A 72,089-nucleotide genomic window follows, 5' to 3' on the forward strand; every position below is an offset into this window, starting at 1 on the left:
AGACTTTTATCCATAAAAAATGAATCACTTGTTTTCCACCTATTCCTCTGCTACCTCCTCTTTAGTTCCTTCAAGATCATCCACCAGTAGAAATTCCTCAACCTCTTCTTCTTCTAATCTTGAGTACTTATATGAATTTGAATATCTTCTGATGATAGTAAGGTTCCTCTTACTGATCTTCCTTTCCTAAACCCATATAATGCCTTTGTTAGACTACAAACCTCTGTAAAAAAGACTGTCACCCTACTCTTCTCCACAAAATGGCCTACCTCCGTAAAAGAGTATGTCCAAGCCTCTAAGTTTGATCAATGCTTCATAGCAGCTACAGAAGCTGAACAACTTTTACCTTTGGAAATCCCGGTTGATTACCCTCGCCCTTGGCAACAACAAGGATTTACCCATCTTCACTTTGGAGCAATCAGACTTGCTGTCACTTTCCATGGCAGAAAAGGTTTACCTGTTACTTCCAGACTTGCTCTGGTATATACCAGGTTCATACAATATCAGCATGCATGCATTGTTACAGTCCAAACCACGTTAAATGGAACTATGATATTTACCTTTTATCCCAATTTCAACATGCCACTAGCAGATACTCATTGGCTCTCAGCCTTGAAGGTCCAAGTTCAAATTGATGGTGTCTCCCAAATTTCCACCACATATGCAGTAACTCTTCACTACCAAATGGCCTATCGCCTTCCAAACCATGCTTTTGACATGTCATTACCTTCCTCCACAGATGAAGCCCTTTTTCTAACTGCCAACGCACCTCACCAAGCTTCCTGTGTCCATATTCCACGACAGATTTAACTTCTTGAGCTTCTCAAGCTTCTCCCAGAGTCTTGGGTTATAACTTATGAGAAAAACCAACAAAAGTCCATCCCAATTCAATCCTCAAATCCAACTTTCATCCCAAAACCTGATGGTACAGTAGAGATTTCATTTCCAAAAGAAGTTTTTGCCTCATCCTCCACCCATCCTGTTATTTTTCCTTCGAGAATTGATATGTTTGTAGATGGTTCTAAACCTGGCCCTCCAATAAAATATTTCCAACCCAGTGGCATTCAAGTCTTCTATTTCAAAAATCCAAAAATAGGTCATTGTTATTTTGATGCATGTGACTGTGATGAGTGTCTAGAAGACAGTCTTCTCGAGGCTGAAGAAGACTTTGAAGAACCATGTCCCTTATGTCCTCCGTCACCTCCCACTCCTTGTAAATCTCCACCTCCTCCTCAACCTCCATCTGATGATGGCTCTTCGAGTCAACCAAGTGGATGTTTTATGTTCACCTCATCTCCTTCCTGGACTGAAGCAGATTTCCCTCATTTGCAATTTCATAGTTCTCAAGAAAGAACAACCCACCGTCATAAAATTTCAGATCCTACTACCATTCTTCCTGATGGTAGCACCAAAGCAGTGTCAGCAACAGAAGCAGCAATAAATTGGCAATCAGCAAATTCTCTAGCTCAAAACAAAATTCTTCATAAAATTACTGACTCTCAGCAAAATTTGGAGAATGTTGTCCATAAGAAGTTATCATCTTTAGAACTTCTTATCCGTGATTTGCAGCAGAAAATTCAAAATGTTCACTAGGAACTTCTCCAGATGGCATATGCAAACCAAGCATTTTCAGCAGCTTTTTACCACAAGGATGCTGAAATGAAGCATTTAAAAAATCAGCTTCATTCACTTCAAGCTCAGCAGTATTCTCAGCAAAAAAACCCATTTTACATGTTCACATCTTCCTCTCAACAAAGTTTGTTTGGGTATCCTCAAATGCCTTAACCCTTACCTATAAACCCTACCTCAGAATTTGGTGAGTCAAGCTCCATCTTTGGAAGCTCATCAACTTTCCTTCCTCCACCAAAAAGACCATCTCCACCAAAACTTCCTTTTGCAAGGCCCCAGATAAGCCTATCCAACCTCCAACAGTTCCGTCTCCACCATCTACCTCTACTTCTACCTCTACTCCAACTACCTCCACTCCTTCTAAACCAGCTGATCCAAATTCAAACTCTTCTCAGTTAATGGTTCCGTCAACTTCTAGCCCTTCCAAAAATCCAATTTCTACTCTACTACATATCTTAGCCACTATACCAGAAATCCCCTCAGCTAAACCAACCATTGAGTTTGATTCGGATTCTGAATCTACTCACTTTATCCCAATTCCTCATGTTTTCATGATGAACCCAGATCTTCTTTATGAACATGTTGAAGATCCTATTATTGAAGAAGGTCTTGAGTTTGATACACCTCTAGAAATCCCAACCTTTGATTCCTTCTCACACTCCAACATCCATACCCAAGGTTTCTCCTTTGGTAACATTCCCCCATCAAAATGGCTGAATAAGCTTTATGAGATTCATACTTGGTGCACTGCTGCTATGCTTTCCCCAAATGCTACACTGACTATTGTTATTACTAAGTGTACAACAAAATTCCTTGGTCATCTTCGTCAATGGTACTTGGCTCTTGGTGAATACCGACAGTTGCAACTTAAACAATTGCCAACCCTTGATCAATTCATCTCAGTCCTGCATAATGAGTTTCTTGGAGACCATAACAACACGAAAGAGTTTGTTTGAGAAGAATATCTCAGAATGAAGTGTTGTTCATTCAAAAGGAAAGATCGCGAGATTCATTATGACCGTATGTCTAAGAGATTTTATCTTCTCAACGGCATAGATGATGTCAACCTCAAGCAAGCCTTTCTCAATTCCCTTCCTGAACTATTGTGAAATGAGATAACAAGGTTACTTCAAACAAAAGGATTGATGCTGAATGCAACGTCTCTTGGTGGTATTTACCAGCACTTTTTGATTGCCTTAGAAAAGCTGTGCAATCACCAAAAATTCCTCAGAACTCTTGAAGAACAGGGAAAACTTCTTGGCAAAGCATGTGACCGACCAGATCTCTCTATAAAATGCAAAGACAAGAAGTGCATTTGCCGTCCTTCATATCGAAAGTCCAAACACTTTCAGAAATGGAAGTTCCAGTCTCCTGGCAAGTTTACAAAGTTTTCACAATCTGGCAAATTCTCACGACGGAAAAAATGTAAATTTTTCAAGAAGAAAAAGTTCAGAGGGCAGCGAAAGTCTGATCGCTGCTACATATGCAGAAAGAAAGGGCATTATGCAAAACATTGTCCAAATAAAGCAGCAAAAGACAAGATGGTGAATTCTTTGGCTCTCATCGATGATAATCTTAGAGATGCTGATGTTGAATCACTATTTTTCATTGATGATGAAGCAACAGCTAAAGCAGTCCTAGCATTCACCTTTTCTGATTCAGAAGATTCATTAGAATCAGATGACTCTTCTGATGATTCTGACTCATTCCCCTATGAAATCCAAACATTTGAGTTCTCCAACATCATGCTGGCTCAACCTTAAGCCAAGGTCAAAATCTTGCTTGGAAAATATGAGAAACCCATACCAATTATCACTTTCTTTGATACTAGTGCAGCAGCCTCCCTTCTCAACCCAGCAATCCTCCCTAGGTCCTATTGGCAATCGTGTTTCAGACCTTTTACAGCAGCCAATGGAGAAACTTTTGTCATCACTCTGATCAGTAAGCCTATTACCATCCAACTTTTTCCAGGATACACTATAAAATACCAAGTCTATGGTTCTGATCTCCGAGGAAAAGATTTATTGTTAGGCTTCGATATTCTCCAAAATCTCAGCAAAGTCTCCTGCCTCAAAAAAGGCTTGATATACAAAAAGTACCTGTTACCCTAGAGCACCCAATCAAATCTCTTTTCCATAAAAAATTTCCTTTCCATCAAAGAAGCCATAATCCAAACTTCCTGTGCTGAATCCCATTCTCAGTTCCTCACCAAATGCTCCAATCCACTCTGAAAAAATCCAGATTTCTTCATTTCTCTTCCCTTTAAGAAAAATGAAGACATCAACCCCACCAAAGCTACCCATCATGGAATGAACCCAGAACATTACCAGCTTGCTCTTCAGGAGCTCCAACAACTCCAGTCAGAAGGTTTGATTGAGCCCACAACCTCTCAGTGGGCATGTGAAGCCTTTTATGTGAACAAAAGGACCGAGCAGATAAGAGGAAAGCTTCGCCTAGTTATCAACAACTAGCCTCTTAATCATTTTTTGCAGGATAACAAATTCCCTCTTCCTCGGAGAAGTGTTCTTTTTGTAAACTTGCCTAAAACACAAATTTTCTCCAAATTTGACTTGAAAGCAGGTTTTTGGCAGCTGGGCATCCATCCAGATGATTGCCCCAAAACTGATTTTTGCATTCCAGATCACCACTTCCAGTGGTTAGTCATGCCTTTTGGATTAAAAACAGCCCCATCTTTGTTTCAAAAGGCCATGATTCGGGTATTTGCTCCCATTCTATCCTCAGACGTCGTCTATATTAATGATATCCTACTCTTTTCCCCAGATATAGAGTCTCATGCTGTTCTACTACAAATTTTTCATTCCCTAGTCCAAACCCATGGTATCATGCTCTCAGAGAAAAAAATGATCCTTGCTCAACCCGAAATTTATTTTTTAAGGATGCATATCTCTGAAGGTCAATATGCCCTCCAACCTCATATAGCTTCTCAACTTGACCATTTTTCAGATGAAAATCTTACAGTCAAACAAGTTCAACAGTTCCTTAGAATTGTTAACTATATGGCTGATTTCATTCCCAACCTTGCCCAATACCGTACTCCTCTCTCAGCTCTACTAAAGAAAACCCCTCCTCCTTGGTCAGCCCTTTGTACAAAAGTTTTCAAAGACCTCAAAGCCATAGCCAAAACTCTTCATCCATTAACCATACCTTCAGATGGGAAGAGAATCCTTCAGACAGATGCCTCTGATCTATATTGGGGAGCAGTTCTTTTGGAAGAAAATTCAGAACAAAAGCGCAGAATTTGTGGATGCAAGAGTGGTGCATTCTCTCCAGCAGAACTTCGTTACCACTCTACTTACAAAGAAATTCTTGCAATTAAAAAGAGCATTGAAAAGTTTGAATTTCATCTAATCGGTTATCATTTCTTGATTGAGACTGATATGATGAGTTTCCCCAGCATGCTCAAGTTCAAACAAAAGCACCTTCCAAAGGCACAGTTACTTAGATGGGAAAATTGGTTTTCCAATTGGAGTTTTGATGCTGTTCACATAAAAGGAAAAACAAATGTCCTCCCTGATTTTCTGTCAAGGCTCAAAAAAGAAATCAGCCAATTTTCAAAAACAAAACCACATCCCTTTGTTCTTGGTTGTTTTTCCAATGATTTCCTGTTTCCACCCAGTTAATCTTCCTGTCCACCTTCAGTGTCAAATTTTGGAGTTAACCCTTTTTTCCAAGTGTGTCCAAATGTGTCAAAACCTTCAACATCTCTGTATTTTCAAGTATGGTCTTGATGAAGGTCCCATAAAATGTTTACCTTTCTATTCTGTCTATCCCTTTCTTACCCAGTTTGAAATGTCTTACCACAATGTCTTTTATTTCAAAAAAGAAGCCTATCTCCTCTTATGGTATTTAGTCAATGTGTATACTATAAGTGTCTGTTTTAATAAATCAGCAGTCTTGATTTATCTGGCTCATGCGGCATTCAAACAAGTCCATCCTCCAGAAGATTTCTTTTTGAAATTTCTTTTGCTCTTCGGAAGCATATCCTACTAGCAACATTAGATCAGACCAGAGGTATTAATACCGTTCCGTACCGGGCGGTACATACCGTTTTGAGAAGTTTCCGGTACAGTCAACCCCCAATACCGTTCCGCCTCCAATATCGGTCCTTACCGCTCGGTACCGGGCATTCCGAAAAATACCGACCGAGACACGGTTACTGGGAATCTCGGCTGGAATTTTGCATTTTTCGTTTTCTGTACAGTTTTTTTCAATTTTATTTCTGGAACCATATTTTTCAAACAAAAAATAGTTTTTTTTTGCTGTTTCGGCATAATTTTTTTTTTAGCAAAACGTCGGCTTAACCATACTACGTGCGTGAGGCTCAAATCCGGGATTTGCACCCCCCCTGCGCGCGAATGACCCGCGATGCGCACCTGGTTAACTGGTTTCCGAATCAGTTTTTCCAAATGGCTTTCGGCCACGGCCAATTTTTCCGAGCGCGCGAGACCTCTCCTTGGGTCCTCATCACAAGCCCACTAGTGTGCAAAGTCATTTATGATGGAAAAGAGTTTGTAACTAGATAATGTGGGACAAGAGGTAAAGACATAGGTATTTTATGATAAATTGCATGGTATGGGCGATTTTTTTGAATTATAATTATATATAATTATTATATATATTGTAATTGCGGTAAATCCGAAACGGTACCCGGTATTTGACCGGTACCGGTACGTACCGTACCAATAGGAAAACCGATACCGTGACCGGTACGGTATTCAGAACATTGGATCAGACAAATCCCCAATAATGCAGGCGGAAATCTCCAATTTACTTTTTGGACAAGTAACAACAACATGAGTCATCCCAATCCAGATGGTTCTATCACTTGGCAGAAGGAGTATCACACTATATTTCTCTCTGCATATCAAGAATCCCAGAACATCCAGAGCGACAGTGGAAATTATCTTGTCATGATTCAAACACTGTGTTCCCTCAATGCATTGACACCTGCAGAAGTCCCATCATCTGTCCTCCATTATGAATCTGCAAATTGGAAATTCAATGATACTTATCTGGAAGAATGGCACCAAAATATCCGCTATCTTTCAGAAGAGTATTACTTGAATGACAGATCTGAAGACTATTCTGAAAGCAGTGGTTCAGATAATCCCGAATAACATCCTTGTGTTCAAGCCAGCTGTCTCTTTTGTATGGTGCCTTCTTTCCCTTTCCAATAGAGGGTAATATTATTGGAGTTTACTGTTGTACTATTGTAAAAAGTATTAATAGGTGTGATGTGTAATGTAGTAAATGTAACGGTCTTTTCAGAAGGGATGAAAGTCTTGTGAATAGTAAAAACCAATAATATGTGTGTAGCATAGTAAAAACCAATGATATGGTTTGTTTAGACTTTAGTATGGACGTAGGTGTAATAAAGATAGGATGACCTTTGTACTTGATGTATTAATTACTTGACAGAAGTTAGAATGTAAGCAATGATGTAAGTATCAGTGTCTGTATTCCCCTCCTTACGCCTATAAAAGGAGGGTTCTGCCTATTGTAAAAACCAAGCTAATGAAGTCAGTATTTTTTTAATATATCCTGTGTCTTGTATTTACTCTATTTCTTTTGATCCTAACTTACTTTGTGTTTGTACCCACTTCGTGTCTGCAAATTTGGTATCAGAGACAATGTTATTCATTCTAGTGTAAACCATTCTTCTGGGAACTTCTTTACCAAAACTACTTCAAATCTTTTCAAAAAGAAAAAATTGAAGCGTATTCTCTGTGGTTGCCTTTTAAAGGATCCTCCACATCAGAAACTTCATTAACTATTTTGTTTAAAGAATTTTGTATCAGTGGGTTAAAAGTACCATGAGATTTTTGGCTTTTGAGCGGTGTGTCTCGGTTTATCTACCCTGGTATATAGAATTTTATTAATCAAAATTAGTTAAAAGATTTTACAATGAAAAAGAAAAGATTTGTTGTACAATGAAACGAAGAACCCAGACTTTTGTCCATAAAAAATGAATCACTTGTTTTCCACCTATTCCTGTGCTACCTCCTCTTTAGTCCCTTCAAGATCATCCACCAGTTGAAATTCCTCAACCTCTTCTTCTTCTAATCTTGAGTACTTGTATGAGTTTGAATACCTTCCTGATGATACTAAGGTTCCCCTTACTGATCTTCCTTTCCTAAACCCATATAATGCCTTTGTTAGACCACAAACCTCTGTAAAAAAGTCTGTCACCCAACTCTTCTCCACAAAATGGCCAATCTTCGTAAAAGAGTATGTCCAAGCCTCTAAGTTTGATCCATGCTTCATAGCAACTACAGAAGCTGAACAACTTTTACATTTGGAAATCCCAGTTGATTTGCCTCGCCTTTGGCATTAACAAGGATTTACCCATTTTCACTTTGGAGCAATCAGACTTGCTGTCACTTTCCATGGCAGAAAAGGTTTACCAATTACTTCCAGACTAGCTCTGGTAGATACCAGGTTCATACAGTACCAGCACGCATGTATTGCTACAGTCCAAACCACGTTAGATGCTGGAACTGTGATATTTACCTTTTACCCCAATTTCAACATGCCACTAGTAGATACTCATTTGCTCTCAGCCATGAAGGTCCAAGTTCAAATTGGCGGTGCCTCCCAAATTTCCACCACATATGCAGCAACCCATCACCACCAAATGGCCTATCGCCTTCAAAACCATGCTTTTGACATGTCATTACCTTCCTCCTCAAATGAAGCCCTTTTCCTTACTGCCAATGCACCTCACCAAGCTTCCTGTGTCCATGTTCCACGACAGATTTCTCGTCTTGAGCTTCTCAAGCTTCTCCCAGAGTCTTGGGTTACAGCTTATGAGAAAAACCAACAAAAGCCCATCCCAGTTCAATCCTAAAATTCAACTTTCATCCCAAAACCTGATGGTACAGTAGAGATTTCATTTCCAAAAGAAGTCTCTGCTTCATCCTCCACCCATCTTGTTATTTTTCCCTCGAGAATTGATATGTTTGTAGATGGTTCTAGACCTGGCCCTCCAATAAAATATTTCCAACCCAGTGGCCTTCCAGTCTTTTATTTCAAAAATCCAGAAACAGGTCATTGTTATTTTGATGCCTGTGACTGTGATGAGTGTCTAGAAGACAGTCTTCTAGAAGATGACGAGGACTTTGAAAAACCATGTCCCATATGTCCACCGTCACCTTCCACTCCTTGTAAATCTCCACCTCCTTCTCAACCTCCATCTAATGATGGCTCTTCGAGTCAACCAAGTAGATGTTTTATGTTCACCTCATCTCCTTTCCGGACTGAAGCAGATTTCGTTCCTCTAAAATTTAATAATTCTCAAGAAAGAACGACCCACCGTCATAAAATTCCATATCCTATTACCATTCTTCCTAATGGTAGCACCAAAGCAGTGTCAGGAGCAGAAGCATCAATAAATTGGCAGTCAGCAAATTCTCTAGCTCAAAACAAAATTCTTCAGAGAATTGCTAACTCTCAGCAAAATTTGGAGAATGTTGTTGATAAGAAGTTATCCTCTTTAGAACTTCTTATCAGAGATTTACAGTCGAAAATTCAAAATGTTCACCAGGAACTTCTCCAGATGGCATATGCAAACCAAGCATTTTCAGCAGCTTTTTACCACAAGGATGCTGAAATGAAGCATTTAAAAAATCAGCTTCATTCACTACAAGCTCAGCAGTATTCTCAGCAAAAAAGCCCATTTGACATGTTCACATCTTGCTCTCAACAAAATTTGTTTGGGTATCCTCAAATGTCTCAACCCTTACCTATAAACCCTACCTCAGAATTTGGTGAGTCAAGCTCCATCTTTGGAAGCTCATCAACTTTTCTTCCTCCACCAAAAAAACCATCTCCACCAGAACTTCCTTTTCCAAAGCCCCAGATAAAGCCTATCCAACCTCCAACAGTTCTGCCTCCACCATCTACCTCTACTTCTACCTCTACTCCAACTACCTCCACTCCTTCTAAACCAGCTGATCCAAATTTAAAGTCACCTCAGTTAATGGTTCAGTCAACTTCTAGCCCTTCCAAAAATCCAATTTCCACTCTCCTACATACCTTAGCCACTATACTTGAAATCCCCTCACCTAAACAAACCATTGAGTTTGATTCGGATTCTGAATCTACTCACTCTATTCCGATTCCTCATGTTTTCGTGATGAACCCAGATCTTCCTGACGAACATGTTGAAGATCCTATTATTGAAGAAGGTCCCGAGTTTGATACAACACCACCTCCAGAAATCAAACCTTTGATTCCTTCTCACATTCCAATATCCATACCCAAGGTTTCTCCTTTGATATCATTCCCCCATCAAAATGGCTGGATAAGTTTTATGAGATTCATGCTTCTGCACTGCTGCTATGCTCTCTCCCAATGCTACACTGAGTATTGTTATTACTAAGTGTACAACAAAATTCCTTGGCCGTCTTCGTCAATGGTACTCATCTCTTGGTGAATACCGACAGTTGTAGCTTAAAGAATTGCCAACCCTTGATCAATTCATCTCAGTCTTGCATACGGAGTTTCTTGGCGACCACAACAACACAAAAGAGTTTGTTTGAGATGAATATCTCCGCATGAAGTGTTGTTCATTCAAAAGGAAGATCTTGAGATTCATTATGACCGTATGTCTCAGAGATTTTATCTTCTCAACGGCATGGATAATGTCAACCCCAAGCAAGCTTTTCTCAATTCCCTTCCTGAACCATTGTGAAATGAGACAACAAGGTTACATCAAACAAAAGGATTGACGCTGAATGCAACGTCTCTTGGTGGTATTTACCAGCACTCTTTCATTGCCTTAGAATAGCTGCGCAATCACCAGAAATTCCTCAGAACTCTTGAAGAGTAGGGAAAACTTCTTGGCAAAGCATGTGACCGACCAGATCTCTCTATAAAGGGCAAAGACAATTAGTGCACTTGCCGTCCTTCATATCGAAAGTCCATACACTTTCAGAAATGGAAGTTCCAGTCTCCTGGCAAGTTTTCAAAGTTTTCAAAATATGGTAAATTCTCACGCCAGAAAAAATGGAAATTTTTAAAGAAGAAAAAGTTCAGAGGGCAGCGAAAGTCTGATCGCTGCTACATATGAAGAAAGAAAGGGCAGTATGAAAAACAGTGTCCAAATAAAGCAGCAAAAGACAAGATGGTGAATTCTTTGGCTCTCATCGATGATAATCTTGAAGATGCCGATGTTGAATCACTATTTTACATTGATGATGAAGTAACAGCTGAAGCAGTCCTACCATTCACCTTTTCTAATTCGGATGACTCATCAGAATCAGATGACTCTTTTGATGATTCTGACTCATTCCCCTTTGAAATCCAAACATTTGAGTTCTCCAACATCATGCTGGCTCAACCTTTAGCCAAGGACAAAATCTTGCTTGGAAAATATGAGAAACCCATACCAGTTATCGCTTTCTTTGATACTGGTGCAGCAGCCTCCATTCTCAACCCAGCAATCCTCCCCAGGTCCTATTGGCAATCGTGTTTCAGACCTTTTATAGCAGCCAGTGGAGAAACTTTTGTCATCACTCTGATCAGTAAGCCTATTACCATCCAACTTTTCCCCGGGTACACCATAAAATACCAAGTCTTTGGTTCTGATCTCCCAGGAAAAGATTTATTGGTTGGCTTTGATATTCTCCAAAATCTCAGAAAAAAACTACCTGTTACCCTGGACTACCCAACCAAATCTTTTTTCCTCAGAAAATTTCTCCTCCATCAAAGAAGCCATAATCCAAACTTCTTGTGCTGAATCCCATTCTTAGTTCCTCACCAAATGCTCCAACCCACTCTGGAAAAATGCAGATTTCTTCATTTCTCTTCCCTTTAAGAAAAATGAAGACATCAACCCCACCAAAGCTACCCATCATGGAATGAACCCAGAACATTACCAGCTAGCTATTCAAGAGCTCCAGCAACTCCAGTCAGAAGGTTTGATTGAGCCCACAACCTCTCAGTGGGCATGTGAAGCCTTTTATGTGAACAAAAGGACCGAGCAGATAAGAGGAAAGCTTTGCCTGGTTATCAACTACTACCAGCCACCTCTCAGTGGGCATGTGAAGCATTTTATGTGAACAAAAGGACCGAGCAGATAAGAGGAAAGCTTTGCCTGGTTATCAACTACTACCAGCCTCTTAATCATTTTTTGCAGGATAACAAATTCCATTTTCCTCGGAGAAGTGTTCTTTTTGCAAACTTGCCTAAAGCTCAAATTTTCTCCAAATTTGACTTGAAAGCAGGTTTCTAGCAGCTGGGAATCCATCCAGATGATTGTCCCAAAACTGGTTTTTGCATGCCAGATCACCATTTTCAGTGGTCAGTCATGCCTTTTGGGTTGAAAACAACTCCATCTTTATTTCAAAAGGCCATGATTCGGATATTTGCTTCCATCTTATCCTCAGCACTTATCTACATTGATGATATCCTACATTTTTCCCCAAATATAGAGTCTCATGCTGTTCTATTACAAATTTTTCATTCCCTAGTCCAAACCCATGGTATCATGCTCTCAGAAAAAAAATGATTCTTGCTCAACCCGAAATTGATTTTTTAGGGATGCATATCTCTAAAGGTTAATATGCCCTTCAACCTCATATAGCCTCCCAACTTGACCATTTTCCAGATGAAAATCTTACAGTCAAACAAGTTCAACAGTTCCTTGGAATTGTTAACTATATGGCTGATTTCATTTCCAACCTTGCCCAATACCGTACTCCTCTCTCAGCTCTAATAAAGAAAACCCCTCCTCCTTGGTCAGCCCTTTGTACCAAAGCTATCAAAGACCTCAAAGCCATAGCCAAAACTCTTCCTCCATTAACCATACCTTCGGATGGAAAAAGAGTCCTTCAGACAGATGCCTCTGATCTATATTGGGGAGCAGTTCTTTTGGAAGAAAATTCAGATCAAAAGCGCAGAATTTGTCGATACAAGAGTGGTGCTTTCTCTCCAACAGAACTTCATTACCACTCTACTCACAAAAAAATTCTGGCAATTAAAAGGGGCATTGAGAAGTTTGAATTTCATCTAATTGGTCATCATTTTCTAATTGAAACTGATATGATGAGTTTTCCCAGCATGCTCAACTTCAAATAGAAGCACCTTCCAAAGGCACAGTTACTCAGATGAGCAAATTGGTTTTCCAATTGGAGTTTTGATGCTGTTCACGTAAAAGGAAAAACAAATGTCCTCCCTGATTTTCTGTCAAGGCTCAAAAAAGAAATCAACCAATTTTAAAAAACAAAACCACATTCCTTTGTTCTTGGATGTTATCCAATGATTTCCTGTTTTCACCTAGTTAATCTTCCTGTCCATCTTCAGTGTCAAATTTTGGAGTTAACTCTTCTTTCCAAGTATGTCCAAATGTGTAAAAACCTTAAACATCTCTGTATTTTCAAGTATGGTCTTGATGAAGGTCCCATAAAAGGTTTACCTTTCCATCCTGTCTATCCCTTTCTCACCCAGTTTGAAGTGTCTTACCATAATGTCTTTTATTTCAAAAAAGAAGCCTATCTCCTCTTATGCTATTTAGTCGATGTGTATACTATAAGTGTCTGTTTTAATAAATCAACAGTCTTGCTTTATCTGGCTCATGCGGCGTTCAATCAAGTCCATCCTCCAGAAGATTTCTTTTTGAAATTTCTTTTGCTCTTTGGAAGCATATCCTACTGGCAACAGAAGATCAGAGAAATTCCCAACAGTGCAGGCGGAGATCTCCAATTTGTTTTTTGGACAAGTCGCAACAATAGGAGTCATCCCAATTCAGACGGTTCTATCACTTGGCAGAAGGAGTATCACACTATATTTCTCTCTGCATATCAAGAATCACAGAACATCCAGAGCGACAGTGGTAATTATCTTGTCATGACCCAAACACTGTGTTTTCTCAATGGATTGACACCTGTAGAAGTCCCCTCATCTATCCTCCATTATGAATCTGCAAATTGGAAATTCAATGATACTTATCCGGAAGAATGGCGCCAAAATATCCGCTATCTTTTGGAACAACATTACTTGACTGACAAAACTGAAGACTATTCTAAACGCAGTGGTTCAGATAATCCCGAATAATCCCTGTGTTCAAGCCAGCCGTCTCTTTTGTATGGTGCCCTCTTTCCCTTTCCAAGAGAGGGTAATATTATTGGAGTTTACTGTTGTACTATTGTAAAAAGTATTAATAGGTGTGATGTGTAACGTAGTAAATGTAACGGTCTTTTCAGAAGGGGTGAAAGTCTTATGAATAGTAAAAACCAATAATATGTGTGTAGCATAGTACAAACCAATGATATGGTTTGTTTAGACTTTTAGTATGGAAGTAGGAGTAATAAAGATAGGATGACCTTTGTACTTGATGTATTAATTACCTAATAGAAGTTAGAATGTAAGCAATGATGTAAGTATCAGTGTCTGTATTCCCCTCCTTACGCCTATAAAAGGAGGGTTCTGCTTATTGTAAAAACCAAGCTAATGAAGTTAATGTTTTTCTAATATATCCTGTGTGTTGTATTTTCTCTCTTTCTTTTGATCCTAACCTACTTTGTGTTTGTACCACTTTGTTTCTGCAAATTAAAGTTTTGTGAATAGTATAAACCAATAATATGTGTGTAGCATAGTAAAAACCAATGATATGGTTTGTTTAGACTTTTAGTATGGAAGTAGGAGTAATAAAGATAGGATGACCTTTGTACTTGATGTATTAATTACCTGATAGAAGTTAGAATGTAAGCAATGATGTAAGTATCAGTGTCTGTATTCCCCTCCTTACGCCTATAAAAGGAGGGTTCTGCCTATTGTAAAAACCAAGCTAATGAAGTCAATGTTTTTCTAATATATCCTGTGTGTTGTATTTTCTCTCTTTCTTTTGATCCTAACCTACTTTGTGTTTGTACCACTTTGTTTCTGCAAATTAAAGTTTTGTGAATAGTATAAACCAATAATATGTGTGTAGCATAGTAAAAACCAATGATATGGTTTGTTTAGACTTTTAGTATGGATGTAGGAGTAATAAAGATAGGATGGCCTTTGTACTTGATGTATTAATTACTTGATAGAAGTTAGAACGTAAGCAATGATGTAAGTATCAGTGTCTGTATTCCCCTCCTTCCGCCAATAAAAGGAGGGTTTTGCCTATTGTAAAAACCAAGCTAATGAAGTCAGTGTTTTTCTAATGTATCATGTGTCTTGTATTTACTCTCTTTCTTTTGATCATAACCTACTTTGTGTTTGTACCCATTTTGTGTCTGCAAATTTGGTATTAGAGCTAATGTTGTTCATTCTAGCGTAAACTCTTCTTCTGGGAACTTCTTTTCTAAAACTACGTCAAATCTTTTCTAAAAAGAAAAATTGAAGCGTATGCTCTGAGGTTGCCCTTTAAAGGATCCTCTACATTAAAAACTTCATTAACTATTTTGATTAAAGAATTTTGTATCAGTGCATTAAAAGTACCTTGAGACTTTTGGCTTTTGAGCGGCGTGTCTCGGTTTATCTATCATTGTATACAGAATTTTATTAATCAAAATTAGTTAAATGATTTTACATTGAAAAAGAAAAGATTTGTTATATGAGGAAACAAAGAACCCAGACTTTTATCCATAAAAAATGAATCACTTGTTTTCCTCCTATTCCTCTGCTACCTACTCTTTAGTCCCTTCAAGATCATCCACCAGTAGAATTCCTCAACCTCTTCTTCTTCTAATCTTGAGTACTTGTATGAGTTTGAATATCTACCTGATAATATAGTAAGGTTCCCCTTACTAATCTTCCTTCCCTAAACCCATATAATGCCTTTGTCAGACCACAAACCTCTGTAAAAAAGACTGTCACCCAACTCTTCTCCACAAAACGACCAACCTCTGTAAAAGAATATGTCCAAGCCTCCAAGTTTGATCAATGCTTCATTGCAGCTACAGAAGCTGAACAACTTTTACCCTTGGAAATCCTAATTGATTTGCCTCGCCTTTGGCAACAACAAGGGCTTACTCATCTTCACTTTGGAGCAATCAGATTGGCTGTCACTTTCCATGGCAGAAAAGGTTTACCTGTTACTTCCAGACTTGCTCTGGTAGATACCAGGTTCATACAGTATCAACACGCATGCATTGCTACAGTCCAAACCACGTTAAATGCTGCAATTGTGATATTTACCTTTTACCCCATTTTCAACATGCCACTGGTAGATCTTCATTTGATATCAGCCTTGAAGGTCCAAGTTCAAATTGGTGGTGCCTCCCAAATTTCCACCACATATGTAGCAACCCTTCACTACCAAATGGCCTATCGCCTTCCAAACCATGCTTTTGACATGTCATTACCTTCCTCCACAAATGAAGCCCTTTTCCTAACTTTCAATGCACCTCACCAAGCTTCTTGTGTCCAAGTTCCACGACAGATTTCCCGACTTGAGCTTTTCAAGCTTCTCCTAGGGTCTTGGGTTACAGCTTATGAGAAAACCAACAAAACCCCATCCTAGTTCAATCCTCAAATCCAACTTTCATCCCAAAACCTGATGGTACAGTAGAGATTTCATTTCCAAAAGAAGTCTATGCCTCATCTTCTACCCATCTTGTTGTTTTTCCCTCGAGAACTGACATGTTTGTAGATGGTTCTCGACCTGGCCCCCCAATAAAATATTTTCAACCCAGCGGCCTTTCAGTCTTCTCTTTCAAAAATCCAGAAACAGGTCATTGTTATTTTGATGCATGTGACTGTGCTGAGTGTCTAGAAGACAATCTTCTAGAGGCTGAAGAAGACTTTGAAAAACTATGTCCCTTATGTCCTCGTCACCACCCACTCCTTGTAAATCTCCACCTCTTTCTCAACCTCCATATGATGATGGCTCTTCGAGTCAACCAAGTGGGTGTTTTATGTTCACCTCATCTCCTTCCTGGACTGAAGCAGATTTCCCTCCTCTGGAATTTCATAATTCTCAAGAAAGAACGACCCACCGTCAAAAAATCCAGATCCTACTACCATTCTTCCTGAAGGTAGCACCAAAGCAGTGTCAGCAGCAGAAGCAACAATAAATTGGCAGTCTGCAAATTCTCTAGCTCAAATAAAATTCTTCAGAGAATTGCTAACTCTCAGCAAAATTTGGAGAATATTGTCCATAAGAAGTTATCATCTTTAGAACTTCTTATCCGTCATTTGCAGCAAAAAATTCAAAATATTCACCAGGAACTTCTCCAGATGGCATATGCAAACCAAGCATGTTCAGCAGCTTTTTACCACAAGGATGCTGAAATGAAGAATTTAAAAAAACAGCTTCATTCACTTCAAGCTCAGCAGTATTCTTAGCAAAAAAGCCCATTTGACATGTTCACATCTTCCTCTCAACAAAGTTTATTTGGTTATCCTCAAATGTCTCAACCCTTTCCTATAAACCCTACCTTAGAATTTGGTGAGTCAAGCTCCATCTTTGGAAGCTCATGAACTTTCCTTCCTCCACCAAAAAGACCATCTCCACCAAAACTTCCTTTTCCAAAGCCCCAGATAAAGCCTATCCAACCTCCAACAGTTCCGTCTCCACCATCTACCTCTACTCCAGCTACCTCCACTCTTTATAAACCAGCTAATCTAAATTCAAAGTCACCTTAGTTAATGGTTCAGCCAACTTCTAGCCCTTCCAAAAATCTAATTTCCACTCTCCTACATACCTTAGCCACTATACCAAAAATCTCCTCACCTAAACCAACCATTGAGTTTAATTCGGATTCTGAATCTACTCACACTATTCCCATTCTTCATGTTTTCATGATGAAACTAGATCTTCCAGAAGAACATGTTGAAGATCCTATTATTGAAGAAGGTCCTGAGTTTGATACACCTCCACCTCCAGAAATCCCAACCTTTGATTCCTTCTCACATTCCAATATCCATACCCAAGGTTTCTCCTTTGATAACATTCCCCCATCAAAGTGGCTGGATAAGCTTTATGAGATTCATGCTTGATGCATTGCTGCTATGCTCTCTACCAATGCTACATTGAGTATTGTTATTACTAAGTGTACAACAAAATTCCTTGGCCGTGTTCGTCAATGGTACTTGGCTCTTGGTGAATACCGACTGTTGCAGCTTAAACAATTGACAACCCTTGATCAATTCATCTCAGTCCTGCATACTGAGTTTCTTGGTGACCACAACAATACAAAAGAGTTTGTTCGAAAAGAATATCTCAGCATGAAGTGTTGTTCATTCAAAAGGAAAGATCTCGAGATTCATTATGACCGTATGTCTCAGAGATTTTATTTTCTCGACGGCATGGATGATGTCAACCTCAAGCAAGCTTTTCTCAATTCCCATCCTGAACCATTGGGAAATGAGACAACAAGGTTACTTCAAACAAAAGGATTGACGCTGAATGCAATGTCTCTGGGTGGTATTTACCAACACTCTTTGATTGCCTTAGAAAAGCTGTGCAATTACCAGAAATTCCTCAGAACTCTTGAAGAACAGGGAAAACTTCTTGGCAAAGCATGTGACCGAACAGATCTCTCTATAAAGTGCAAAGACAAGAAGTGCACTTGCCAGCCTTCATATCGGAAGTCCAAACACTTTCAGAAATGGAAGTTCCAGTCTCCTGGCAAGTTTCAAAAGTTTTCAAAATCTGACAAATTCTCACGCTGGAAAAAATGGAAATTTTTCAAGAAGAAAAAGTTCAGAGGGTAGCGAAAGTCTGATCGCTACTACATATGCAGAAAGAAAGGGCACTATGCAAAATAGTGTCCAAATAAAGCAGCAAAAGACAAGATGGTGAATTCTTTGGCTCTCATTGCTGATAATCTTGAAGATGCCGATGTTGAATCACTATTTTCCATTGATGATGAAGCAACAGTTGAAGCAGTCCTAGCATTCACCTTTTCTGATTCAGATGATTCATCAGAATCAGATGACTCTTCTGATGATTCTGACTCATTTCCCTATGAAATCCAAACATTTGAGTTCTCCAACATCATGTTGGCTCAACCTTTAGCCAAGGTCAAAATCTTACTTGAAAAATATGGGAAACCCATACCAGTTATCGCTTACTTTTGATACTGGTGCAGCAGCCTCCATTCTCAACCCAGCAATCCTCCCCATGTCCTATTGGCAATCGTGTTTCAGACCTTTTACAACAGCCAATGGAGAAACTTTTGTTATCACTCTGATTAGTAAGCCTATTACCATCCAACTTTTCCCCGGATACCCCATAAAATACCAAGTCTATGGTTCTGATCTCCCAGGAAAAGATTTATTGTTAGGCTTTGATATTCTCCAAAATCTCAGCAAAGTCTCCTGGCTCAAAAAAGGCTTGAAATACAAAAACTACCTGTTACCCTGGACCACCCAATCAAATCTCTTTTCCATAGAAAATTTGTCTTCCATTAAAGAAGCCATAATCCAAACTTCTTGTGTTGAATCCCATTCTCAGTTCCTCACCAAATGCTCCAATCCACTCTGGAAAGATCCACATTTCTTCATTTTTCATCCCTTTAAGAAAAATGAAGACATCAACCCCACCAAAGCTACCCATCATGGATTGAACCCAGAACATTACCAGCTTGCTTTTTAAGAGCTCTAGCAACTCCAGTTAAAAGGTCTGATTGAGCCCACAACCTCTCAGTGGGCATGTGAAGCATTTTTTGTAAATAAAAGGACAGAGCAGATAAGAGGAAAGCTTCGCCTAGTTTTCAATTACCAACCTCTGAATCATTTTCTGCAGGATAACAAATTCTCTCTTCCTCAAAGAAGTGTTCTTTTTGCAAACTTGCCTAAAGCTCAAATTTTCTCAAAGTTTGACTTGAAAGCAGGTTTCTGGCAGCTGGGCATCCATACAGATGATCGTCCCAAAACTGGTTTTTGCATTCCAGATCACCATTTTCAGTGGTCAGTCATGCCTTTTGGGTTGAAAACAGCTCCATCTTTATTTCAAAAGGCCATGATTAGAATATTTGCTCCCATTCTATCCTCAGCCCTCGTCTATATTGATGATATCCTACTCTTTTCCCTAGATATAGAGTCTCATGCTATTCTACTACAAATTTTTCATTCCCTAGTCCAAACCCATGGTATCATGCTCTCAGAGAAAAAAATGTTTCTTGCTCAACCCGAAATTGAGTTTTTAGGGATGCATATCTCTAAAGGTCAATATGCCCACCAACCTCATATAGCCTCCCAACTTGACTATTTTCCAGATGAAAATCTCACAGTCAAACAAGTTCAAAAGTTCCTTGGAATTGTTAACTATATTGCTAATTTCATTCCCAACCTTTCCCAATACCGTACTCCCCTCTCAGCTCTACTAAAGAAAATCCCTCCTCCTTGGACAGCCCTTTGTACCAAAGCTGTAAAAGACCTCAAAGCTATAGCTAAAACTCTTCCTCCATTAACCATACCTTCAGATAGAAAGTGAGTCCTTTAAACAGATGCCTCTGATCTATATTGGGGAGCAGTTCTTGTGGAAAAAAATTCAGATCAAAAGCGCAGAATTTATGGATACAAGAGTGATGCATTCTCTCCAGCAGAACTTCATTACCAATCTACTTACAAAGAAATTCTGGCAATTAAAAGGAGCATTGAGAAGTTTGAATTTCATCTAATTGGTCATCATTTTCTAATTGAGACTGATATGATGAGTTTCCCCAGCATGCTCAAGTTCAAACAGAAGCACCTTCTAAAGGCACAGTTACTCAGATGGGCAAATTGGTTTTCCAATTGGAGTTTTGATGTTGTTCACATAAATGGAAAAACAAATGTCCTCCCTGATTTTCTATCAAGGCTCAAAAAAGAAATCAACCAATTTTCAAAAACAAAACCACATCCCTTTGTTCTTGGTTGTTTTCCAATGATTTCCTATTTCCACCCAGTTAATCTTCCTGTCCACCTTCAGTGTCAAATTTTGGAGTTAACCCTTCTTTTCAGGTGTGTCCAAATGTGTCAAAACCTTCAACATCTCTGTATTTTCAAGTATGGTCTTGATGAAGGTCCCATAAAAGGTTTACCTTTCCACCCTGCCTATCCCTTTCTCACCCAGTTTGAAGTGTCTTACCACAATGTCTTTTATTTCAAAAAAAAAGTCTATCTCCTTTTATAGTATTTAGTCGATGTGTATACTATAAGTGTCTGTTTTAATAAATCAGTAGTCTTGGTTTATCTGGCTTATGCAGCGTTCAATCAAGTCCATCCTCCAGAAGAATTCTTTTTGAAATTTCTTTTGCTCTTCGGAAGCATATCCTACTGGCAATAGAAGATCAGACAAATCCCCAATAGTGCAGGCAGAGATCTCCAATTTGCTTTTTGGACAAGTCGCAACAATAGGAGTCATCCCAATTCAGACGCTTCTATCACTTGGCAGCAGGAGTATCACACTATATTTCTCTCTGCATATCAAGAATCGCAGACCATCCAGAGCGACAGTGGAAATTATCTTGTCATGACTCAAACACTGTGTTCCCTCAATGGATTGACACCTGTAGAAGTCCCCTCATCTTTCCTCCATTATGAATCTGCAAATTAGAAATTCAATGATACTTATCCGGAAGAATGGCGCCAAAATATCTGCTATCTTTTAGAACAATATTACTTGACTGACAGAACTGAAGACTATTCTGGAAGCAGTGGTTCAGACAATCCCGAATTACATCCCTGTGTTCAAGCTAGCCGTCTCTTTTGTATGGTGCCCTCTTTCCCTTTCCAAGAGAGGGTAATATTATTGGAGTTTACTGTTGTACTATTGTAAAAAGTATTAATAGGTGTGATGTGTAACGTAGTAAATGTAACGGTCTTTTAAGAAGGGGTGAAAGTCTTGTGAATAATAAAAACCAATAATATGTGCGTAGCATAGTAAAAACCAATGATATGGTTTGTTTAGACTTTTAGTATGGACATAGGAGTAATAAAGATAGGATGACCTTTGTATTTGATGTATTAATTGCCTGATAGAAGTTAGAACGTAAGCAATGATGTAAGTATCAGTGTTTGTATTCCCCTCCTTACTCCTATAAAAGGAGGGTTCTGCCAATTGTAAAAACCAAGCTAATGAAGTCAGTGTTTTTCTAATATATCATGTGTCTTGTATTTACTCTATTTCTTTTGATCCTAACCTACTTTGTGTTTGTACCCATTTCGTGTCTACAAATTTATTATTGGAGTTTACTGTTGTACTATTGTAAAAAGTATTAATAGGTGTGATGTGTAACATATTAAATGTAACGGTCTTTTCAGAAAGGGTGAAAGTCTTGTGAATAGTAAAAACCAATAATATGTGTGTAGCATAGTAAAAATCAATGATATGGTTTGTTTAAACTTTTAGTATGGACGTATGAGTATTAAAGAGAGGATGACCTTTGTACTTGATGTATTAATTACCAAATAGAAGTTAGAACGTAAGCAATGATGTAAGTATCAGTGTCTGTATTCCCCTCCTTACGCCTATCAAAGGAGGGTTCTGCCAATTGTAAAAACCAAGCTAATGAAGTCAGTGTTTTTCTAATATCTCATGTGTCTTGTATTTACTCTCTTTCTTTTGATCCTAACCTACTTTGTGTTTGTACCCACTTCGTGTCTGCAAATCTCCAGATGGCATATGGAAACCAAGTATTTTCAGCAGCTTTTTACCACAAGGATGCTGAACTGAAGCATTTAAAAAATCAGCTTCATTCATTCAAGCTCAGCAGTATTCTCAGCAAAAAAGCCTATTTGACATGTTCACATCTTCTTCTTAACAAAGTTTGTTTGGGTATCGTCAAATGTCTCAACCCTTACCTATAAACCCTACCTTAGAATTTAGTGAGTCAAGCTCCATCTTTTGGAAGCTCATGAACTTTCCTTCCTTCACCAAAAAGACCATCTCCACCAAAACTTCCTTTTCCAAAGCCCCAGATAAAGCCTATCCAACCTCGAACATTTCCGTCTCCACCATCTACCTCTACTTCTACCTCTACTCCAACTACCTCCACTCCTTCTAAACCAGCCGATCCAAATTCAAAGTCACCTCAGTTAATGGTTCAGTCAACTTCTAGCCCTTCCAAAAATCCAATTTTCACTCTCCTACATACCTTAGCCACTATGCATATCTATGTGCCTGCACCCAAGCAATGTTATCAAAGCTCAAACAAATTTCCTTTCCCTAAACCATGACCTCCATGCTCACCATTGTAGTTTCGTATTGGTCGACTTAACTTTATCTCAACATCATGCAAGTACCGTGAGCAAAATGTCAAGCATTGTTCTGTCAAATAACCTTCTGCAATGGAACCCTCTGGATGGCTCATATTACACATGTACTTCTTGAGTGTTAGCAAATACCTACGATTAACATAAATTTTTAATTAGTGTTGGAAGTTTATATCTATATTTTTGTCATAAATATGTCAACTAGTAGTCTAGTAGTATATACATACCTCTCAACGGGGTATATCCATCGATAATATACGGGTCCTGCGACACTTGCTTGTTCCGCTAAATGAATGGGTAAATGCTCCATTATATGAAAAAATGAAGGTGGAAAAATCTTTTTGAGACGGCAAAGAGTCAATGCAATTTACTTTTTAAGATCCTCAAAGTCATTTGGATCCATTACTTTGGAGCATAACCATCTATAAAAAGTGCTCAACTCAATTAAGGCTTCACAAACATGTCTAGGCAATGCCCTCCTCGCAGCCAATGGCAATAGTTGTTGCATAAGAATATGACAATCACGGCTCTTCAACCCTGAAATAGTTGTGTCTTTGAGGTTTACACGGCGTGAAATATTGAAGGAGTAGCCGTCAGGGACTTTAACATTTTTCAACACTTTGCAAAATATATGTTTATGTTCTTTACTCTTTGTGAAAGAAGCAGGGGGTAGAAAGACTGTCCCACCAGGTCGTTTGTAGAGACCTGTATTTTTTAGGCCGTATTTTTTTTTTCTTTTGCAATAGTACGACTTGTCAAGATAGACGGTGTGGATTTACGGTGTGACGTGTTCGTGAAAGGATATAAGGATATGATTAGGTGAGAGGTGCATGTGTGCGTTTGTGAAGTGAGCATGGGATAATTTTTCCCATCTTTTCCTCTCTTTTATTTCCCAGGAGATATTCTCTCCTTTATTTTCTCCTCTCTCTCGGCCGACACTCTCTCTCTCTAGCTCTCACCTCTCCTTCATCTTCTCTCCTCAATTTCACCTCCATGGAGTATGATTCCAAACAATTTCCGAGAATTAAAGTTGTTCTACGGAACGAGGGCTATCTATCCATCCAAGAAAAATTACGATCGGATCACGTAGGAGTTTCGGTTTCGCTCGGATCTTTGGGGTTTTGCTCAAAACCCATGAGGTTGGGATTTCTTACTCTTGTTATGTGTTTATACGGTGTTTATGTACCTAGATCGTATCTTGCTTCGTTGTTTAAGCTTGTTCCTTCCATTTCTGAAAATCAGCAGAACAGGGCCTGTGTTTTTGGGGTTTACGCATTCTTAAGCTCAGATTTGAATTTTGGTTCCTTCGTATGAAATAGAGTAGACTTAGAGCCGGTTCTAATGCCGCTGGAATCATACGAAACCGTTGAGAATTGAATTGATAGTGATTTTTAGAAAACTGGTCTGCAATCTGTCTCGTGTTCTGGATTTCAGCCCACTTCGAATGGCCATAACTTCCTCGTCCGATGTCCGTTTCATGCAAACTTTATATCGATTCGAAGGTCTTGAAGTCAGCTTTCATTTGCCACTAGAATCGTCTTAAAACTCTTAGTACACAGAAAGTTATGTTCGTTTGAGTGGAGGTGTGTCAATCTGTCATGCTGCGCGACAGATTTGTGTAGCCTGGGAAAACCCCTGTTTAACCACCCTTTGAGGGCAGATTTGACAAGGGTTTCTTCGTGACTTTTAAGCTTCATTCAATCGCGCAGCTATTGGGACCGGAATCACTCAAAAATATTAAGAACTCGATTTATAGTAATTTTTAGAAGATTGAACGAAAATCTGAAAATCTGGGCAGGGCATCGGGCTGCGTTTTCTTTTTATTGTTTGTTATGGTTAAATGATGCTATTGGTTATGGGTCCTTGTGGGTTTTAAAGATTAGTAAGTTGGTGATAATTTGGCGTTGGAATCATTAAAAAATATTGAGTATGCAATTTTTAATGATGTTGTATAATCGTTTTAACTCGATAATGGGTGTGAGATTGATTATGGATGGATTGTGCATAATGAAGGATGTTTATGGACCTATGATTCGAGTGTTACGGCTACGTGTGACATCGAACTTTGTATGTATCATGGTGTGGCATGTCATAGCATATGGACAATGGATGGAGTCGTATCCAACTTCGGATGTCGACGAAGGTTACGGGGCCTAACACCGCCCGGAATTCACGTCAATATGGACGGAGCCCGGTTCACCTCATTGGTGGGACTTTGGCGAGGGTTACGGGGCCCAACACCGCCCGGAATTCACGTCAATATGGACGGAGCCCGGTTCACCTCATTGGTGGGACCTTGGCGAGGGTTACGGGGCCCAACACCGCCCGGAATTCACGTCAATATGGACGGAGCCCGGTTCACCTTCTTGGTGGGACCTTGGCGGGGGTTACGGGGCCCAACATTGCCCGGTGCATTGCTTTGCATCACATATCACGCATTGTTGATTGGTTGAGCTAGACTTATGACCTGTGTTGCTTGAGAAATGAAAAGAGAGATAAAGTTGTTAATCTAATGTTTGGCTTGTCGTTCGACTTTGAACCGTATCTTGGATTACTATTCTTCCTCACTGAGTCTCTTGTTCGGTACAAATCAAGAAAACTAGTTCTTGTTGCATGGAGTGGCTAATACTTGAGAAATGAAAGATAAATCAATTATGTTAAAAAAAAAAAGGAAATCCAATGATATGTTTGTGTTGTTCTGCTGATAGATATACTCATTGTTATTATCGTCTTGGGGTTCGTTGTACATATATAATGTTGCTCACCTACCCCTGTTGGTGCATGATCATCACATATTCGTATAGATCGAGGCAAAATGGAGTAATTGCGTAGCGATGGACAAGTGACGGTTGAGGATAAGTTGTGGTCTAATTAGGATAATTCGAGTTGGTTTATGCTTCTAGTTTGACGTATGAGCTGTTAGGAATACCTTTATGAAATTATGATCCCCTGGTTGTAGTATGCTCGTTTGTGATGGAAAACTCACGTTTCTTTGTGGTATCTCGTCGCATCACTCAGTCTAGGTGTATGATTCATCACATTTTCATATAGCTTGCGTATAGATTTTCCTACTGGGCTAGTGTAGCTCACCCTATCATTTTCAGGTACGATTCAAGGAAGTTGACATGGAGTACATGTTGTGCACTTGTGACCAAACCTTTAAAAAGGTATTCAAGAAGGATTTCATAGCACAAGATCTGAAATAGCATTTTTTTTGGAAAGATAGTATTTGTAAATTGTAATAATATTTATCTAGGATATTGGTATTTTGATGATTTAGGGCCTTCGAGTTGGAATGTAATATTTGAATTTTATTTGAGAACAGTGAACAAAAAGATCTTTTGGGGTATTATTTGTATTACAGCAAGGACTTTATTTATTAAAAGTGTTTATTATTTATGTTGAAAATCGAGAGCGTGACATCGTTGTTGAGGATGGAGTGTCGTGCGTATACGCGTGACCTTTAGGTCTTGTCGAGCCTTTAGATTGTCCTTTGTTTTCCCCAAAATATTGAGTAGTGTCCCAAGTATATTATCCAAGACATTCTTCTTAGTATGCAACAGGTCAATATTGTGGCGAATCAAAATATCCACCCAATACTCTAAGTCAAAAAATATACTTCTCTTTTTCCAATTATGTTCTACTCCTTGTTCCATAATGTTGGCACTTATTCCATCATTAGCATGTACTCGTCTCTTTTTAGGCGCAGTTATCCCCCTTTCTTCACCCTTCCTAAAATTATTCTGAATGAATTGAACTTGTTTAAAAATATCAGCACCTGACAAGTGAAGTGGCCTTGGTCTAGTTTCAATAGTTCCATCAAAAGATATGGCATCTTTTCGAAAGTTATGTCCTTGATCCAAGAAGTGTTTATGGCCCATATAGCAATACTTCCTAAAGTTCTTCAACCATAGAGATTGGGTTTCCACATTGCAAGAAGGACAAGCTAGTGCTCCTTTTGTGCTCCAACCAGATAGAATCGCTAACGCTAGAAAATCATTTATAGTTCCCATCAATGTTGTCGCTTGCATACGAAACATTTGTTCGGTTGATGCATCAAAAGTAAGCACACCTTCAATCCACAACTCTTTTAACTCCTCAATCAAAGGCTGCAAGTAGACATCAATATCATTTCCAGGACCATGAGGACCATCAATGAGCAAAGCCAGAATGAAAACGGTTGTTTCATGCACAACCACGGAGGCAAGTTATACGGCATCAACACGACTGGCCACGTGCTATGAGTAATGCTCATTGTTCTAAATGGGTTAAAACCATCAGCTACTAATCCTAATCTCACATTTCGAATGTCTTTCACAAATTCAAGGTGTTTTTCATCAAATGTTTTCCAAGCAGGTGTATCAGCAGGGTGCCTCCATTTACCATCATTGGTCTATCCCTCTGCATGCCATCTCATATGTTTTGATGTTTCCTCTGACATGAAAAGCTTTTGAAGCACTGGTTTTAAAGGAAAATGCCTTACTTGTTTCGCAGGAATTTGTGTCAGTTTGGCTGTTCCATCATTTGAAAAGACATTAGATTCTTTATATCGTGATGTTCCACATTTTTTGTAGTTGCGCAGCCCCTTTCTATCTTTCCAAAACAACATACAATCCTTGGGACATGCATCAATTTTTTCGTAACTAAAGCCTAAAGCCTCATTAAACTTCTTTGCTTCAGCAAATGACCTGGGCAAGGTTTCACGAACTGGAAACGCTTTTCTCAATAACTCAACTAGCATATCATATGAGGTATCAATCCAAACACCAAGCACTTTTATGTGCAACAAATGAGTTGTAAAAGAGAGAGCTGTAAATGTCTTACAATTGGGGTACAACTCACGTTGTGCATCTTCAAGCAGCTTAAAAAATTTCTTAGTCTCCTTATCGGGCCCTAACCCCATACTTTCAAGTCCTTCATTGTCTCTAATCCCACCATCTTGCCTTAGAACTCCAAATGCATCATGCACCATACCAATCATATCATCTTGAAAATAAGAGCTTTGATTTGCATCCGATTCATTTCTACTATATGAAGCTAAAGACTTTCCCTGAATTGTCCATCTCGTATAGTTAGTATTGAATCCATTTATAATTAGATGTTCTTTCACGCCACTTCTTGTCCCAAATATAAGGTTCACACATTTCTTGCAAGGACAATATATCTTTGAATCTGGATGCTTTTTATCATAAGCAAATTCTATAAACTTTTCCAACCCTTGTATATAGGTAGGGTCTAGCCTATTCCTTATATGAATCCAGCTCTTATCCATAGGAGTTAACTTAAAAAAACCTAAAATTAATATCGTGTCATAGTGTTGGTTATAACTCACAATAAGAATGAAACATGCATGAGAGAGATAAGAATACATTTTTTTGCAGCACAGAAAACATATTAGTCTTATAAAAATTACATAGTAATCTCACATCTAACCCCCTATCCCTATATGGGCGCCGTTTCCTGGTGGGGAAGCTTTGGGTGGTGTGGTGGGTGTTTTCCACAATGTTATCCTGATTGAAGGGTTCTTCTCTCTTTACAACGGCTTATTGCCCACTATTATGAGTGTGACTCCTTTAGGTGTAGTTTTCTACAAGCCGGGTGTATGATATATTAAAATCAGCTTATCTGCATTCACCTAAGGGAAGGAAAAGGATTCAGTACATGAAGGAATAGGGCCAGGAACTGAGTGCTCTAGACTAGTTGGAGTTGGGACCCGTCAGAACCTTGCTACATGGGGCTATTTCTGGTGCTTGTGCTGAGGCTAGTACTTATCCATTTGAAGTTCTCCGGAGGCAGCTTCAATTACCAAGTAAAGCAAACAAATTAAGTGCATTGGCGACTTTTGTCAGGATAGTGGAGCGAGGAGGCATTCCAGCTCTCTATGCAGGACTGTGTCCTAATTGATTACAGGTATGTGGATGCACTGCTCTTGATTTCTAGTTATGTTGATGCACAACTAATTCTCTAATATCATGTTCCGTCATCCATTGTCAGAATGTTGTTCTATTGATGTACATGTTCTGCCGTAGTTAATGGTTCTAAGATTGCGTTTGGTCAGTCTTTGAGACCTTGTTACAGCCGCTAATAGTGCTAAGAGCCTAAGATAGTTAATAAGGCAGGCATGACTGAATAAATTTTGAAATTTGACAGTCAAGGAAATCCTCATGGAATGGATGTCTATTATGCATTTCTTACTCTCAATTCTATGAAGGATTCACTAAACTCTGCCCTCTTGACATTTCTTTTGTGCATTTATGTTGCATGGACTCTTCAAAATATGGGAAATACCATGGACATTCAACGCTCAGATTATATTATGAGATTGGTGTCAGGCATACTTATTTAGACATTAACCTAGAAAGGCTTTTTAGTAATAGAAGTCTATGATTATGCATGAAATGCTCCAAGGCATAGACAAGATTGGTACTATATTATAAAAAAGAGTATCGGACAAGTATCAGAGAGTGTCCGAGAGGTTTCAGTGTTCGACACTGACACGTGTCGAACATGGACACTTATCCTTCTTTAAGTGTCTGTGGTTCTTAGATTATGAATATTTTGACATGTCCCCATGTCCTTGAGATGCAAAGTAAATGAATCTAACTCACTGCACTTGTCTGAGTTCATGTAACAACTTTGTGGCCACTTCAACCAATTTCTCTTCATTTACGTAGGTATTTCACTATAGTACTACACTAACCATCTCCCAAGGGATGTTAAATAACTAAATTTTATACTGTGGTATTTCACTATGTTACCTAAAGATGGTATTTTTACTGTTAACTAGTACTTGACGAAGCCACTGCCTCTATCGATAACGCAATAGATTATCTAATCCAAAAAATAATGAGAACAGAATTTCCAGATTGCACTGTAATCACTGTGGGGCTCATAGAATACCCACTGTGATGGACTCCACTATGGTTCTTTCCATTAGTGATGGTAAGTGAGCCTTCATATTCTGATCATGTGAACAATGTTATCAAAAAGAGAGACGTCACATGAAGATTTGTACTCTTTTTTTTTCGCTTATTTGTTTGAATTTACAGGACAAGTAGTAGAGTAAGATAGGCCGACGAAGCTCATAAGTAATGAAGACTCATAGAGAGAAGTAGAATATGAAGAGATGATGACAGAAATTGATTCACAGAGCAGAGTAAGGCTACATGATTCTGACCTTCCTTAGTCCACACTTGAAGAGGCTCTTACACTAAGCTGCCAGCCTGCCAATTTGTATCAAGTTAAGAAGTACGGCTGTGGATGCGGATGCGGACACACTATTTTTTTCCCCTTAAATCAAGGCACGTCAGACACAGAGGGACACGCCTAAAATACAGTACATAGATATTTTGGATTGATTTTAAGAATTCATATAAAAGCCGAATACATTATTTCTATCATCAGGTTTTTTTTTTTCTTGATCGGCCATTATTTCTATCAAGTTAAGAGAACAAAACACAAACTTTATTAATTAACACTGAAGATAAAAATCTAAGGTGATTGTTTCACCTCTTGATGTGATCCCAACATGTCCATGACGTGCGCTAATTTGTCAACAATATCTCTGACTAAACAAAATTTATGGGAAAAATTAAAAACGAAATAATATATTCAGGTGTGTTCGACATCAGCATGGGGAGTATTGTGTTGTGTCCGTGTTTGACAAAAGACGGACACAGATATCTAAGGCTGATAAACACGTCCGTACTTCTTAAGTAACGAGTACCATGCCAACTTGATGAGTTATAAAAGAAAATGAATACTAACCCAACTAGTTTTGACTCCGGTGCTAGTAACACCGAACTTCAAGTGATTTTCTCTCCAAATCAACTCACAAAAAGATAATCTCTCATATAAAAGTACAAACAATGGTGTACAATCCATTTTACAATGAAGATCAAATTAAATACGAACTCTCGCACAAATGTATAGATATTAAGATAAAAGCATAGTTGAATGAATGATTTTGCAGGTGGTAGCTCACTCTAGTATTTTCTTCAAGAGTTCGTTGTCTCTTTCTTCTTCTTCTTATTGATCCATCTATAAGTACTAGCAAAGAGGTACGTGCGATACACGTGGAAGATAGAGAAGTAAATGCCATAAAGATCTCAGTAACTAATGTTTTCCTACTACAATTAAACATTCTTCGATCATCTACAAAAATTTGGAATTTGGGATCCTCCCAATTCAGAGCAAGCTTCATATACAAGCAAATAGAGATTACAACTGCAAATACCAAAATGGAGTCTTTGTTTATTTTGTAATTCTTATAACCATAATCATATATTATGCTTTGGCTAAGTCAACCTACAAGGTTACAATACGGAGCTATTGAGCTTCACTTTGTCATTTTGTTTTCTTCTAAAATTAATTGGAAAGGAATAACTGTTACCGCAAGTCCGCAGCATCTCCATAGCTTAATGGATTATTATACTAACAAAACTTCAACCATATGACCGCTGTGTTCATTTTCTTAACATACATTTCAACAAACAGTTTATATGCGTCTTTGAAAGACCCACATCTATCTATACACAAAATCGAGATGGACTCCACCAATTTTGGCAAAAAACATAAATAAATAAAGTTTCTTGTACCATCAACTACAACATCTATACACAAAATCAAAACCAACAGCTTAGCAAATCCCACAATCTAAAATGGCAGAAATAGAACACAAGCAGTACATCAATTTTGGAACTATAAGCATGCAATTCTAAAACCCTAAACAGAGAGACAGGATTCAAGGTTCAAAGGTGAACAAATGAAGAAATTTTGTAAACTCAAAACTCTAAATAAAGAGAGGGGATGAGAAGTTCAAACCTAGAATACAGATCAACTCAAAACTCTAAATATTGTACCTCTGCTTTCTAAGCCTCACAATAGATGATGAGAAGAGGTCGTCCAAAGCTCAATGAGGTTATGTCACAAAAAAGATGGGAGGAGGGGACGGGCTTAGCGACCGACCGCGTCACGGCTATTCCTTCTGTACTATAGGTTGGTGGAGGAACTGTAAGAAAACAATTTCAATCCTTGTTTTAACTCGACATATTCGTTCTTCTTGATCTTTGACATCTTCAGTGGAATCTTAGCCTGTGATGGTACATGAGATATCATGCAGTGAAGATGAGGATTTTTGTTGCAGAGAGATCGATCCAGGTTTTTCCGTTTTGGGGGCTTCCGTTTTTCGAGATTTTGTTTGCAGTGGTTTGGGGACTGAAGTGAAGCTGAGAGATCGATGGAAAAGGAAAAAATAAGAGGGAAAAAGGAAAAGGTAGGAGGGAAAAAGTACTAAACGACGTCGTTTTAGGAGGGGAGCGAATAAATTGTGCGCGATAGTGGTAATATTGGCGACCATGACGAAACTAAAAACGGCATGTTTTGCAATAATGTCGTTTTTGAGGAATTTTTACTAGCATTTTATAACTAATGTCGTTTAAGATAATATTTTTCGGCATTACTATTAATGCCGGGAATAACTAGTATTAGCGGCAATTTAACACATGCCGGCAAGAAAAATGCCGTTAATGCCACATTTTCTTGTAGTGATATATTCAAAATGTTGAAAACAGGAACTATCTATCAAGCATCAAGAGCACGACTATCAAGCATATTGTGTATCGAAAGTAGGACTATTCAGTATTGAAAGCAAGATTTGAACAAATTTCTGGGTTATACCTAAGGTCTCTGCACAACTGTAGGCTGAACCAGAGGTGGAATTGGCACTAGGTACTGCAATTGTAGAGGAGTGCCACCTGCTATCTTATGAAACTCCTTCACCATGGCAAACATCAGGCGCACAGCCTCCTCTGCGCACTCTACTGGTACCTGAGATACATTTTGGGGAAAATTCAGAATACAGTTCAAGTCTAGTGCAAAGGAAGGGAACAAACAAAAGCTATATATTATTGGCCTAGTGATCCATGTGGGCTCTGTCCTGGCTGCCTCAAACTGAACTGTAGTGGCCTCTCCATGCGCAGCACGCACCGCCAACGTCCAAGAAAGCCGAGGCAAACCGGTTGCAGCTGCATAACTTGCCCACTCCCTCGTGGAGGTCGCCTCTCCTCTCGGCCTCGAGCTCGCACCTCGCCTCTCCAGGCCAGCCTCTAAAGCCTCACACACCACCTCTTAGTGTGTCATCACTCCAAGTGGCCCCGTCAAGTGTTGTCTTCGGTAAATAGCGTAATCACGCTCAGGCCTCAGGAAGGAAGCAAGGTCGGTCGCCAGGGTAGTAAAACGCTGAAGCTCAGCGAGCGTGCACCTGTCTGTATGCGAAGCACGAGGCGGAAGTGGCCCTGGAACCTGGAACTCAGACAAGCCCAGTGACTATCGTGTCACTCGGTCACGTAAGTACCATTGTCACCCAAAGGCCGACTCCAGCAGCACTTGACTCGCTGTCACTGCTCTGCTCCTCGCCACGTACTCTAGCTCAAGCGTTGCTCTGACCCACGGGTTCCACTCCACCTACAAAACAACCAAAAATTCAAGACAAAGCATATCAGCGACAACATTAAAGCAATTCAAGGCAAAGTCTACTAGCAAAATTTCAAATTACTTGAGTGCTCGATAGCTCGTCGAGGTAGACTCTGAAGGCGAGGAGACTCCCATTTGATGCTTTCTTGCCTCTGTGCGGGGGACCCAAGATCAACGCGCGCTAGAACATCCTCATGTCAGGGCACTTGTTCTCCGGCGGATACATCCTTAGAACCTTGTAGGCCCACAACTACAGGATTTTCAAGCAGGAAAATTGTTGGATATGTTCTATCATGACGAAGCTATACAATTCAAAGGTACAATTGCGTATTGAATTTAAACTACGAGTTCAAGTTTGGAATCATACCTCCCATACCCTCCAATAGCCAACCACTGCCTTCTTAAGCCACATAAAGTCCCCCATGAAGCTGTAGCACGTCCCTAAAGCTACTCCTCCCCAATCATACTGAGAAGCCGTACTAAGATCCCGTAGGGCCGGCAGGTAGGACAGGTGCACCTTGCTGCACTTGTTTGGATACAAGGTGGCACAGAACAAGTACAATAGGTAGGCCCTCGCCATCTACTCCTCCTCTTGCTGAATGGTCGGGACCTTCTTTAGGTAGTCTTTGAATTGCTCATATTTCACCATCTCCTCATCTCGGACTGGCATCAATCCTAGGAACCACCTCAAGGTTGCCTCGTCTCTATGAATCACCGTGTCAAATAGGATAGGCTCGCCTCCAACCCTTAGGCCTGTGATGTCCGCAAAGTCCAACGGGGTCACCGTCATCTCCCCTCTAGAAAGTGAAAAGTATTGGACGTATCATGCCACCTCTACGCTAAAGTAGTAAGCACAGCGTGGTCATTTTTCGCTACCGTCAAGATAGGGATGAACTGGCCAAACCGCGCTGCATCAACCAATTGTCAAACCTGCTCAGGCAACCCTCTATATAGTGCAAGTGAATGGGTCGCTCCTCCATGCCCGTTGTAGGGAGGTATTCCCGAACACATACATTTAGTTGCCGAACACGTGATATTCGGGAGCACGTGGTAAGTATGACAGGACTTACCGCCGGGCAATATAGTGAACAGCAATATGGACCAATGATATTAGAAGTCATTGATCCATGCTGTTTGTTCGGCAAACTAAGGGCCAAGTTACATGTGAAGTAGGCGGTCCAAAGCAGACTGTTCGGTTATAAACAGCCGAACAGATAAAGCACTGTTTGTTCGGCAAACTAAGGGCCAAGTTACATGTGAAGTAGGCGGTCCAAAGCAGACTGTTCGGTTATAAACAGCCGAACAGATAAAGCAAAGAACCAAGCACGTGATACGAGGGATCACGGGTTAAAAAGCAATGCAAATGGTATGTGGGACCATAGTTTGAATATAGGCAGGACAGTCATCATGCTAAACAAATGTTCGACAAGATGGACCAGTGACATGAGAAGTCAATGGTCCAAGCCGTCTGTTCGGCAACGAGATGGCCGAACAAAAGAAAGAACTTCAGTCAAGTATTGAAGTTCAAGGAACATTCTGGAAGAGTCCAAAAACAATAGTATTCCGTTAAAGAATAAGATCCCGAGAATATAGGATCTGATAAAGATACCAAACGAGTATGGGATGTTCCGCTTGTTATGGAAAAGAGTCCTACAAGGATTAAGGTAATGAACTAATAAAGGAAACGAGAATCCTTGATATCATGGGATTCCTATACGAGTTAGGAATCCTAGGGCAACACGGATGCTTGGCCAGCAAGCATACACAAATCTATAAATAAGAGTTAAACCTAGAGGTAAAAGGTATGCAATACTTTGCATTCTTGCTTTCCTACTGATAATTAGGGTTTGATTGCTAGTACGTGATACTAACAAAGGCATCGGAGGGCCTTTGCCACGAGAGGCAGAGGTGCGCTCACCCCCTGTCTATTTTGCAGATTAGGGTTCCGACGACGAATTAGGGTTCCAGTGAAGAGACACGAGAAAGCCGTTGCAATCCAGTTGATCAGAAGGCATCAATTGTTTTCATCCCCCTACAATTGGCGCCGTCTGTGGGAAACGAACAAACTTTTCTGAAAAAGTAATCATGACGGAAGAAAATCCAGTCACTCCGTTTAGTCCAAAGGACCAGTTGGGTGGGGGAAGGGATAAATCCCCACCAGGCGCTCCGAGAAAGCCCACTGGAAGACATGACAGAGATAACTCCAAAGAAAAAGGAGACAAAACAGCTACTGGCTCCACGAGAAGGAGTAGGTCTCATCGAAGAGAGGAGTCAATTGCTCATTCGAAGAGTATACATAATGATGATGATGTCCTTGATAAAAAGAGAAGAGAAATCGAGAAGTATGCTCGTTTAATTAGAAAACGCGAGTACGAGATACGGGAGCTGCAGCAGGTACGAGGGCACCCAGAAGATTCTGGACTCTCTCGAAGGAATTCCCAGAGAGACGGATGGGCTCTGGTGGTTCATAAGCAGACTCATTCACGAAGAAGAAGGAGCAGAAGTCCTGTTATAGGGCGTCACGAGGTTTCTCCACGAAAAAGGGGAAGAAGAAGTAGAAGCCAAACACCTGAGAGAAGGGCTTCTTCACGAAAAAGGAGAAGCAGAGACCAAAGTTCTACTCCCGAGGAAGAGGAAACAAGAAAGCATCATCAAGACAGGTACGAGAGACCTGATGCTGATTGGGTCAAGGCTTCGGCCCACAAGTCAAAGGAACAAGAGGATGGGACAGTAACTGCACGAGAAGCAGCACGCAAGGCCCTGAGTAATATTGCAGCCTCCCCCTTTACAAAAAGGTTACAAGAAGCGAGATTGCCGAGCAGAGTGAAGCATGGTGCGTTCGTACTTTATGAGACAAATACGGATCCCGTGGCTCACATACAGCATTATCAACAGGCCATGTTTATGCATGAAGGGGATGATTCCATCTTGTGCAAGATGTTTCCCTCCAGTCTTGGCAAGGTGGCTTTATCCTGGTTTCATAAGTTGGCCCCACGATCCATACGAGGATGGAGGCAGTTGGCAGAGGAATTCACTGCTCGGTTCTTAACAAGCAGAAAAGCCCCAAAGACTTTTGAGAGTCTTTCCACCATGAAGCAAGAGGAGAACGAGCAGATCAGGGATTATGCAAAGAAGTACTGGGAAACTTTCAACGAGATTGAAAGTTGCAGTGAAGAGTATGCAATTGCTACGTTCAAAACTGGTTTGCCTGTTCGGGGAGAGCTGCGCCGTTCATTAAATAAACATCCGGTAGCTACTTTGGCTAAATTGATGGAACGGATAGAGCAACACGCCAGAATGGAGGATGACATACTCCGTGAGGATGGCAGGACGGTTGCCGAACAGCCAAAGGCACCTGCCAAAAAAGTGGATAAGCCAGAGCCCAAGACTTATAGAAAGAGAAAGGAATATGGGTAGGCTAAGAAAGAGCCGTACAAAGATAAGCAAGCTCCTGACCCAAAAGCTTTCTTTTCTATCACCACGGTTTGGAAGGAACCAATATACAGGATTCTTTATCGAATAAAGAATCAGCCGTATTTCAAGTGGCCCCCGAGTCTAGGCGGAGACAAGGATGCAAAACGTGCTACGAATCAGCACTGCAGTTACCACAAAGATTGGGGCCATATGACCGAGGATTGTGAGATGTACAAGGGGCACCTTGATGATTTAGTCTCTCGGGGCTATCTCAAGGAATTTATCCAAGAGGATCCAAAGGAAAAAGGGAAAGCTATGGAGCTGGGTTACGAACAAAACCCTAAAGGTGTAATCCATATGATACATGGGTTGGCTACACCTTATACGAGGAATGAGGTGAGGCTGTTGCAAAGGCAAGTCAGACACGATCAGCATGTGATGCGTTTGGGGAATAAGAGAGGACGAGAGAATGATGTGTGCAACGAGAGCATAGCATTCACTGACGATGACTTGGGGGAGGTTCAAATACCCCACAACGATGCATTGGTCGTAACCCTACGAGTTGGAGAGTATGACATTGAGAGAATTCTAGTGGACTCAGGAAGTTGTACAGAGGTGTTGTACTACGATGCGTTCAAGAAACTAGGGCTGGCACAAACAGACTTAGAGCAGTCTACAACGCCTCTCATTGGGTTTGGTTCAGGAGCAGTCTGGCCCCTTGGGAAGGTAACGTTACCTATTCGGGCTGGGTCAGTTGTGTTGAGAACAGATTTTCTGGTGGTTGATGTCCCATCTTCCGATAACGCGATTATAGGGAGGACGTGGTTGCACAAGATGAGAGTAGTCTCCTCGACTTATCACCAGATGGTGAAATTCCCAGGTTCAAATGGGATTGAAGTCCTTAAGGCAACCAGAAGGTGGCACAACAATGTTTGATTTCCATCATCAAAACAGCTCCAAAGGTCCTCCATGTTCATACATTAGAAGTACCAGATCAACCAACCATCGAGGATGTTGGAAGAAGCCCGGCTGAAAAAGTGGTTGAAGGATTGGAGAAGATTCAGATCAACGAGACTGATCCTGAAAGATATTTTTTAATTGGGGAATCACTACCAGCAAACGAAAAGGCTGAGTCGATAAGATTTCTAAAGGAGTATATTGATGTTTTTGCATGGGTGCCAGAGGAAATGCCCGGGGTGGATGCAGATGTGATCTGTCACCATTTAAACATTGACCCTCAACACAAGCCGATCATTCAGAAAAAACGAAGGGCAGCCGTGCAACATGTAGATGCAGTGATTGAGGAGGTCGATCGTTTACTGGAGGCCAAGGCAATACGTGAAGTCTATTACCCAGAGTGGTTATCCAACACTGTTGTGGTAAAGAAGAAGAATGGGAAGTGGCGTGTCTGTGTGGACTTCACAGACCTAAACAAAGCGTGTCCTAAGGACAGTTTTCCTTTGCCCAGGATTGACCAATTGGTTGATGCAACCTCTGGTTACGAGCGAATGAGTTTTCTCGATGCATATCGAGGATATCATCGATTGCTATGTTTGAACCTGATCAAGAGAAGACTTCGTTCATCACACCACGAGGGTTATACTGCTACAGTGTCATGCCGTTTGGGCTGAAGAATGCTGGGGCTACATACCAAAGACTTGCGACCATTATGTTCAAGAAGCTCATTGGAAAAACTTTGGAAGTTTACATAGATGATATGGTGGTAAAGAGTCGAGAAAGAGGAGGGCATATTACTGACTTAAAAGAGGTGTTCGAAATCTTGAGGAAATACAAGTTAAAACTCAACGCCTCGAAGTGTGCGTTTGGAGTTGGTTCGGAAAAGTTCCTGGGCCATTTGGTAACCATGAGAGGGATAGAGGCAAATCCCGATCAGATTGATGCCTTGCAGAGACTACAGAGTCCCAAAACTACCAAGGAAGTCCAAAGGCTGACTGGAATGGCAGCAGCACTTAACAGATTCATCAGCAGGTCAAGTGAGAAGTGCAGACCCTTCTTTCAGCTATTAAAAAAGAGGGAGGGATTTGAATGGGGAGCAGAATGTGAGCAAGCTTTCCAGGACCTGAAGAAGTACCTGGCCGAACCCCCACTGTTGTCAACTCCACAGCCAGGTGAGTCTTTAATTTTGTACTTAGCTGTTTCCGAGCATGCGGTAAGTGCAGTTCTGTTGAGGGATTTGGGGATCGAGCAAATCCCTATTTATTATGTTAGCAAGACATTGTTGGATGCAGAGACGAGATATCTGCCTTTAGAAAAACTTGTCCTGGCACTTAGGACAGCCACAAGGAAATTGCCACATTACTTCCAAAGCCATAAGGTTGTGGTTTATACTGAGTTTCCATTAAAATCGTTGTTACGAAAGGCAGACTTTTCGGGAAGGATCTCGACATGGTCCGCGGAGTTAAGCCAGTATGATCTCGAATATCAGCCACGCACAGCAATCAAGGGCCAAGTGTTAGCAGATTTTGTGGCAGAATTTTCACCCACTGTGGCTCCCCTACCTCCTACGAGAAAGGAACAGGTGACTGAGACATCATCCATGAAGGATCAACCTGCAGCCGAACAGGATCCCACGGAGTGGAAGCTATTCGTTGACGGATCAGCATGTAATACTGGTTCTGGAATTGGGGTTGTCCTTTTTCCTCCTAAAGGAGTTCTGATTGAACTATCTGTTCGGCTTGGATTCAATGCATCGAATAATGTGGCTGAATATGAGGCACTCTTGGCTGGATTAAGAAGTGCAAAGACCCTTAAAGCAGAACGGGTCAGGGTGTATTGTGATTCCCAGCTTGTTGTGAATCAGCTGTCCGGCGAGTACGAGACTCGAAATGAAAAGATGGTGGCCTACGTGCAGGCAGCCAAGGACTTGCTTGATACCGTCGAGAGGGTATATATTGAGCAAATAAGTTCAGGACAGAATGCTCATGCAGATTCCTTAGCTTGGTTGGCTGCAGCTGTACCAACTGAGTTCAAAAGAAGGGTGGCAGTAGAATATCTAAATGAGCCGAGCATTGGGAGGAGTGTAGACTTGGTATTGGACGTGAACCAAGGACCAAGTTGGATGGACCCAATCATGGAGTTCTTACGAGATGAGATACTCCCTTCTGACAAAAAGGAGGCCCACAAGATAAGGGTCAAATCTGCTAGGTTTTGGCTGTCCCCAGAGGGAAAATTGTACAGGAAATCCTTTACGGGTCCATATTTGCTATGCGTACATCCTGAAATGGTACAGAAGTTCCTTCACGAAATCCACGAGGGAACATGTGGGAGCCATGCTGGAGGAAGATCCATTGCCCACCGAGCAATTACTCAAGGCTACTGATGGCCACACATGCAAGAAGATGCAAAGGTATATGTGAAGATTTGTGAGAAGTGTCAAAAATTCTCACCAATGATTAGAACACCCGCCGAGGATCTGGTGCCTTTGACAAGTCCCTGCCCGTTTGCCCAATGGGGGATGGATATCGTGGGTCCATTGCATAAAGCAACTGGGAATCGAAAATTCCTGCTTGTAGCAACTGACTATTTTACAAAGTGGATTGAGGCAGAACCACTGGCCAAAATCACTGAACCTATGATAGAAAGGTTCATGTGGAAAAGCATCATCACTCGTTTTGGGGTCCCTTATTCATTGATCACAGACAATGGATCCCAATTTCAGAAGAAATTCAAGGCTTTTTGTGCCCAGTATGGAATAAGAAATTATTATTCCACCCCAGCCTACCCTCAGAGTAATGGGCAAGCAGAGGCATCTAATAAAACTATCCTTGATGGAATCAAGAAAAGACTGGACAAGGCAAAGGGTAAGTGGCCTGACGAGTTACCATTAGTTCTGTGGGCTCACCGAACAACGCCTAGGAGGTCTACGGGAGAGACCCCCTATTCATTGGCCTATGGAACAGAGGTTGTCATACCTTTGGAGGTGGGTTTGCCGACCAACAGGACCGTTTTGGTTGAAAGTGGAGGCAATGACAGGGCCCTTCAAATCGAGCTTGACCTCACCGAGGAGAGGAGAGAAAAAGCCTTGGTACATCTTGCTTCTTATCAAGAACAGCTGATGAAAAGCTACAATAAGCATGTTCATCCTCGAGAATTTGGTGTTGGGGACCTCGTGCTACGAAAAGTGCTCGGCAACACTAAGGTGGCTAACGAAGGCAAGTTGGGGGCCAACTGGGAAGGCCCGTATAGAGTAACTGAGATTGTAGGCATAGGAGCCTATCGATTGGCTGATTTGGATGGTGATCCAATCCCAAGGCCTTGGAATGTTCATAATCTACGAAAGTTCTTTGTTTAGAAGTATTAAAATCTGTCTTAGATTTGCACTACGTGATTGTGTGGGAATTACAAATATAATTCCTTTGTTCTAGTTTTGATTATTCTCGTCATAAGGGGTACGAATACAACCCTCTTGAGTTTTATAGATTCTGAATAAAGTCCTGTTCTAGTATAACTGTTGGTATTTGTTTTAAAATACGAACTACAAGTTTGGTTTCCCTCATTCGTATTGGGGAGCAGGGTATACAGTTAAGTACGTGACACTTAAACACAAGTATGAAACACTTGTGTGATTTTCAAACAGTTAAGTACGTGACACTTAAACACAAGTATGAAACACTTGTGTGATTTTCAAACAGTTAAGTACGTGACACTTAAACACAAGTATGAAACACTTGTGTGATTTTCAAACAGTTAAGTACGTGACACTTAAAAGTATGAAACACTTGTGTGATTAAGTATGAGCACACTTGTATGCCTTGTTTAAAGTACATGAAACTTAACGAATACAAGTATGAAAACACTTGTATGGACTTTAAAGTACGAGACACTTGTACAAAGTTTATTAAAGCATAAACGAATATATGTTAAGCCACACTAAATCAAGTACGTGAAACTTAAAATTCAGAGCAGGAAATCATGTGTGAAAGATTTGCTAAAGTACGAAATACTTATGCAAACAAATGATGATTAACAGTACGAAATACTTAGATTGAAATTGCATACGAATAGATGCAGCAAACATGGAAGCCGACCAAAACATAAAAGTTATGCCACGAAGGGCCAAATACCTGTTTTAAAATAAAGTATTGATAGTACTGGTACCACGCAGGGTAAAGAAAGCTATGGTCATACAAGACCAGCCGGATGATTTTTAAAACTACCTGTTTACTATCTTAATCCAAGTTCTGAACCTCAGGAGGGACATCAGCCTCAGCAACAGCAGCAGCAGTTTGTACCTCTGGGATAACAATCTCAGTGGTCACTTCCAGAACAGATGATTGCACAACGTCATTTTGTGATTCAACTTGTATTTCTTCATCAACATCTGCAAAGTCGTCAATCTGTTGATCAACATCATCTGCTGGAGCTGCAACTTAGCGACTTGGTAGATCATTCTCAACCCATAGGGGAGAATCCTCAGCAACTCCTGCCTTTGTAAGGCATGCCTCCCAGCATGCGATCCAGATTTGATCTTGAATATCAGGCATCTGTTCGACGTAACTTCTTGTTGTGGCGTCAAAACCCTTCTGATAACCATCTTCAAAGGATGCCTTTTTGGTGCTGTCCATCTCGGCCAAAACTTGATGAAGGCTCTCCTCCGTGGTCTCAAGCTTGCCCTTTGTCTCAGACAAATCAGCTTTAGCTTTATCTCTCTCCCTCTCTAATCTCGTGACTGTTCGGATCAGCCTGGTGTTGTCATTTAAAAGCCTGATCCTCTCGGCTTCAGCTTCCTGGAATTTTTGGCCCAGTACGACCATTTTTTGGATAAACTATAGCAATACCAAAACGTGAGTAACTTTTCTCTTAAATATTACAAAGATGGAGCTTTAAAAAGAGAAGTTTTTATTACCTTGATTCCACTGACGAGACCAGTGGACACAAGCCGATCAGGGGGAGACGAAGACTCTTTCTGTAAGTCAACAGGGAGTAGCAACCCTTGGGCCAGAGCAAGTGCTGTTTCCGATGAACTAGCACTGTCCCCGACGTGAACGGGACGGTCTCCTCTAGTGAATAGAGGAGTCCATGTTTGAGGAAGTACTTGGGTAGTTGGTGAAACAGGGTGATGTGTTTCGGTATCTGCTTGAGAAGCAGTACCATTTGGGTCTTCTGATCTAGGCCGTTTATCTCTGTGAGCATCACTGGCCTCTATGGTAGTATCCACTTCACGAGATGAAGTGGAGCGGGTCGAACCTCCTCTGTTACGACGGGGTACAGGAGGGGCGTTCCCTGTGGAAGCTACCCGACCAGATCCCCGTCCCCGAGAAGAGACGGTGAGGAGAGAGCTGAGGTTTAAAGGCTGACGTGTCATGGTGCTTGAGTTAGGAGGAGATTGAGAGTAACCTGAAGAGGATGATTGACTGGTGTCAAGATTCAATACTGGCTGTTCGGGTTGAAGAGGAATAACCTGTCTGGATCTTCGAACTCTAACTCGAGGTAACGGAACTCCTTCGGAAATAGGGATTTCACCCAGTTGACCTGCTACAGTTACTCCTGCGTTAGCTCTTGTGCTCCTAGGCTGAGGAGCAGTTGATGTAGAGGCAGCACTGGTGCTGGGGTGAGCAAGCCTCCTGTCGATGACACCTCTGTACGCAGGATCGTATCCCAGAAGCACGTCAGCATCACGACCCCGACTAGCTGTTCGGGTACCAGGCACGCTGTTCGAGTACCAGGCACGCTTGTATATTTTAGGACTTTGTTAATGTCCTCTGTTCGGATGTTGCTTGGTGTACGTCTGGGACGATGATTAACGTTTTCAGCTGCAAAATTCAAATTAAAAACACCAAATTTAGTACATGAAAAAGCTACGAGAAAACAGTAAATGAAGAATTGTAAAAGGGTAAAATCAAGAGCATACGTGGATAGCCCCATATGTGGGGGCAATGGAGCCCCAGCACTTGGCCATCTTCCCCTAAAGGCTCGAATGCTCCAGTCACATAGAGGAAATCGATCTCGTGGTCACGAGCAGAATCTGGCAGATTGAGCACGAAGCGCTTCTCTGCCCTCCTAACTTTGAAGTAGTAAGTATTGTACTCGGGGTTTAGTACTATACTATACCACCACCACCACTGGATGTCCCAGATTCCTAAATTGGTCTCTAGAATCCCATTTAGGGCTATAGTCCCCATTATCAGTCTGAAAACGTTCGTAGAAACTTGCATGGGTGTAAGACGGTACCAGCTTAAAATCTGGCGAAGTAATGGATGAAGGGGGAAACGGACCCCGCCTTCGACAATGGACACGATTGGGATACACATTCTATCCCACGATCTAGCATCCCTATCCGCTCCTAATGGGGCGAGTTCAAGCCCTATGTTTTCAGGAATATTGTATTTTACTCTAAATGCCGCCATGGTAGCAGGGGTATCACAAAGCTTCCTAAACTTACTGGGTTTAGGAGGGTTATCATCTGCCATGGATATATTCGAAAGAGAAAATGGTACGACTGAAACCTTAGAAATGATTCGCGAATCCGAGAATGAAAAATCTCGGATGGAATCTATTGGAATGAATGGGAAATCTTAAATTGGAAACCCAAGCAGAAGAGAAGAAGTAAGAACGAGGATCTTACAAAAATACGGTGGCGATTTCCAAGAAAGTAATCGGATTTGCAGATGGCAGCAATGGCGGATAGCGGGATGTTTTCGCTTGGTTTCTAGAGACAGAAGGAGCGAGTTTGAGTCTTGGGTAAAAAACGAAAAAGAGCCCTTTCAGGGGTTTAAGGGTAAGAGACGGAGACGAAACGTCTCCTCTCACGCCGTTGCAGGTTAAAGTAACGGAAAGCAGAAACCGTTCTGACGCCGTTTCATAGAACGTCAGTTTGAAATTAATGCTAGGCATACGAAACGTGCCACGTGGAGTCATTTACCCCGAAATGGTATAATGACAGAGGTGCCAAAAGGCATCAATGAAATATTGAAAATATGACTGCACGGGATCAGAAGAGTCTGGTCTAAATTAAATTCTGTTTCTAAGCATCATATATTGCCCCCGAACAGTGGTAAATAGATGAAGCTGGGGAGCAATTGTAGGGAGGTATTCCCGAACACATACATTTAGTTGTCGAACACGTGATATTCGGGAGCACGTGGTAAGTATGACAGGACTTACCACCGGGCAATATAGTGAACAGCAATATGGACCAATGATATGAGAAGTCATTGATCCATGCTGTTTGTTCGGCAAACTAAGGGCCAAGTTACATGTGAAGTAGGCGGTCCAAAGCAGACTGTTCAGTTATAAACAGCCGAACAGATAAAGCAAAGAACCAAGCACGTGATACGAGGGATCACGGGTTAAAAAGCAATGCAAATGGTATGTGGGACCATAGTTTGAATATAGGCAGGACAGTCATCATGCTAAACAAATGTTCGGCAAGATGGACCAGTGACATGAGAAGTCAATGGTCCAAGCCGTCTGTTCGGCAACGAGATGGCCGAACAAAAGAAAGAACTTTAGTCAAGTATTGAAGTTCAAGGAACATTCTGGAAGAGTCCAAAAACAATAGTATTCCGTTAAAGAATAAGATCCCGAGAATATAGGATCTGATAAAGATACCCAACGAGTATGGGATGTTCGGCTTGTTATGGAAAAGAGTCCTACAAGGATTAAGGTAATGAACTAATAAAGGAAACGAGAATCCTTGATATCCTGGGATTCCTATACGAGTTAGGAATCCTAGGGCAACACGGATGCTTGGCCAGCAAGCATACGCAAATCTATAAATAAGAGTTAAACCTAGAGGTAAAAGGTACGCAATACTTTGCATTCTTGCTTTCCTACTGATAATTAGGGTTTGATTGCTAGTACGTGATACTAACAAAGGCATCGGAGGGCCTTTGCCACGAGAGGCAGAGGTGCGCTCACCCCCTGTCTATTTTGCAGATTAGGGTTCCGACGACGAATTAGGGTTCCGGTGAAGAGGCACGAGAAAGTTGTTGCAATCCAGTTGATCAGAAGGCATCAATTGTTTTCATCCCCCTACTCTCATTTGTTCAAAACAACAACAAATAAAAGGACATGTGTCAGTACATAGACAAGTCAAGTTCAAAAAGCAATACAATCAAGTTTCAAAAGGCATACTACCAGTCGATTGCAAGTTTCAAGGCATACTACCAGCCGAGTTCAAGTTTCAAGGCATGCTATCAGTCGATTTCAAGTTTCAAGGCATACTACACAGTCGATTATGTTATCAGGGCAACCTACCATCGATTCAAGTTCTAAATTCAAGTCGAGGCATTATAAGTCGATTCAAGGCGTATCGTATCAAAAGTTTTAAGTATAAAGTCAAGTTCAAGTGCAAGTTATTAACTGGTTCAAGTTACATATGTGCAAGATTGGTCAATTCAATTCAAGTTTACTCAGGCACAACAGTTCGAAGTGGAAGCTAAATTAAGTTTAAAAGGTATACCTCTGCCCAAATCACTAAAAGGTTCTTCGTGGGGTCTCTCAGCAAAAGCTCGGGGTCATAGTCCTCCCGCCGAGGCAAATAGTTGTCAAACCCCAACGGGACAAAAATGTGCGGCTCTGGTGGCGTGTACGTCTCTACAACAAACTCGGCACATGTCACCTCCGCCCTAGCCCTGGCCAGTTCCATGGCTGATTCCTGCACCCATACCTCCTCAACCTACCCTCTTGGCCGCCTCGGCCTCCCTCACAGAGTCCTGCTCCTCGGCTCTAACCCTCTTGGCCTCGACTCAAAGCCATTCCTCCTCTTAGGCCAACGCTATAGCCCTTTGTCTCTCCTCCCGGGCTGCCACAACCACTGCAACAACTGTGGGGTTCTTCTAAAGCAACCGACCAAGTTCCTCCTGTGTCACAAACTCCGCGAAGTCACCGCGGGTAATGGGTACATGCCCCGAAGGCCTTACAGCCGGAGTAAACTCAACACTCTCTACCGGCGCCCCATCGGACGACTCCACCACCCCCTTGCCTTGCGCCGGGTCTTTCGGCAGAGGCTCGTCGCGAACAACACCGCCACTACCTTCGGTACCAAATCCACCACTCGTAATCACAACACCCTCCACGGCACTCCTCGAGTCTAGACGTTGAACATGTGGGCCTCCTATTTCCACCGTCATCGGCGCACGCCGGTCCTTGCTGTCATCAACCTCATGTGCATGGCCTTCATCTCCATCAATCATTGCGCTAGTCCCCTACAACTCTGTTCGCCAAGGCCCCCTCAGCCGGTTGATTGTCGATTCAAGGTATCGGGGCCTCGACCTCATCTCTCGGCTAAACCCCGTCGTCGCCACCGCCATCATTGCTGCCACTACCAGTCTCCACCATCTCTCTACTGTGTCAGTATTGTGTTTTTGAGCAAGAAATCAAGGAAGAATAGGAGAGGAAATGGAGAGAGATGATCGTTGGAGAGAGGGAGGAGAGTTTTAAAACCGTCGAATGACAATTTCGCTCTTGTTCCAGGAAGAAAAGGAGAAGAAAAGATCTGGGCCAGGTTTGGCCCAATTCTGGAACTAAGGTCCATGACCCTGACCTGTGTAAGCCACAACAAGACCTGCGCGCGCAGGTTGAAGGCCCAACCAGTGTTTCTTTGTCAATTTTCTTCCCAATTGCAGTCCATTTTGCCCCGCTTCATGCTCTTATCAAACGAAAATAATCCCGGGCTAACGGAGCCCATCAATTCAAATCAACGATGATCCACCCATCCACCCATCAATTCAACCAACAACGGTTCGCCCGTCGATCAATCAATTCAAATCAACGACGGTCCGCCCGTCCACCCATCAATTCAACCAACGACGGTTCGCATGTCCATCAATCGATTCAAATCAATGACGGTATGCTCGTCCATCAATCAATTCAAATTAATGACGATCTGCCCATCCATCAATCAATTCAAATCAACGACGGTCTACCCATCCATGAATCAATTCAATCAACGACAGTTCGCCTGTCCATCAATCAATTCAAATCAATGACGGTTCGCGGTTCGCCCATCCATCAATCAATTCAAATCAATGATGGTCTACCCGTCCACCCATCAATTCAAATCAACGATGGTTCGCCCGTCCTTCAATCAATTCAAATCAACGACGGTCTGCTAGTCCATCAATCAATTCAAATCAACGACGGTACGCCTGTCCATCAATCAATTCAAATCAACGACGGTCCACCCATCCATCAATCAATTTAAATCAAAGACGGTCTGCCCGTCCATCAATCAATTCTAACCAATGACGGTCTGCCCATCCATCAATCAATTCAATCAACGATGATCTATCTGTCCATCAATCAATTCAATCAACGACGGTCTATCTGTCCATCAATCAATTCAACCAACGACGGTCCACTCGTCCATCAAATCAATTCAATCATCAAGCGGTGGTTCTTCCGTCCAATTTATCCCCAGCAGCAGACAGCCTGTCTATGTCAATGCCCCAATCAGGTTCCATAAGTTTACATATCTACTTTGCTAGAATTCTCTGTTTTGGATAGCCTTGAGGGGTGTCTAGGAACCTTTGATGTTACTTGTACCAAGACAATGGTGCTCCAAGTGTCGTCAAAGGGGGACTACTATAGACACACCAATCTGAGCTTCCCAGATTAGTTTACTTATGGTATTTGATTCCCCGATGATGAAATGGATAAAGAGCACCCCGGGAATGTTAATGGGTTTGAGCTTCGAGCATTTAAACCCCTTTAAACCTAACCCAAAAGCCTCAGCCAAAACCCTACCTGGACACGCGGGTCAAAAACCAGCTTGTGCCAGTCCATTTGCCACGTGTCAGTCATTGGTCAGCTTTGACTGTTGACCAAGGCAGGGTAGTTTGGACCCGCGCATGCAAGTCAACTACCTGCGTACTCCAGTCAAACCTTGTCCCATCACCTTTATGTAGCCATGATCATAGGACTTTTGGGGCATCCCCAAGCTCTGTTTATTCGTCTGAAAGTTGATCTCAGGGCAGGGAATGTTCCATCCCTTCACACAATCCACCCATCACCTTTTCCCCCTCATTTAATGAAAGGGAGACTTACACTCCAAGCCAATCAGCCATTATATGGCTGGTTACACTCTTCTCCACTCCTATATATACAACCCACCCCCCCCCCCCCCCCCCCCCCCCCCCCCCATGGTCTTTCAAGGGGTTACAAGTTTCGTTATCAAGTTATAAAAGGTTATAAGCCTACAAAACTTCTAAATACCAAAAAAAATCCCATACTTGTTCATATCTTTCTTGTGTAAGAAAGACATAGGCAAGCAACATCACATTCCTCCATCCATACACCTTCATCACCCAAACCTCAAGTTCAAAGCTCAAACTTCTCTCAAACCCGAAAATCAAAGGTATAACACCTTTACACTGATTTCTATTATGATCCCTGAGGGGGCTAGCAGGGTCAAGGCTGGTAATCTATTCCAAGCCCTGGCCGTAAAGCTAGCAATGTTTCAAAAACTGTCATGGTAAGGACCAACGTGCGCCAGTCCATCGTACGCGTGCGCCAGTCCTTGGCTGCACACGCAGGACTGCATAGGGTTTGGTGCCTTGTTATTTTATGTCCTCATTTGTATATATCTCACTGTGAGCATGATAAAAACCATTTTATTGCTTTCCTTTGATAAAACTGCTAGTTGTATTTCAATAATCATATTTGCTGCTATGGAATACCCCTGGATCTTTCTGAATATGTCTCAGAACCCAGAAAATGTAAAACCAAACACTAGTCAAAAGGGCTCGAACTTGCGTGCTACAGTGGTTTACCCGCGCATGCATGTCCTTTCTTGACCAGTGGCTGGCCTTTGCTTGGGTAACTAGGCATTGGCCTCTGTTTTGTCCCCACACTGTTTATGGGGTGTCTTATTCTTTTGGTGGCCTCTGAGCCCATTTAAACTATCTATAACTGTACATTAACTGCCTATAAACTGTTTGGTTTGTCCTGGGTGTGCACTGGTCATTTCCAGAGCCCAGAGGGTTGAAAATAAGAGCTGTGGGTTTAAACCTACTGGTGCACGTAGGTATTGGTGTGGCGTGCGCAGGTCTGGTCAGTATGCAGTGACTTGGTCAGTGCATGCTGGTTTCTTCCCGCGCACGTCACTCCAAAACGTTGCTTTCCAATCTGTTCAAAACTCCCACGAAAGTCTATTTTCATCCTATACTAACTGTTTCAATAAGCAAGCATGTTATCTATCACATCCTACCAACATGTTACAATTTTAAATCCCATTAAACTGTTTCCCGCTTTAACTAGCTAAAAATCAATTAATGAGAGATAGGCGCAAATGATTTCTAAATGCCTGAGTAGAGACAGATCTCTGAATTGGGCGAGAGGGGTGTTTTAAAACCCTTCCCTTCTCGTAACTTGACTCCCAAACCTCAGATTTCAAGGTAACGACGGACCAGTCTACACCTTTTTTAAAACCAAATAATGTAGCAAATGTTTCAAGTTCGGATCGTTGGGTGTTATCCTTCAAAACCCAAGTGACGGCTCTAAATTGAGTGTTTCGCCGTGCTTTAAAAAAGGGCTCACCCGCATCATTGCAATATGATTTTCGGGGTGTGTGCCCACATGGAGTGATTTTTGGATTGCCGCGTGGCGTTTTGAAATGCCGTGCCGTATTGTGTGATAGCTCAGCACACCAAACTTCGCGGGGGCACCCGGACATTCCAGAACTCGAATTTGAGCGTGGTTCGAAGCGTTGGAAAGCTTGTCGAGTCCTCTTTCTAAACCAATTGGTTTCACTCAAAGATGTTTTATACATTGAAATATGTAACCATTTTACCATCAGTGTGTCATGAAAAAAGTTATTTTTGACCAACCAAACTCATCTTTCTCTTTGCAATTGAACCGGTGGCCACCCTACATGAATAGAAAAAGTTTAGAGAAGGAGCAACAATCCAAGCCTTGAAGGTATATTTTTCCTTATTTCATCATCGGGGTACTTAAAGATTATTTGGAGGCCCAGATTGGAGTGTTTGCATTAAACTTAATTCGAATGTAACCTTCTTCCCTTTTAGTGTGGGATATATACTTGAACTTTATTTATGCTAAAATCCGAGGACAAAATCAGAACCGATCCGCGAGTCATAGATTGGATTGGAACCAGACCGTGAGACTTTTGGTCTGGACACGAATTTTATTTTGTAAAAACTGTGACGTCTAGCGGTTCGGTCCTCGGATTCTTAAGAATCCGAACCGAACCGGACCACGAGCAGTCCTAATATGAATCAAGGCTTGTGTGATCTCTGTAATGCTGAATTGGAGACACCAAATCACTTATTCTTACACTAAATTGGGCTAGCATTTCTTGGATCTATCCCTCAGATATCCAAGGCTTAGTCAATCTGCATGTGGTTTGCAAATAACTACTCTAGTATGGAAAAACACTGTTTTTATTTTTATCGGCAAAAGTAACAATTTATTAGGGATAGGGAAATGGTTCCAACCAAAAGTTGGAAAATACATCCAGAGGAACAGAGTCCCAAAACAACACCTGAATGCCTAAAATGCCCAAATAAAAGCAAATACAACTCATAACGCCCAAAAGGCCTAAGAGCATCCACAGTGGAATAACCAAAACTATAGAGTTATTAAAGTTAGCAATGTTTTTTCAAAAAAGTGCTCACAGTGGCATAACCAAAGTTAACAACTTCTTAGCAACTCATCAAATTTTGGCCCTTGGATAATCAAAACTAACAACCATTTGCCAATAACCAAACCTTCTCTCTCTCTCTCTCTCTCTCTCTCTCTCTCTCTCTCTCTCTTATTTTTAAAAGAAGTTTTTATTTTTATTTTTGCAAAAATAATAAAACTGTTTTTTATTAATAAATATTTTTTTAAAACTGTCTTTTTTTTTAAAAAAATAATGTTATTTTAAAAAAATGTATTTTTTCAAAAACTATTTTTTTAAAACTTTTTCCGAAAAGTGCTTTTTTTAAAATAAAAGTTTTCAAAAATTATTTTCTATTTCTAATAATCTGTTTTTATTAATTTGAAAACTATTTTAAAAAATATTATTTTATATGTTGACAATTTTTAGATTTTTATAGGTGGAAAATTTTATGTGGCATGTTTTGATTATTCAATTTTGATTATGCCATTGTAGACATCTACATTACTAATCTTAGTAACCTCTTAAATGGATAACCAAAAGATGACGTGGTAACTTTTAACTATCTATTTTTTATTATTCTACTATGCCCAAGAAGCTACCCACTCAATCAGACAGAAAACACTGTTGGGAAGCTACCATTTATGCAACTATTTGGTCAATCTAGCTTGCAAGGAATTACTTTCATTTTTAACAAAACTCTTCTCCATGCAAGAATGAGATTGTAGACTTGGTAAAAATCAGATCGAGTTTCTTTGTGGATGAAATCTGAGTTCAAGATCATGAGTTCTTATTACTCTATTGAAGATTTCAGAGGAAACCTGAATGGAATTCGTCACATCAAATTATGAGGTTGTGGATCCTGTGGATTAGAAGATTGGACAGTGATAAAGGGATGTCAGTGGCACCTAATTAACTGTTTAGTTTTATTTCTGTTATAGTTTGGTCCTGTTTTTCTTTATCTTTGTTTCACCAACTTCTCTTGGGTCCTTAGATGCATATGATTGTCGATGAGGTGCCAACATAGTCGGGCAGTAAATTTTTCCTCATTGTGATACTATTTTTTTTAGATCATTTTAATCTTTGTAACTTGTTTCAATGATTAATAAATTTTTATTTTTTGCCGATAAAAAAAAAGATGCTTACCTTGAAGATGAAAAAATTGATTGGCCTTCCTCTACACAATTTCCGTGTATTGTGAAAGGAAGAAAAATGTACAACATTAAGAAACAAAAAAATGCATTAACAAAGAACCATATACCATTAACTTATCGGCATAACTCAAGTTTCTTTCTCTCTCCCTTTCAAAATCCTAGCCGCCACATTTACCTTTCTTCTTCCTTCCCCTTCCCCTAGGGTTTCACAACCCTAATATGGCGGCGGGAGGGGAAGGTAATGATACTAGTTCTTAATCTCGGCTTGTGTTTCCCGTGTCTCTTCAGATCAGCGACTTGTCGTCTGATCTGTGAGAGTTATGTCTCTCCTTTATGTGAGAGTTTTGTCTCTCTTTTTCATGAGAGATTTTAGTTTCTTCTTCGGTGAAGATTATGACAACAGATCGGTTTCTTTCAGATGATATTGCTTCACAATTGCATTCGTTTCAACAGTGGTCTACTATCTAGCCGCTGGTGTTCCACTAACAACATTTTTCACTTTGTTCGTTGTCTTTATTTAAATTTTTTTTTCGTTTGGTAGTTTTGCGTCAAATTTTTTTGACTTTTTGATTCGTCTCGATGAGACAAATAGGAAAAGTAAAAAAAAATTTACTTTTACCCAAATATTTTGAACAATGACCACTTTTAAGTAAAAAACAAAATTTTAACTTTTCTGATTTGTCTCGTCTAGACAAATCAAAAAGTCAAAAAAATTTGGCGCAACACGAAAAAAAAATTCAAATATGAGCAAAACTATAACTTTTAGAAAAAGTTTAGTGGAGATAGTTGTTCCGGTAACAACTTTTTTCACTTTTTTTTTGTCCTTATTTGAATTTTTTTTTTCGTTTGTTAGTTTTGTGGCTCATTTTTTTAGTTTTTCGATTCGTCGAATCCGAAAAGTTAAAAAAAATAATAATTTTTTCCGATTCGCCTCATCGAGACGAATCAATAAATCACAAAATTTTCTAACTTTAGTGAAACAAGGCTGATTTGTAGCTATGGGAGTTCATTGGTGCTTTCATACTAGGTTGGAGTTCGTCTGATCATCTGGGTATTTGTTATTTTTTTCTTGACTAGCATTTTATCTCTTTTTAAGACTGCTAGAAATATAAATTTTAACAGAATGCGCATCAGGCGATATCTAGATTGGGGTGAAAGACGTCAACTACCTTGTACTTTTCTCGTTTTCTATCGGTTAGACGATTTGTCACGCTCTCGATTTTAAACATAAATAAAATAACTTTGCTTAAATAAAATCCTCACTATAATATACATCTAACCCAAAAGAGTTTACCATTTTCTGTTCATCAAATTATAGTCCGAACTCTAAGAGTTTCAAAATATTACATCCTTGGCACAACGGCCCCAAAAGCATAAATACTTGATAAATAGAGTTAAGAGTTTACAATAATTCTCTAAAAAATAAGTATAATTAAAGTTACAAATACATCTTCTCAAAAGAGATTTACAAAAAATGCCTAAGTAACTCTTCCAATCTAACTTTCAAAAGGTTTTCCAATTGATGCATGCACAACACTCCATGCTATTGTCCTTGAGTAGTACCTGAAAATAAGGAAGGGTTGAGCTACACTAGCCCAGTAAAAAATTTTACACTAACGTTATATGCTCATGAGATGATTGGTTGATCAAGCAATAGCGGAAGCTAAATGGAACAACCATGACATATGAAACAATCAAAACCATATGAATCCCAATCTCAATGTCTCACAATTCTATCATGTTTTCACCTTAATACTCATTTAATCAACATCATGTCACAATTCTCTTATCGCTCTGTGTCATGAGCAAAAGCTCCTGCCGGGCCAATTAAGGGATCCCGATACCCCCTACCAGGCACCTCACCCGTTGGTAGGTCCTGAATAGATCACGAGCATTTGCTCCTGCCGGGCCAATTAAGGAATCCCGATACCCCCTGCTAGGCACCCACTCGTTGATGGGTCCTGAATGTGTTCTCTTTTCAAATTAGGTGTCCATGTATCTCATTTCATCATTAATCATCAAGACTCAGTCTTTCATGTCGAACACGGATCAAAAGTATGTAAATAGGATCTCAGTTTCAATAGGAAAGGAAAGGAAAGACAAACCAATTTTCAATTTATAAACAATTATCATACTGCACATGTCTCGTTCATCTTTTAACTCATTATCATTCAGTCCATCATACCACTAACTATTACATAACTGCTCTTTTGTAAGCAATGACAGATAAACAATCCGGTATATACGACGCATGGCATTGGTATTTATACGACTTGAAACAATAATGAAGAAAAGAGAGATATGACACGAGTTTACTCCATAAGTTCCAAGTCCAAACCTTACTCAATATAAGTCTAAAGTCAACGGATGTTCAAAGGAATCATAGAGGTATGCATTACAATGTCAATTAGTGGTTTAAAGGTGTTGAGAAGGTATTAGGAGTGATCGGGAGTTGATTGGAATAACCAAAGGTCAAGAGCACAAGACAAAGAAAAGCTCTCAAGAAAGTTCATTTAGTTCAGGAATTGAGAAAAAGTAGTTCCAGAACTGATTAGTTTCGGAAGTCCAAAAATGTAGTTCTGGAAGAAAACAAACAGAACCAGTTAGTTCCGGAAGTCCAAAAATGTTATTCCGAAACTAAATGACAGATTTTGGGCGACTTTTCATGTTTTAACAGATTCAATCAAGGCTCGAAACCAACAATCAAACACAACTAATAGGCATCAAATCCACTCAAAAACATATAAAGAGAGTGAGAAATCCCTACCTCAAGCCTTGAGAGCAAGGATCCAAGCTTCAAGCAAACCCTAGAATCCCAAACTCGATTTCAACCAAGAACACTCCTCTCCGAGCTTGATCAAGCAAGACCCGAGGTCTAGGACGCACGGGTGTGGGCTCCCCGACCGGCGGGCCCAAGAGTCGCCACTCGGATTTTTGAAATGGATGATCCGAGAAACCGAGGGTTTGATTTGAAAAGAAGGCTTTTGGCCTAGCGAAAACGTTGAGACTTTGGGTTCAGGAGCCACATTACGAATGGGGAAGATTTTGTTGAAAAAGTACCCCATCCGCCCGGTAAAAACCGGTCTTTATTCAACATTTTCAAAGGGAAAAATTTTAAATATCATTTAAAAGATTAAACTCTTAATAAGCAACTAAGAGAAAGGGATATGGGATTGAATATATCACTTTGGCGTGCCTGTGGTGCTTACTGTACAGCAGATGGCAAATGAATGATGTGCAGGAATGAAATGAAAGTATAACAACAACCTGCCTCAACCACAAACAACATTGCACGGTGTACCAAAATACCTCGCACGATGTTCTAGTACACCGAGCGGTATACCTTCTCGCTGATAGCCCACTATTATTACTCAGAACCTCGCACAATGTATTGACTATATCGTACGATATTACTCAAAACATCGTACGGTGTAGCTTCAAGCACTTTTCAGAACAACTTTGTATTCTCAGGATAAAGAAAACCATTGATCAAAACAGCTTCCTTATCATTTTTGTTGATTTTTTCATAAATCAGTTTGTAAAACCCCTTTTTGATGCACTTGATCATTGAGAATGATCATAGAACTTTTTTTAGAAAATAAAGACATGGGTTTTTAGACAAAGCTCCAATCTAAAATGCACTTGTACGATCTCTCAGCAATATTAGTAGAACTATCAGTGGATGAATATGATCAAAGCAAGTAAAACAAACGAATGATGAACAGAAATAACACCATACATTGATCCCACTATGTACAGTTACTGGTTTTTGTTTTGTTTCTGAAAATGGTTTTTAAATCAACACCTAACACAAACAAGTTAAGTGTGCTTGCAGAAAGCTCCCCTCAGGGCTAAGACTGAGCTTAACCCAAGGAAACTTGCTTTATACCTTCAGCTTTGAGCTTGGATGAAGACGGACGAGTATGTGGTTAGAGCTTTAGGGCGGTGGAGTTCCAAAGCTAGTAGTGTACTAAGCTTTGGAGGAGAAGAAGAATGAAATTTTTGTAGAGAGAGAAAAAATGTCAAGAGAATGTCCGAGTAACTTTCTCAAGACTTGAAGGGTAACCTTTTATCTAAAATAAGGGGTGTATTTATAGGCAAAAGCCAAGGAATATTAATGCAAATGGGGGAGGCGGCTTCTAGGCCGGGTAGAAGTTATATTCCCTATCAAGCCATCTTTTAGTTATGGCTCCAACAGGCGTGGCCGACAGCTTTCTGAGCCAGTCAGAATTTTTCCTAGAAACACCGTGCTGTATACCTCATAACCATGTGCAGTGTAATAAAATTTACTACACTATACGGTTTAGTAGTCTCCCATGCGGTGTTCCAGGTCCATTTCTGGGCTTTGGCAGACTTTTGGGCTTTTTGGGCTTTTCTGGACTTTTTAGGCTATGGGAGTCCACATTCAAGCTCTCGAAGGTACCATTTTCCTTATTTCATCATCGGAGAATTTAAAGAATCTTAGAGGCCTAGATTGGGGTGTCTACAGCGAGTATAAGGAATTTGTGGAGGATCTTCGTGGGTTTAAGTTATAAGGGCTTGAGAGAGTTTGAGGGTGAGTGGGAAGGAGAGAGCCGAGAGATAGATAGAGAGAGACGTATGGGAAGATGTTTGTGTGTTCCTCTCCCATACCACACACCTACACACACACACACACATAACACATATATCACATAATCACCCCTCCACTTATGAAATACCTCATTAAGTCCTAATTTCTCTATGTCTTTACACATTAATCCCAAGGTATTTACTCAACATTAATCACATTAAAATGCATAATTCCACATTAAGATTATCAAATAAAGAAATTTAAATTACGGGTCTCTACACAATTAGTTTGACTTTATCCAAGATATTTGTAATGAACTTCGTATTGTTAGTGTCGTTAGGCTTATATCAATTTTGTAGAGACCCGTATTTTTATTTCAATAATTTTAATATTCTAATAAAAGTTAGAATTATGGGATAATGCGAAATGTTATGTGAATATGTGATTTGGGTTGAATGTGATAGAACTTGAAAGTTAGGGGTGTTAGTGTAATGCAAAAGTATATGAGTATATATATGGGTGTGTGAGAGCCACACAATCATTTTCCTCATCCTCACTTCTCACACACAACACATCTCTCTCTCTCTCCGTCCATCTGACACTCTCTCTTGGCTCATCTCTCCCTCTCACCTCTAAACCTTGCAATACACCTTGAAAGCTTGGAGACCCCCTCCATTCCATCGTATTGAAGTGTTTTTGACTCGTAGATCGCATGGGTAAAGTTTGAAGGAGAACTTTTGTGGTGGGCTTCAAGCTTGGGAGCTAGACCTCGCTTGTAGATCTTGGGTTTCGGATTTGGAAGCTTGAGGTAGGGATTTCTCACTCCTATTATGTGTTTATGTGTTGATTTGGTGCTTGAATCCGTGTTTGATCACTCCGTTTAGGCCTTAGTGAGCTCTGTCAAAAATCTAGAAATTGCTGCTCGAACCCATTTGGTATCGATACCATTTTGGCATGGTATCGATACTGTCGCGTCTGTATTCATGTTAGTCAATTGGTATCTATATCATTTTGGCATGGTATCGACACCTAGGGCTTTAAGACAGATTTTCTTATAACTTCAAACGGATATAACTTTTTCATCCGAACACCATTTGGGGCAAATTATATATCGAAATTGATGTAAGGAAAGTCTACTTTCTAATGGTGGTTATCTCATAGCCAAGTTATAAACCGCTAAAATGTGGTAGCCAAAATAAGATAGACATATTTATATACGTTGGGTATTCTTTTTTCTTAGAATCGTTTGACGGAGACACGTATGTTCTTAGGTTCGCCTGAGTACTTAATTGAATGATTTGATGCGGTTAGTGGTATGCTTAAGGCTTTGTGGTGGTCGTCGGGTTCCGTAGGAGTCTATTGACGCCAAAACGAGAACTTAGAGAACGTAATGAATGTAAGTGTACGGAAGTGATATGCGTTGACACGCGATACGATAGCGGACACGTAGGATACACTGTTAAGCTTGGCCATGCTAGGTGTGAGTATGAGAGACATTCCCTTGTGTTCCAGGTGGGATATAACCCTAGCAAAGTTTGTAAGATCTAAAGAGTCAAATGATGGGAAATTAGGAATCGTAGTGAGTGTGTACCCTTAGAGATGAGTTATGTGAACCCGTATATGACAAAATAAGAAACCGATTGTGTAATGATTATGAGTTGATTGAATTGAGACTTCCTTACTATTTCAATGTGAACGTGATTCTTGCTTAAATATTTCTTATGCGTGTTTGAACCAAATGGTGGAGTTATGAAATGTATTCAAGGAAAATGTGATATGATGACCTATACTGTGTGATTCAATTTAGTTTTGTAACAACTCCGATTTTTCGTTAAATAAAAATCTCGTTGTTATTTGAAATTTCTTAATTTCTCTTAATTGCTCGTTGATTTTCTTATTTGATTTCCTTGTGGTTTGTATTTAAGCAATCGAACGCCTTATTATCATAATCCTCGTCTAGTAACCCTAATTACACTTTAGCCCTCAAGAATCGTTTCTTGACTTTCAAGCCCTACTTAGCAAGCCTAGTTAGCTTCTAACCGGCTTGATGGAGTAACCAAACTAGAAAATCACCTAGTTACTTTTCCCTAACCGTAGATGGACCATTTTGCCCATCTTGAACCTTTTGAACCTTTTCAACCCTAGACTAGAAATTGTTTAATTATTTTCTTTTATTGTTTTGGTTTTATTCTTTATCCATTGGGCAATAAATGTTAGGGGAACTATTATCCATTGGATAATAGAAACCCAATTCTTTATATTAAAAGGATTTTGAAAGATTTGAACAAGTACTTTGATCTTTTAAAGAAATGACATTTATAAAGTACTTTTGATTATTTTTTCTAATAAAAGTACCTAAGTAACCTTGGTCCATTGGACAATAACCATTAGGGTAATCTTTATCCATTGGACAAAAGCCTTTCCTTTATTTTATTTGGTAAGTACATATATATATAAACACATGTGTAATAAAAAGGACATGTAGTCATTTTCAAAAAAACTTAGTTTAGTATTTAAAGTACTCGTACCTTATTATCCTTTGGTTAATAACCGTTAGGGGTTTTATTATCCATTGGGTAATGGGTTCATCTTCCAACTAAGTACTTATCCCATTAAAATAATATTTTGTTAAGATTCTCGGGAGTACAAAAGTACATTATTATATTAATTAAACTACTTGTACCTTTTAATTGTTTATTAGGAGAATCTTGACCCTTTTAGCCCTAGTATATATTTGTACATATGTATATAGGTATATAAGTACTTGGATGATGTAAATTGCCTTTGTACACTTGTACCCATTTGTTAGTTTATTAAGGAGAATCTTGACCCTTAAAGGCTAGTTTGATCTTTTGTACAAAAGTACCTATTATTTTATTTTTTGTCTTGCATTAGTAGTACATATATATATGTATATAGATAGTACATGAGAGAGGGAGAGAGAGAGAGAGAGAGAGAGAGAGAGAGAGAGAGAGAGAGAGAGCCGTGAGGGAGAGAGAGGAAAGAGGCCGAGAGAGAGAAAGAGGGAGAGGGAGAGAGAGAGAAGGAAAGAGGAGGGAAGAAGAAGAAAGATTTGATGTGTACCTTGACATTAGTCTTCCAAAGTACTTCCAATCTTTGGTGATTTCTTTTCCTTGCCAAATCTTAACTCCATTGTCCTCCATTGTACAACTTTCAAATTGTTTAACCAAGAATCTTGTACCCATGTCTCCTCCTTTCCAACATATCTTCCAAAGATCAAATCCAAGGACCAAAGTAGCCATGCAAGCCTACCAAAGTTAGCTTCCAACCTTTCAATCAACCTTGACATATGAAAGAAAGTGAGACTTAGAGAGAGAGAGAGAGGGGGGCCGGCCAAGAGAGGGAGAGAGGGAGAGCTTGGCCTATAAATAGAAGCCATTCCATGCTTTGAATTCACACCTTCAACCATTGCTCCAACTTCTCTCTAGAAATTTCAAAAGTTCTTGCTTTCAAAGTTCTAGTTTTCTTATGTTCTTGAGTGTTCTTGAGAGAAACCACCAAACCCCCTCCCAAAACCACCGTTGGATCTTTTAAAGTAGCTTAGTTAGTTAGAAAGTTGTTTCTAGGAAAAGAAAGTACAACTCTTTTCCTTTCGAAGCAAACCGACGCCGTTACGCTGCCGAAATCCAAAACCGACGACCGAATTTTCATAACCGACTACTACCGCCAAGAAGCACGGTAGAAATTCCTTATCCCTATTCCTAAGTATAAAGTAGTTTTGTATCATAACCCTAAAATAAGTTCATTTGAAAGTAACTTTGATCATTAAGTTTAAAGTAGATAAGGTTATCTTTGTTTAAGAATGTATGAGATGCATGATGTTGTTATTATGATTCAAGCATGTTATGTGGTCAAGAGTTGGATAATATTGTTGTATTCATTTTGGAAATTTATAAATGCTCGTTATGTGGAAAGTCCTACACCACGGAGTCTATGCATGTAACATGACACGAAAACCAAGAGAATAGAGACATGGCACCTAGGGTGTGTTAACGAAGATAAAAATGTGTATCCGAGGGAGGAAATATTTTGAAACTACATAATGACCGGTTTTGGGTGCATTATGTGAGTTGTGTGTGTGTATGCCAATGGGAACCCGACGCGGCGGAACCATTGTGAGGATACTCAGGAGACCGGCGCGGCGGAACCGAGGTTGGGTGTGTGCTTGGTTATCCGCGGTACGGAGCCAATGCGGTTGTGTGCCAATGGGAACCCGGCACGGCGGACCATTGTAAGGATACTCAGGAAACCGGCACGGCGGAACCGAGGTTGGGTGAGTTAAAAAGGAGTTTTTGGGTAAAAAGGAAAGTGAAGTAAAAACATGGTCTACGATGAGTCTAAGTAACGAACACAACGTTAGTCAAGTAAGGAATGTGGATTAGAATACTTGTTGGACTAAATGCATGATCTAAGTGGAATTGTTGTTATTATGTTCTTACATTCATAAGTTAAGGGTTAGAGGGTTTGGATAGTTCTATTGAGCTTTATGGCTCACGGTGTTGCCTTTTTGGTGACCCTGGCCTATTATGTTGGTGGCGACACCGGTATAATATGTCAGACTTCATAGACGAACAGGGTGAACTTTACACCTTGGAAGCCTTCGGAGCCGAGGGGCTAGCTGTGATGGAAGAACAAGCGGAGCTGTAGTTAGGAACCTTAGTTTCCTTCCGTTTGTAATAAAAGTACTCCTTTTATGTTTTTGTTGTAATAAAAGAGCCGGACTCAGTTTTTATTTCAATAAAATGTTTTATTTAACGTACCCAAAATTTGGGGCGTTACAAGTTTCATCAGTGAAAGAGGAACTTGTGGGGAGTAAAGGGACTCCATTAATAGCCTGGCAAGAGCTTTTGCTCATGACCTGTGATGTTAGTTTGAAACCATGATACATAAACAAGTGAAGGATGAGCGGAATGAATCCAAGAGAGAGATGATTGATTATTTGCATATAATGTTATAGAGGTTTGCTTATTCCCTTAAGCAGATGTGTTGATAAGTCTATTGTGGAGTCGGGATATCGGATAGGTTATGTGGAATAAGATGAAGAACCGTGGTAGTTGTGAGTAAATCGTGTAGATAGTAAGTCTTCGTAGTTAGACTAGAATCTTTGTGATCAATTATTACACATTACTTCCGTAGTCGACGATGGGATAATTACTAGTCATGTTTTGTTCCACATTTGAGATAACGTACCTTACTTCTATTGTTCGTTTTTACCAGTCATTACATATTCATGTAAGAGTTGTGTAGAATTCTCTACTGGGCTACTGTAGCTCAACCATTTATTTTTCAGGCATAAATCCGGAGCAGTAGCATAAAGTGAATTGTGCATGCATACAAGAGCATTCTTTTGATAGCTAACATCAAAGAGTCATATTGTCAACATCATGTAAATTCATACCTTCTTTTGGGAATGTAATATAACCTTAATTCGACATCTTAGGACAATGAGTATTTGTAAACTCTTTTGGGGTATTTATTAGGTTATTGTGAGGATTTATTTATGAAAAGTTATTTATATTTATAGGAATATTTAAAATTGAGGGCATGACAAATTTCAATACAACCTCTCACTTTTTATTACTTCATCATTTCTATTGTTATCTCCAACCTTCGTTTGTTTGGCCGCTATATGCATTTGGAGGGCCGATTCTGTCCACACAAATTGTGACACTCCATCTCAGCCATTATTTTCAATCGTTGAGATTAAAACTTAGTATAGCTTTTTTCTCCTCCCACTAATGCTCTCTCTCTCTCTCTCTCTCTCTCTGTCTCTCTCTCTCTCTCTCTCTCTCTCTCTCTCTCTCTATATATATATATATATATATATATATAAAACAAATTAACGTCATTCTTCTCTCTAAACCCTCACTTTTGTTCTCACGCTCTCTCTCTTTCTCCCTCGCCATTCCCCGTCTGTTACCCGTTCACCCAACCTTTTAGTTTTACCCCAGTCGACCCACCCATACCAATTGGTTTCAAAAACCCAAAATCAAACCTTTGAGAGGAAATTAGTCCTCCACCCCAAGCTCTTTGTTGATTAGGCTCTTTGTTCAATCACTCTGCATATTTCTATAAATTCAGAAAATCAAGCAATGTGATAATAAAAAGATAGCCCAATACAAAAACGGGTAATGTCAAGTTGTATTGACCAAATTCAGAGAGTTTTAAACCCAAAGAAAAAAATCACGAACTTGTTCATCGCCACAAATACAACTACAAATGCTGGGAAAAATCACAAAATCTTAAATAACCAAAAGACAAATAACAAAAATGGTAGGAAAAAACACTAATTGCTCTTCAAGACTTGCTTTTGCCTAATTCTTTTTTTTTTTCCTTCAAGAATTTGTTAGCAAGATCCATAATTGATTCCCTAAGGTTCTGGCACCACCGGTAGCTTCAGGCTCATCGAAACCCTTGTTTTTGGTCCCCGACTTTGTCAATTAATCGAGGCCTATTTAGAAACATCCCCTTGCACCTGTTTACAGTCGCAGGGGAGGGCGAGTATAGAGAAGCAAATACCTCGTCAAACAGTGGTGGTTCGAGGTCGAGTACAGGCGTGACGGAGAGAGATCAAGAACATAGGTGAGAGTTGAGAGAGAAAGAACAACATTATTTTTTTACTAGGAGAGAGAGAACACGTTAGTGGGAGGAGAAAGAAGGTGTATTAAGTTTTAATCTCAACCATTGGTTTCAATGGCTTAGATGTAGTGTCATAATTTGTGTGGGAAGAACTGACCTCATATATATATATAGTTTTCTTCTAATAAGAATCGTAAATGTGGATCGCATAGTTCGGAGCCTTCCCTATCTAAAGTTTGGTCAAAATATTTATGTTCCGTTTCGAATATGTAATCACACATGATGTGGGATATGTAAGTAATAGTATAATTTAATATATATGATGACATTTAATATATAATCCTCAATTCGTCTCATGAGACAAGCTGAACAGCAACTAAACAAAGACTATTGGTTAACTATGACTTTTTTATTTTTAAAAGTTCAATAACATGAGAACTGCGTAATTCATAGATACGCAATATCTCTCAACGTGTTATTTAAATCAAAGGGGTTACCTTTTTGACAAATGTTTGTAATTTTGTAGATTCAAAAAACAGGCATTGGATTAGCGTGTGGACCTTGTCGTCCTTTGTCCAAAAATTCAACGATTCCGCACGTGCGCCGCGTACGCAAGTGTGCTCATGTGGCCAGCTAGGATCATGCATGATCTGGCTACTGTGTACATAAATTGTCTTGGAGGAGAAGCTAAGGAAAATTAAAATCTTGTCAAGAAAAAAAAAAGGAAAATTACAATGAGATTATGTTTATAGAAGAGTTTTGCTATGAGTAGAGACACTGGTAAGGATCCTTATAGGGACAAGTCTGGATAATTACACTTCTACCTTTTCCTTATTACAGTTTAATCCTAATTTTGGAATGGCTTTGCTCTATTGTACTGAAGTTGTGCTTCAGCTAACTGTTGCTCTAATTCTCTAAGCTTATCCTATTCTTTTCCTATGAATCTAGTAAGAGTTTTACTAGATCGAGGTATGTTTGTGTATAAGGCTGTATTTAAAAGTCTACTTATTAAAAGATTCTGAGTAAATATTTCACTTTCTAATCTACGAATATAAATTAAAATGTGTTCTTCATTGTTCATGCATACAAAGGATTAAAAGCTTGTAATCAAATATTTGTGGACCCTAATCGGTACTTACCACCACATGATCCAGATAAACTGTTTAAAATAATCTGAATATTGTATACAAAATTATATATCCTATTACCCATTGATTAATCATTCTTTCCATTATCACTTACCTCCTATGTGTCAAAATTTTATTCAAAGAGATTTCTTACTTTCTTTCTTAACCTACCTTCGAATACTATATTCCCTCAACGCCACTCTTTGGCAAAATAGGTCAAAGACTCAAGAAGGCTTTATGGTTTAAAGGCCTGAAGTTATCACTTCTTTTAAAAATTTGAATTCTGGGGTCTTTGTGATGTACGAAAATTGGATTAAAATCTTTGGGTAATACAGACATATAACTCATATAATATCCATATTATTTATGATCATAGGGGTGTTCCCTTTCGGGAGGCCCTAAAGAACAATAAAGAACTGAAGAGAAACTTACTATATTACTGCTGAAAGCTAATGATTACAAAGACTCAATTGCTGAAGATTAACTCGACCAATTACAATTGCAACAAATGCTTAAGGGTGGCAAGTGCTCAAATGCTAGGAGAGTCGTCTTTACAACTGAAGGACTCGACTCTATTTATAGGCTCCAAAAGATAAAATGACTGGTAACCTACAAGGAAAAAAGATTTGATTTTTCAAAAGAAAAGTAGATGCCCGTGATCACTGGCCCGCATCGTCACACCTTTCAACTTTCTTTTACAAAGCAGAATCTCTATTATTGGTCTTCAAAGATATGTCCAAGAGTGGTTGAGATCATTATTTCCTTGGCTGGTGGAGAGTGGTTGTACTATCCATTATCTGGCGAATGCTTCCAAACTTCTTTTCCTGGTAAAGTATCATCCCATGTGATGACAGTACTGCTGTCAGTCATGGTGGGATACCTCTGTCTTTGATGTTTATCCTTCCATTGCATTAGTGAGGTTCTGAATGGCTTCGTCATCAAAATCATAATTCTCATCTTCATCATTTTGAGATAAGTCAGATAGATCAGATGGATCTCCTCCACCTATCATTGTCCTTTGCTGGTTCTTCTGTTCAATGTGATATCTGACTAAATTATCATATCCTATTTCAAACAGAAATTTTAATTCTGGGCGGTGATCATTGGACCTAATTTTCTGAAATTGGTCCTCACATATTAGAGTTGCTTTTCCATAATCATACAAACTTTCATAATGAAATCCTTCAGCTATGGTAAAAGCAATAGAATGCCTGATCTGCTTTCTGATTGAATTTGTTTCGCAAATCCATGGTTTATCATTGTCACAATGATAAATCCTTCTGAGAATTGTATTTGCAGGGTTTGTGTTAATATGAATATTGTGGTAGGCAGGGATGAGCTATCCCGTAGATGTCCTTTCTGGAAGCTTTGATTCCACAACTGCGTCAACTGTTGTACCCTGTTCTGCCATGGAATTAAGAACACATGCTGCAATTTTTCTTCCAAATCTGTTAGTGTCTTCTGGATTGTGGAATATAATTTGTTGAATATATCCAAAATCCAAGAGAGTAGCTTCCGTAATTTCTACCTATTTATCTTTGAAGTTAAGATAAAAAGGTTTGAAGTGTTTCATGTCAATGTTGGCCAATGGGATCCTGTATATGAGTTGGCATGTACAGGTCATTCATTCCAATGGTATCTATATGCAAGTTGGTTTAATTTTTGGACAAGGGACAATATCTTTATCTTGTAGGTAAAGGGTTTTCCAAGAGATAGTGAGTCCTAGGATACACCCTTCATTCTGGTTGATTTTGATTAATTTCGAGAATAGAAATTCTTGAAAACGAACTCTCTCTTGCCTGGCTAAGTGCTGATTGTGCTGGATAATTTCTGTGGGAGATCGGGAAAGAAAGGTGGTTGCTTTTGTTTGCAAAAAGTCTGTTGGACCATATTCCTTACTCCACACATCTTTTTCTTCATCCTCCAGTGGGGAAGATTGCTTTCTCACTTTTACAAGTGGGGTAAAAGGGCTTCTAGTTATATTCTTGAGCTCTCTCTCTCTAAATTTAACTTATTTTTGAGAGTTGTTATTTCTTCTTCAAGCCTTCGTTGATTATTGATCAACTGCTGATTTGCTTGTTCCATATCTTGATTTCTCTTATTTAAAAGTCTAAAACTTCTAGTCATTGTTTCGCAATGACCACAAAATCTTATTGGCTGGGAAAATGCATGGTTAAAGACTTGGTTATTTTCAAAACCTGCAGTCTCAAGGGCTGCTGGAGTATTTAATTTTCTAGAAGATTCAGAAATATAAAAATTGTTTCCAATGGCATGATTGGCCCATTGGTTTGCTTCTGCAAATGTATGAAAACCTTTCCATATTGAGAAAGGGATTCATCAATTTGCCTTAAAACTTCTGACCCATATTGGAACTCGGTCTATTGCAACACAGTAAAATGAAAATCTTTTTGTTGGGTTTGACCCATTTTTGTTGATTAAAGAAAATATTTAAAGCATTTAAACAACTTAGAAATCCAAGAACATCTTTGCGAGAGTCCCAGAGATTATCTAAGAGACATTTTTGTTCCTCACTGATATTATGAATGAGGTACCTGAATTTGGACCTGGATTGCTCAGGGAAAACTCTAAGAGTTATGCTCCCAAAGGTTAAAAACTTCTGGTCTGTCCAGGTTATACTAGTTGCATTGCTCGATGATGCCATCTGAAAAACTGAAAATATTAGCATTTATTTCTCTGGACAAATAATCAACTAAAGTATTTGCTTTTCCTTTAAAATGTTCAAATTCTACTGTATAACCATTACCTGTTATTGTATCAACAAAATTAAGCCATCTACAATTACTGATCTTTTTCTCATTGAGAAGCTTATGAAACTCAACAATCGCTTCGCGATCTGTTCTAACTGTAAAGGGTTTGAATAACCATAACTTGAAGCTATTAATAGCATTGATGACTCCTAATATTTCACAATCTATACTGGCTAGATTTCCATTTTCTCTATACTTTCCACTAGAATATCTACAAATCTTTTCTATGGATTTTGCTAAGTATTTAGTGGGTTTGCTAAGGAGTATTACTCCCCATCCTGTTTTACTAGCGTCTACCTCGATCACTATATAATTGGATTCTAATGGTAATTCTAGTTTTGGTAGATTTTTGCAAATCTCCTTGATTTTCCTGACAAGATCAACATCTTGTTGATTGAAGTATTTTTGACAATTTGGGGTCGTTTTACTATACAAAGGGCCTATAATTTTGCTAAGATCTTTTACATAAGGCTTGTAGGGGGATGAAAACAATTGATGCCTTCTGATCAACTAGATTGCAACGGCTTTCTCGTGCCTCTTCACCGGAACCCTAATTCGTCGTCGGAACCCTAATCTGCAAAATAGACAGGGGGTGAGCGCACCTCTGCCTCTCGTGGCAAAGGCCCTCCGATGCCTTTGTTAGTATCATGTACTAGCAACTAAACCCTAATTATCAGTAGGAAAGCAAGAATGCAAAGTATTGCGTACCTTTTGCCTCTAGGTTTATCTCATATTTATAGATTTTCGTATGCTTGTTGCCCAAGCATTCCTGTTGCCCTAGGATTCCCAACTCGTATAGGAAACCCAGGATATCAAGGATTCTTGTTTCCTTTATCAGTTTATTAGGAAAAGAGTCCTCTTTGGATTCTTTTCCATAATGAGCTGAACTTCCCATACTCGTTGGGTACTTTTCTCAGATCCTATATTCTTGGGATCTTATCCCTTAACGGAATACCACTTTTTCTGGATCCTTCCAGAGTGTTCTTTTTATTCCAACATCTGATTGGATTTCTTTATCTGTTCGGCTTTCTCATCGCCGAACAGACTGTCTGGACCAATCACTTCACTTATAACTGGTCCTTAAGCTCGTACAACCTTCCTGGACCATTGACTTCTCATGTCACTGGTCCATATTGCCGAACATTTGTTTAGGATGATGACTGTCCTGTCTATATTCAAACTATGGTCCTACATACCATCTGTTCGGATATCGATTGCATTTCCTTTAAACCCGTGATCACTCGTATCATAAGCTTGGTTCTTTACATCATCTGTTCGGCTGTATCATAACCGAACAGTCGGATTGGACTATCTACTTCACATGTAACTGGCTCAATGTAATCATAATGTCTCTAACTTCCGAACAGTCTATTTATAGCCATGACTTCTCATATCATTGGTCCATATCGCTGTTCAGCGAACTGCCCGGCGGTAAGTCCTGTTGTACTTACCAATCCCTCTCGAATATCACGTGTTCGGCAACTAGATGTATGTTCTCGGGAATACCTCCCTACAATTGCTCCCCAGCTTCATCTTGTTACCACTGTTCGGGGGCAATATATGAAGCTTAGAAACAAAAATTTATTTAGATCAGAATCTTCTGATCCCGTGCAGTCATAATTTCAATATTTCATTGATGCCTTTTGGCGCCTCTGTCATTATACCATCTCGGGGTAAATGACTCCACGTGGCACATTTCGTATGCCTAGCATTAATTTCGAACTGTCGTTCTATGAAACGGCGTCAGAACGGTTTCTGCTTTCCGTTACTTTATCCTGTAACGGCGTGAGAGGAGACGTTTCATCTCCGTCTCTTTCTTTTAAACCCTTGAAAGGGCGCTGTTTTGGGTTTTTACCCAAAATATAACTTGAACTTTCAGTTTCTTCTCTCTCTAAGCCTTCCGCCATCGCTGCCGTCTGCAAAACTCGATTGCATTCCAGGGAATCGTCACAGTATTCTTGTAAGATTTCTCGTTCTCACTCCATTTCGTCTGCTTAGATTTCCATCTGAGATCTCATTCTCAGACTCGTGAGTCGTTTCTAGGGTTTCGATTCGTACCCATTTCCATTTTTCCTCATTCTCTGAGTATACTCATGGCGGATGACAACCCTCCTAAACCCAGTAAGTTTAGGAAGCTTTGTGATACCCCTGCTGCCATGGTGGCATTTAGAGAAAAATACAATATTCCAGAAAACGTAGGGCTTGAACTCGCCCCATTAGGAGCGGATAGGGATGCTGGATCGTGGGATAGAATGTGTATCCCAATCGTGTCCATTGTCGAAGGCGGGGTCCGTTTCCCCCTTCATCCATTACTTCGTCAGATTTTAAGCTGGTACCGTCTTACACCCATGCAAGTTTCTACGAACGTTTTCAGACTGATAATGGGGACTATAGCCCTAAATGGGATTCTAGAGACCAATTTAGGAATCTGGGACATCCAGTGGTGGTATAGTATAGTACTAAACCCTGAGTACAATACTTACTACTTCAAAGTTAGGAGGGCAGAGAAGCGCTTCGTGCTCAATCTGCCAGATTCTGCTCGTGACCACGAGATCGACTTCCTCTATATGACTGGAGCATTTGAGCCTTTAGGGGAAGATGGCCAAGTGCTGGGGCTCCATTGCCCCCACATATGGGGCTATCCACGTATGCTCTTGATTTTACCCTTTTACAATTCTTCATCTACTGCTTTCTCGTAGCTTTTTCATGTACTAAATTTGGTTTTTCAATTTGAATTTTGCAGCTGAAAACGTTAATCATCGTCCCAGACGTACACCAAGCGATATCCGAACAGAGGACATTAACAAAGTCCTAAAATATAAAGGCGTGCCTGGTACCCGAACAGCTGGTCGGGGTCGTGACGCTGACGTGCTTCTGGGATACGATCCTGCGTACAGAGGCGTCATCGACAGGAGGCTTGCTCATCCCAGCACTAGTGCTGCATCTACATCAACTGCTCCCCAACCACACAGTTCAAGGCTTCAAGCTGGTGTCACCCTTGCCGGTCAGTCAGGCGAAATTATTATTCCTGACGGTATACCTCAAACACGTGTGGTACTCAGAAGATCAAGTCGTAGGCAACTCATTGCCGAACAACAACCTGTTCCTCACCAAATTACCAGTCAGTCGTCCTCATCCGGATATTCTCGATCACCTCCAACCTCAGGTACGATGACGCATCAACCCATTAACCTCAGTTCTTTACTTACTGTCTCCTCTCGGGGACGTGGTGCTACCAATAGGGTAGCATCAACTGGCGCCCCTCCCCCACGTTCACGTCGCAATAGGGGAGGATCGGCGAGATCGTCATCGTCTCCTCTGGAACAAGATAGTCCCGTTGAGGCTACTGATGCTCATCGGGACAAACGTCCCAGGAGCGAAGAAACTGGAGACGCCCTTACCCAAACCACTACTTTAGTCCAACAACCTCCTTCTTTGAGTACTCCAGTGCTTCCCGAAAGCTGAACCCCCAATCTCATTAGGGGTGATCGGCCTGTTCACATTGGGGACAGTGCCAGCTCTTCGAAAACAGCACTCGCCCTTGCCCAAGGTCTACTGCTTCCTGTAGACATGCAGAAGGAATCTGAGGCTGCACCTGATCGGCTTGTCTCCACTGGACTCGTCAGTGGTATCAAGGTAATGTGACTTAATCTTTTCGTATAAGTCGTTATGTATATTTCGTATACCTCATATAGTATATTGTTACACCTGTTACTAACCCGATTGGTGGTTTCGCCAGTTTATTCAAAAAATGGTCACACTGGGCCAGAAGTTTCAGGATGCAGATAACGAAAGGATCTCACTACTGAACAACAACACAAGACTGCTTCGGACAGTTGCTCGTTTGGAACGAGAGAGGGACAAAGCCAAAGCTGACTTTGAAGGAGCTAAAGGCAAGCTGGAGATTGCTGAGGAGGGCCTCAATCAGGCATTGTTGGAGATCGATAACACCAAAAAAACCTCCTATGAAGAAGGGTACCAGAAGGGTTTTGACGCCACAACAACAAGCTACGTCGAACAGATGCCAGCTATACAGGATCAGATCTGGATTGCGTGCTGGGAGGCATGTCTGACCAAGGTAGGGGTTGCTGAGGATTCACCCCTCTGGGTTGAGAATGATCTGCCGAGCACCCTTTCTCAGAACATTCATGAACCAGCAGAACATCCAGAGGATGACATCGAACAGCAAATTGAGGAATTTGCTAATGCTGAAGAAGACACACCCACAGGCGTGCACCCTGCTCAATCTCCTGCTCGGGCTTCGACCCTTGAGCCCATAAACTTGGAAGAGAATGTAGTTGAAGATGGTGCTGATACTGAGATCAACACTAACACTCCAGAGGTCCAGAATGTGGACTAAGCTGGTAAGTATATAAACTGTTGCCGGTCCTGCGTGACCATAAGCATATTTTGGCCCTGTGAGGCATCAGTACAATCAAATACTTTTGTTTTTAATACAGGTATTCGGCCCTTCGTAGCATAACCTTATGTTTTGCTCGGCTTCCATGTTTGCTGCATCTGTTCGTATGCAATTTCAACCTAAGTATTTCGTACTGTTAAGCATCATTTGTTTGCATAAGTATTCGTACTTTAAGCAAATCCTACAAACATGATTTATTTGTACTGAATCTAAGTTTC

At 40.2% G+C, this 72,089-nt stretch overlaps 1 protein-coding gene across 1 annotated transcript; it reads right to left on the reverse strand.

Annotated features, from left to right (window-relative positions):
• Positions 1 to 26,491: 26,491 nt before the first annotated feature.
• On the reverse strand, positions 26,492 to 28,054 carry LOC131317361 (uncharacterized). The gene is made up of 3 exons (XM_058346918.1): positions 27,266 to 28,054; positions 26,561 to 26,891; positions 26,492 to 26,514 (listed from the first exon to the last, which is right to left on the reverse strand). Exons 1-3 carry the CDS (start codon positions 28,052 to 28,054, stop codon positions 26,492 to 26,494), a joined length of 1,143 nt encoding a protein of 380 aa, XP_058202901.1.
• Between the last annotated feature and the right edge of the window lie 44,035 nt (positions 28,055 to 72,089).

This window comes from Rhododendron vialii, chromosome 2a, assembly GCF_030253575.1.
Source record: "Rhododendron vialii isolate Sample 1 chromosome 2a, ASM3025357v1".
Lineage (NCBI taxonomy): Eukaryota > Viridiplantae > Streptophyta > Magnoliopsida > Ericales > Ericaceae > Rhododendron > Rhododendron vialii.

Excerpts from the sequence above, each read along its gene's own strand:
- LOC131317361 (XM_058346918.1), bottom strand. The coding sequence starts at position 28,054 with ATGGATAAGAGCTGGATTCATATAAGGAATAGGCTAGACCCTACCTAT. Across the intron at positions 26,892-27,265 it reads CACAAATTCCTGCGAAACAA|CCTTTGATTGAGGAGTTAAA; the intron begins GTAAGGCATTTT and ends GTCTACTTGCAG. Across the intron at positions 26,515-26,560 it reads AAGGCCACTTCACTTGTCAG|GAAGGGTGAAGAAAGGGGGA; the intron begins GTGCTGATATTT and ends GAATAATTTTAG.